Below are 71,668 nucleotides of genomic sequence, written 5' to 3' on the forward strand. Positions count from 1 at the left end.
AATAGTTTGGGATAATTTTGCTTTAACATGTTCTATGTGTGATTTCCATGTTAAATGTTCATCAATTGAAACACCTAAAAACTTGATTTCATGCAATCGTTCGATCTTTAACCCTTGAATAGAAAATCTTGCACCAATATCTTTATCTGTAAAAGTAAACACCATACAATTTGTCTTGTTAATGTTTATAGATAGTTTGTTAGCATTAAACCAGTGTAATACGTTCTGAAACTCATTTTCCACTGTTTGTAACACCTCATTTATGTTTTTTCGCATGTAAAACAATGTGGTATCGTCTGCAAATAAAATACCTTTTAGTACATTTGAAACAGACACAAGATCATTCACAGAGAGGAGAAAGAGAATTGGTCAAAGGACCGAGCCCTGGGGTGCCCCTCAAGTTATATTGCAAAAGTTAGATTTTATGTCATTAACTTCCACAAACTGACTTTGATCTTTTAGGTAACTTGTGACCCATTGATGTGCGACCCCTCTGATACCATATTTCTATAATTCTTGCAGAAGTATCTCATGGTCTAATGTATCAAATGCTTTCTGAAGATCGACAAAGATGCTTACTAAAAATTGTTATTGTCCATAGCATTGGTGATTTCTTCAGTCAGCTCCATTAATGCTGTTGCAGTTGAATGATTTGCATGAAAACCATACTGGCTGTGAATTAAAATTTTGTATTTTCAATAGATTTATTAATTCTAATCACAAAAAATTTCTCTAATACCTTTGAAAATTGTGATAGTAAAGCCACGGGTCTGTAATTTCAAAAATCATTCTTATCACCTTTATTACCAGGGCCCCAGCAGCAGCCCCACCCGCAGGGGCCCGAGCCACATTCTCGGCGCGAGCCCCACGTGCGCCCGGGGTACGAGCTCTACGTTTGCCCCCAGCAGAAGCCCCACCCAGGTTTGATTTTTTGATTTTGATTTGATTTATTTATTTCATTCATTGAAATAAAACAAAAGGTGAATGCAACATACTTGAATCTACATACTTCAGCACAGATATGTCGAATGAAAAGGTACAGAAAGAAGTAAAAGCTTATAATATCTGCCCCTCATCAGTTCAGAATCCTTTACACTTCCCGTGTGCGCGCTGCATACAATACATAACAAAGAAACAAGTTGTCTTCATACAACACAAATTTCAAAGTCGTCCTACATGGCACATCTATTCATCAAAGCTAGTTTCACACTCTTTTTAAAAGAATGGATGGATTTTGAGGTTTTGATTTCACACTCAAGGCTATTCCATAGATGAACACCCTGGACTGAGATAAACCTTTCCTTTGGTTTGTGGTTTGCAAAAAAAATCAGTTTCTCTTAAATTATACTTACTTTCCCTGTTTTTGAATCTATTTTGCAGATTTTCTGGTAATATTTTCTGGTGAGCTTTATACATACATTTGAGAATGTTAAATTCAACCAATTCATTAAATTTTAATGTTCCTAATTGTATAAAAATTGGATTTGTATGAGCTCTGCATCCACTTCCATTTACAACACGAAGAGCACTTTTCTGTAAAATGCAAATTGAATCAATGTAGGTTTTACAAGCATTTCCCCACACTTCAATACAATAAGTCAAATGTGGAATAATTAAGAAATTATACTACAGTAACAAAGCATTCTTATTGAGAGACTCTTTAACCTTGTGTAACCCAGCAATAGTTTGGGATAATTTTGCTTTAACATGTTCTATGTGTGATTTCCATGTTAAATGTTCGTCAATTAAAACACCTAAAAACTTGATTTCATGCACGTGTTCGATCTTTAACCCTTGAATAGAAAGTCTTGCACCAATATCTTTATCTTCACAAGTAAAGACCATAAATTTTGTCTTGTTAATGTTTATAGATAGTTTGTTAGCATTAAACCAGTGTAATACGTTCTGAAACTCATTTTCCACTGTTTGTAACACCTCATTTATGTTTTTTCGCATGTAAGACAATGTGGTATCGTCTGCAAATAAAATACCTTTCAGTACATTTGAAACAGACACAAGATCATTCACAGAGGAGAAAGAGAATTGGTCCAAGGACCGAGCCCTGGGATACCCCACAAGTTATATTGCAAAAGTTAGATTTTGTGTCATTAAGTTCCACAAACTGACTTCAATCTTTTAGGTAACTTGTGACCCATTGATGTGCGACCCCTCTGATACCATATTTCTATAATTTTTGCAGAAGTATCTCATGGTCTAATGTATCAAATGCTTTCTGAAGATCAACAAAGATGCTTACTAAAAATTGTTATTGTCCATATCATTGGTGATTTCTTCAGTCAGCTCCATTAATGCTGTTGCAGTTGAATGATTTGCATGAAAACCATACTGGCTGTGAATTAAAATTTTGTATTTTCAATAGATTTATTAATTCTAATCACAAACAATTTCTCTAATACCTTTGAAAATTGTGATAGTAAAGCCACGGGTCTGTAATTTCAAAAATCATTCTTATCACCTTTATTACCAGGTCCCCAGCAGAAACCCCACCCAGGGCCCCAGCAGCAGCCACATTCAGGGCCCCAGCAACAGCCCCACCCGCAGGGGCCCCAGCCACATTCCCGGCTAGAGCCCCGCGTGCGCCCGGGGTACGAGATCTACATTCATCCCCACCAGAAGCTCCACCTGGGCCCCCAGCAGGAGCCCCAACCAGACGCCCAGCAGAAAAATCCTGTTTGTCCCGAGCTGGGGCCACACGCACATTCCCGGAAGCAGCCCCGTATGCGCCCAGGGTTTAAGCCCTACTTGTGCCCCCACCAGAAGGCCCGCCCATGCCCCCAGCAGTAACCCCACCCAGGCCCCGAGCAGCAGCCCCCTTCAGGCCCCTCATCCCCCCAGCAGCAGCCCCCATCAGGCCTCTCAGGCCCCTCAGCCCCCAGCAGCAGCCCCCCTCAGGCCCCCAGCAGCATCCCTCCTCAGGCCCCCAACAGCAGCCTCCATCAGGCCCCCAGCAACAGCCCCTCTCAGGCCTCCAGTAGCAGCCTCCCTCAGGCCCCCAGCAGCAGCCTCCCTCAGGCCCCCAGCAGCAGCCGCCCTCCGGCCCCTCGGGCCCCCAGTAGCAGCCTCCCTCAGGCCCCAGCAGCCGCCCAACTCAGGCCCCTCAGGCCCCCAGCAGCAGCCCCACTCAGGCAACCAGCAGCAGCAGCCCCTCTCAGGCCCTTCAGGCCCCCGGTAGCAGCCTCTCTCAGGCCCCCAGCAGCAGCCGCCCTCCGGCCCCCACCAGCAGCCCCTCTCAGGCCCCTCAGGCCCCCAGTAGCAGCCTCTCTCAGGCCCCCAGCAGCAACAGCCCCTCTCAGGCCTCCAGTAGCAGCCTCCCTCAGGTCCCCAGCAGCAGCCTCCCTCAGGCCCCCAGCAGCAGCCGCCCTCCGGCACCTCGGGCCCCCAGTAGCAGCCTCCATCAGGCCCCCAGCAGCAGCCTCCATCAGGCCCTTAGCAGCAGCACCCCTCAGGCCCCCAACAGCAGCCTCCATCAGGCCCCCAGCAACAGCCACTCTCAAGCCTCCAGTAGCAGCCTCCCTCAGGCCCCCAGCAGCAGCCATCCTCCGGCCCCTCGGGCCCCCAGTAGCAGCCTCCCTCAGGCCCCAGCAGCAGCCCAACTCAGGCCCCTCAGGCCCCCAGCAGCAGCCCCACTCAGGCCCCTCATGCCCCCAGCAGCAGCCTCCCTCAGGCCCCTCATGCCCCCAGCAGCAGCCTCCCTCAGGCCCCCAGTAGCAGCCTCCATCAAGCCCCCAGCAGCAGCGCCCGTCAGGCCCCCAACAGCAGCCTCCATCAGGCCCCCAGCAGCAGCCCCTCTCAAGCCTCCAGTAGCAGCCTCCTTCAGGCCACCAGCAGCAGCCCTCCTCAGGCCCCTCAAGCCCCCCTCAGGCCCCCAGCAGCAGCCCTCCTCAGGCCCACCTCAGACCCCCCTCAGACCACCATCAGCAGCCCTCCTCAGGCCTCTCTCAGGCCCCCAGCAGCAGCCCTCCTCAGGCCCCCCTCAGGCCACCATCAGCAGCCTTCCTCAGGCCCCCCTCAGGCCCCCCTCAGGCCAGCATCAGCAGCCCTCCTCAGGCCCCAGCAGCAGCCCTCCTCAGGCCCCCCTCAGGCCCCCAGCAGCAGCCCTCCTCAGGCCCCCCTCAGGCCCCCAGCAGCAGCCCTCCTCAGGCCCCCCTCAGGCCACCAGCAGCAGCCCTCCTCAGGCCACCCTCAGGCCCCCCTCAGGCCCCCATCAGCAGCCCTCCTCAGGCCCCCCTCAGGCCCCCATTAGTACCCCCCTTCAGCCCCCAGCAGCAGCCCCCCTCTGTAAATATTGATTAATTCACTTACATCTTTATTATGAAAATGTAAAAAAAAATAAACAAAAAAAAAAAAAAATGTTGAAGAGTCTGTCTTTGAATTGTACAGTTTGCATGTTCACACGATGGAAAAGGAGTCTGAAGAACCTATTAAGCCCTACAACTCAAGTTCTTATGCACTGTTGTCATCAAGGCCGTCAGTTTGTTTTGAAAAGGGGGGCTACAACTGTGTGTGTGTGTGTGTGTGTGTGTGTGTGTGTGTGTGTGTGTGTGTGTGTGTGTGTGTGTGTGTGTGTGTGTGTGTGTGTGTGTTTGTGTGTTTGTGTGGACATACATGTAATACAAGGACTCATCCATGCCGTCGGTTCAACCTGAATCACCCAACAACCCAGCTTCACAACCCTGAATCTAGACACAACACTTCCAGATGTTTTACTCTGAGCACACACAGGACTGAGGCTGAATCCTTGGTCTGACCAATAGCTTGCAGGTATATGATGTATGTGGGGGTCGCACAAAGAGGAGACGGACACAGGAATATAGTCGAGTGGGGTTTGTTATCCACACACAAGTGACACCTGTCATTCCAGGAAGCAACCGCCTGACAAACTGCTTCCGCCCTTTTAACCCCCACCATCAGTGTGCCACACCTCCCCATGTGACTAAACCCCACCCCTTCTAATGTGAGGCAAAATCCTCTCCCAGCAGACACCACAGGTACATATATTTAATGAATACAAAAGTACTCTGTCATTATGCTGATGACCTCCTGTTATTTACAGTATGTCTAACCCAGCTGCCTCCCTCCACGTAGTTCTAGATATATAATCGACAAATTTCGGCTATACTCAGGCTATAAACTTAACCTCCACAAGAGTGAGCTTCTTCCTATTAATTCTCTGGCTAAAAATATTCCACCATCCTTTTTCCCTTTCAAATATGCTACAGATGGTTTCAGATATTTGGGGGTGCATATTACAGATTTAATCAATTGTCTCTTCTCCAAAAATTTCAGGCCCCTCTTAGAGAGGTGTAAATTAGACTTTGATAGATGGTCTGGTCTCCCACTATCCCTAGTAGGTCGTGCTAACTTAGTTAAAATGTTTGTTTTACCAAAGTTCCTGTATCTGTTTTCACATATCCCCATCCTTCTTAAAAATAATTTTTTCAAATCACTTGATCAGCTCATTGGTTCTTTTCTATGGGGTAATAAAAATCCACGTATCAAAAGATCAGTGTTACAGCTTCCTAAACATCTTGGTGGTTTAGCGTTGCCCAATCTCTTGCACTACTACTGGTCATGTAATATTCATAAACTTTTGTACTGGATCACCGACACATCAGATGAAGAGCGCCCTGCATGGGTTGATATGGAGTTGGCACCTTCCAAACTTTCTCTTAATTTCCTGGTCTGCTCCCAACTCCGGTTGACTGTCTCCACCTTCACCTCAAACCCAATGGTAACTAACTCTATTAGAATCTGGATTCAAATGAGAAAAAACCTGGGCCTCCACAGGGCCTCAGACCTTTCTCCTGTTTCAAATAATCACCTATTTCGGCCCTCTTGCACTGATTTAAGTGGGGTGACGAGGCCTTGTTTAAAAGTAACAGGAAAAATGCCGGTTTCCAGGGAGGAATTGACAATGTGCGTGACTGCAGGTTTGATTATGGGCAAGATGGTCTGCAGAATGCTGGAGGGTATTGGATCGAGAGGACATGTTGTAGGTTTTGAGCTCAGAAGAAGTCTGGAGACCTCATCTTCGCTCAGAGGAGCATAAATGCAGAGTGAAGGAGCAGCAGTGGGTTTGAGCTGACTGGGCTGGTCAAGCTCAGAGAACTGGTTGCTGATTGCAGCCACTTTTTCAGTGGAAAAGGAGGCAAACATGTCAGGAGTCAGCTCAGTGGACGGCTGAGCAGCTGGAGGAGAAAGCAGGGAGTTGAACGCCATAAACATTTTTCTGGAATCAGAAGCTGCACAGATCTTGTTCTGATAAAAAAGCTTTCTTTGCGGACTGCAGGCGGGAGGTAAAGGAAGCAAGTTTCTGTTTGTATGAGGACAAATCAGCAGATTCTTGGGATTTACGCGACTTTCTTTCTGCTGCCCTGAGTCCAGCTCTTTGTTCTCTCAGAACTTCCCAGAACCATGGTCTTGGTTGTTTTTTCTTGGCTGGTTTCGACACCCGGGGGCAAAGTTTGTCCAAAGAGGACGCCAGAGAGGAACAGAGTATTTCTGTAGCCTCATTAACAGGAAGTGATGAGAAGCGAGAGTGGTCCGGCAGGACAGAGCTCACCTCCTCAGGCAGCTGAGCTGCTGTGAGGGACTTCAGGTTTCTGCGGAAGGAGACCATCTGTGTCGGTGTCTGCCATGGCAGAAAGGCAGCCGCAAATTTTACCAAGAAATGGTCAGATAGGTGTAGTGGAGTAACTGTCACCTCTGCTATGAAGCAGTTACGAGTCAGCAGGAAATGTTCAACACAGTCACAGTCAATCGCTGGTCTCACAGGACTGCCAGGACGCTTGTCATGACAGCCGCTCACCATCAGACCTGCTGGTCTCAGCCTGAACCCGATCATTCTGTCCACAGCCCTTTCATTGTAGCCCAAGTGCAGAGAAGATATGGAGAATGTTCTGCTGATTGCTGCATGGATAAAATGACATATTTTGGCAGATGCAGTGGGATAATGTGGTGGTGACTTCTTCCTCACTGAGAAAATTAGGCTTTTCATAATTGGAGACAATCTCAGTGCTGAGAGATACCGAGATATTGAGAGATTTAATACTGTAACCACTGGCAATTCCGTATTTCCACAGTTAGTGACCAAACTCCTCCTAGATTACGAAAGAATAGATTCTAGAATAGAATCTAGAATAGATTACGAAAGGAGAGGAATTCCCTGTCAAGCAGTATTAACCTGAATTCCAGGGAACACCTGCTGGCTGACCACTGACAGATGCTGGTTGGAGGAAAGGATGCCATCAAACACCAGCGTGTGAGCTGTGAGCACTATGCGGACGGGCTGTCTGTCTGCTGAAGCCGGTATTCTTGTTTCTGCAGACTTGAATTACCCAATTAACACCAAACAAGAGTCAACAGTGGAGAAAAAACTATTTAGCAGAGATTTTTTGCTAAGAAAAAAAAAAAGAAAACATTGATCAAATGATTAATATCTTAATTACAACCACAGAGAGAAGGAAAGAAAAAAAGAAGCATTGAAAATGAAAATGAAAAAAAAAATGATCTCTCTTACAAACATTTTAAAAAAGTAAACATTTAAATGCATCAAACAATGTTGAAGAATCTGCCTTTGATTGGTCTAGTTTACATGATGGAAAAGGAGGAAGAAGAACTTATTTAGTCTGACTCCTTCAGTACTTTTGCATTATTCCTGACTGAAACTTTAAGTTTTGGCTCATTTAAAATCAACCTACATCTGACACATAAAGCAGTGATTGAATTATGACAACAGTGCTTTCATGTGACAGAATATTCATGCAGACATCAATAGTTCTACCATCTTCTGCACTCGTTACACGAACAATTCACCATTTTCCACGAAACAAACAACCCTCACAGTCATTATTAAACACAATAATCCATTCTTGATGCCACTTGACTGGTTTGGAGTTTGACATGTGACATGCATTCAACAAAAGGCCCAGATAAACCTGGAGCACCATCAAGTGACCGGTCGGAGTAGCGCAGCTATCAGCTGGCTGCAGGCCAGTTTAGTGGCACGTGACATCCTTCTCTTTACAAACTTCAGATTTTAAAGGGAAGTTTATGTGCAAAAACACACTCGCTCAAGGTTTACAAGACGTTTTTAATGCTGTGCAATGAGTTCTGTTAAAAAAGATAAATTCTACAAATGTCACTATGTTTTCAGTACTGGTGAATATATTATTATAAGTAGAGTATAATGTAAAAAAAAAAAGTACACTAAGTGCTTTTACAAACTGAAGCAGTGTGAATGTGGCATGGTGTAGCGGTGCTTTACTGCAAGAGGACAAAGTCTTTGATGATTAGTGGAGTTTGCACATTCTCCCTGTGCTTGTGTGGGTTTTCTTTGGCGACTGGCAAGTGTGTGTATCCATGTACTTACAGTACTCATACTGTAAGTTAAAATAAACAGTGGCTGTATGTATACTGAGAGGAGTGGAGCAGATTGGATGGCGAACGGGGGGGGGGGGGGGGGGGTCAAATATGAGGCCCGTGGGCCAAAGTCGGCCCACAGGAGGCTGCAATCTGGCCAAGTAGACCACCAATTTCAAAGAAAATATGTTTGTGAGAATATAGACATTTTCATCATAACATTCAGTCCACTGAAGTTCAAATCAGTCTGGATGTGAGAGAAGAATACTGAAGAAATACTCAGAATAAATACAAGATAAACTGCTATTAAGAAGCAGTGTGGGTGTGTGTGTGCTATGAATGAATGTCTATACATATATGTCGGTGCGTTTACACAGTAAGTGTGTGCAAAGACGCATGGATGCATATGATATGTTTTGTCTCGATTTACACATGTAGAAAATGTCATCATTGTCTTCGTCGTCATCCATGTTACATATTTCTTCTTTACAGTATAACATCCAACACAGCCTACTTACTGTCTAGATTTGTTCAGCATTTATATACACAGTCAGTCACACGTGCACTGTTAAACACAGTAGCTCACATTTAATAAAACTATTTAATAATGTGAGGTTTAATTAAAAAAAACAAACAATATAAAATTATTTCTCAGCTCTTGTTCTGGTCTGATGGTTTCAAACATTCTTGTTCGTCATTTTCTGTAGAAAATCATTCGAGGCTTCCTTGATTAAAACCCGCGGAAGTCAGCCTCGCTGCGATCACCGCAGGCGGCGAGGCACCGGCGGTGGCGAGTCGGTGTGTCTGGGGGAGGGTCTCTGAGGGAGCGCTCGCTGTGGGCAGGATATGTAGCGCTCGTGAGCCAATTCTGGCACCCTGCAAGAGACACAACGATCACTGAGCAGTCTGCCGCAGGAGGAAACGCACACAGACACACACACCTTCCTGTTATCAGGTGATCTGCACACTCGAAATCAAAACAAGGTCAAGTCAGTGAAAACCAGAGCTAAACACATGCACGGTTCTGCCACACAAGTCAAACCAAATGCAGCTTTTCAGGTGTTTTTTAACTTCCTCCTTCAATATAAGTACATTTTAAATGTGTCTGTTGTGAGACTTCTCGATCTTCAGTATGATGAACTCTTTAAAGTTACCGTAACACTTTTCCTGCTGTAGATACAAATTATGTGTCATTACTGTCCAGTTGTGTTTGTAGAACTTTTTTATCTAACAGATTTGCACATTACTTACAAGTTTCAGATGAAAGATTTTACAAAATTAATGGGTAACCACATTTTCATTTTACTTAAATAAATTCATTAAAAGGATCAGTTTTGCCACTTGCTTCTTCATGTCATGACTTAAAAAAAATGAGTCAGTTTACATGTCGATGGCTCCGATGAAAACTCATCCGTTTTGTTCTGAAAACAAAGTCACTGAAACGGCATAAATGCTGAAAATGTTGTGTTCTTGTTGGGCTTAAAAACAGAAATAGAATTTCTGCACTTATATTAGACACTGTTAAGCCGCTTACACATTACTATCTAAAATTACTTATTTAACTTGCATCTTATCTTATTTGAAATTGAACTTTATTTCCATTTATTCATTGTGGAGCAATACCTAAAGGCATTTTCTTCTCGAAAGAAGGATGAAATAATTAAAATTAGGTCGAAAAACAGCAGAATCCTAAACTGTAAACTCAAAAATACAGCACGTTTCAGAGCCACTGTATGAAACTTCAGAAGCTGCGTTATCCTCATTTTAAAACCTAAATGTGTGTTTTGTGTCTCCAGGTGAATTTGATTTGGTGGAAAGTCACAGAAATGTCTCTTGACAAACAATCCAAAAAAGGAAAAACAACATTTAGATCCAGATTTTCACGTTAAGGTCAACGGCCATACATGTTAAAAACGTGCAACTTTATCGACTAATTTCCTCATTATTAATAAACAGAATGAGGAAATGTATTGAATGTAAATATAGTGTATAAAATGAAGACTTGTCATGCACAGCGGTAGGCAGTAACATAAGGTACAGAGGGCTGCATCCAGCAGCAGAAGTCGCTGTAGCTGTAGAAGCTGGAGAAACCAGCTTCCACACTGCAGATGGACTTTCACCTTGACCACTTTGACCACGCTGAAACCCCCTTTGACCCAGTCTTTCACGTTTTCAACCTCATGTCGGAGATATATATGCGCACCGAGTAAGCCTGTCACTTTCTCACGCTGGCTTCCTCTAAAGGAAGCAGCTGTGAATCAGTAGCACAGAAACATTTCCTCTTTCTTTCTTTTTTTTCTCTTAATCAGTCGCCATGTTTCTGTGTCATTTCACAGTTAAAATAATGAATGAATTACAGTTGCACTGAAATACATCAGATCACACCGTGCTGTGTTTGCAGGGGGAACCAGCAGTCTGGACCAGCTGGTCTGCAGTCTGACCTTTCGGGGATCCGTGGAGGGATTCTGGGAGGAAGGTCGAAAGCATCAGAAGGTCGTGGAGGTCGCAGCGGATTGGAAAGACTTTCTACATTGTCCTGAAAAAATGAACAAATATGTATGTGTTGACAAATCAAATCTTTAATTTAATAATTACAAAATGTTCAGTCAAGACAATAGGTTGGAAAAATATGCACATGATTAACTTTCACTGAAAATGCCTGCGAATGAAGTTCATGAATGTGGAAATACTGACTTCTTCAGTCAAGAAAAGTAAAACAAAAAAAAAAAAAAAAAAAAAGAACTCAACTCCACTTTATTCTAAAACACTGTTAAAACAACTACAGTTGGAACAAAGTGCTGAACACAGTCATAAAACATAAAGCTGAAGATAAAATACCACAAGAGCAAGGAAGACAATAAATGAGATTAATAAAACAGTTAAATCAGGAGCAGAGTGTCAGGCTGAGTTAAAAGCCAAGGAATAAAAATGTTTTTTAAAAATGGACGGTGAGGAGGCCTGTCTGACGCGCAGTGGACGCTCATTCCCCCATCGAGGGCTCTGTCCCGTCTGAGCCTGAGATTTACAAACAAATAAAAGAATCATAAAATGAACCGTAAAGTGTGTTACGGTAACCCAGCTGAGAGGTGATAAAGGCAACGATTACTGTCTCGAAGTGCTCGCGTGTAAGAACAGGCTTCACCTTTCACCTTCCTGAGAGGGAAGAAGCTGGACTGAAGCTCTGCACCTATCTGAGAACCGAATTGGAAATCTCTGAACTGAGTTTGTCTTACATGACAGCATTTCAACTGAAAACACGTCGCTTTCCTCCTGTCGTTTCAGAGAAGTTTCAAGTACGACGACGGAATATGATGTAGTTTTCATGTTGGGCCACTAGTGGGTGCTGCTGTTTGTTTGTTTTGTCACAGACACACGGACAGACTATGATGTTATTGAAGTTATTGTTATTGCAGGTGACTCTACACTTCAGTAACATTAATGTAGATCCTACTCCGACAAACTGTTTGTAAAAGATTTAAGTTCAGATTTTCTTTTTCATCCCATGACCCTGATTAAATCCTCTGATGGGCCCATGGGCCTTATGTTTGACCCGCCAGATAAAAGATCTCTTCCCTTTCAGAGGAATGCGTCGGACGTTTCATCTAAATAAGGCCGAGGACTGAGAATGCGGCGTTTCTGTGGTCACTGCAGTCCAGTTCACTCTCGGCCATGTGGCCGGTTCCCCCCGTCACCAGCGTCACGTTCAGACTCTCTTTCCTCTGGAGGCCAGTCACGCTCTCGTATCTGTTCCCTCTTCTCACCGTGAGCTCCGTATTGATCCTTTATACCGCTGTCATGTCTGCATTGCTCTTACAAACACACAAACTAGTTTACCTATGAACAACACGACGATCAACTTGAAACTAACCCACTGTCACTGTATTTAGACAGATTTTCTGTTGTGTGTAGTTGAGTATTTTTAATTTCTTGATGACTTTTCTGTTCTTCTCTACATTTGAATTAATTTATCTGTACTTTACCCACCTGGCTTTCTTTAAATTGGCTGCTTACTTGTTTCAGTCTCTTTGAAGATGACTTAAGGGTTGCTGAATAAGCTGAACAGGTATTTTTATTATTATAATTCTTATTATTTTTTTTCTTTTTTACCAAAGTCTTTGTTTCCACACAAATATTTGTATTATCTACGAAGCTTTCTATCTTGTGTCCATGGTTAAATGTTCATCACCTTCATCTGTTGATCGGGAGCTTGAGAATGCGTATTACACCTGTTTTAATTCACCTGCAGTGATAACCAGTCACTTTCAGGAGTGATATTCAGACAGCAACGTTTCAAGAGAAAACACATCGTTTTTGTGCTTCGTTTCAGAAAAGTTTTGCGTTTATAAGGCAAAACAATTTCCACAGCAACGGCAGATACACTGACAATGATGTAGTTTCCATGTAGTCCACTAGTGGGGGCTGTTGTTGTAATGAAACCACAGACATGCAGCAGAGAACATTAGCAATGGGAATATGGACAGACTGCCAAGTGGAAATGATATGACGGTGATTCCCGGTCCCAGGAGCATGTTAACACTCTGGAGGCCTTGTTTATTACGTTATCTTGTTTATTACTTGTTTATTTCTTATTGTTTATTACTATTTACTGCGGCCGTGGTGCGCAGTAGCAGAGCTTCCGACATCTACAGTGTTTTCCAAAAGTTCCGTTGTCCTCCATTTCCATGGAGATGGAATGTGAGGGTCTTTAAGAAGTTCTGTTTTCTGTTGCTCCGAGCACAATTTCATGTAAATGGAAACCCAAATCATAACAAACACTTTGTGTTTTCACTTGAGACGGTTGTCGATCAAACAGGATTTAGAACAGCACCTGAAAATAACCTGATAAAAATGCCTTTTTGTTCATTTCTGTTATTCTTCCTCGTTTTCTCTCGCGGCTGCAGTGCGACTCCTTCCTGTGAAGCACATTTCATTCTACCAACTTTTGTAGAAAGTCCTTATTATTAATTGCAAACGATTGACTTGTTTCCTGATCCGTGACAAATAATTGTCTGAAAATTAGTTTCAAGCGAGAATCACATCCATTTTTCTTCCTCTAAAGTAGTGTTTTAAATGACTCGATCATGTTTTGTTTAATTCCTTCCCCTGCCATCGTGATGACGAAGGAGCCTGGCCCCATCCCCCATCTGCACAAAAGCAAAATATAAAATAGAGCAACGAAATATGAGAACATGAGTGAGAGATGTATTCTGGGTAAGTGGGCTGTTGCTGGACATGTCAGATGTACAGATATTAAAAGATGAGCGGGGTTTTAGTCAGAGTGTGGGCAGTGAAACTCACCATTACACACAATCACCTTGAAGGTGACTGATGATGAAAAACTGACTGATGATTTCCAAAGAAACCTTTGACTCTTGCAGCTATCAAGTAGATCTGAGTGTTTCAGGAAGTAAAATAATACTCTGTCAGGTGTTGTTAGCCCACGGCTATAAGGTTAAGTTTCAGTTTGGTATTTAGAGGGGGGAAAAAAGCAGAAATAAAGCTTCCATGAGTGGTTTCAGTCTCTATTTCTGATCTAAAAGCATTTAAGTGTGAGTGAAGACGACTGTTTCAACGCGCCTTGACGATGGAAAAGCACCTTTGGCTAAATTAGGTTTACCTCAAACTCTGGCTCGGTCCCGCTGCTGTAGCTGAAGGTGCTGTGAGTGCTGAGCCTGTTGCTCTCACTGCCTGCAGCGCAGAGACGGAAAAGAAATGGGTCAGTGAGGCAGGAGAACATGTGACTTCAGCTCAAACGTTGTGGTGAACCGTGTCTGAAGACCATTTAACCAAATGTAGGTGAAGATATCTGCTGAAATACGACTACAAAGCCGTTACAGTCCTGCAGTGTAAAGTTCAGCCTGAGGTTCAGCAAAGCAGACTGAAGACAAAACACACTAATGCCCAAGTTAACACACTTTCACTTCAACATCGACACACTGACAGAGTGCATCAGTACGTGAAGAACAGTTTATCAATCTAATTTTAGAATCCAACAAAGAACTACTGCTTGGTTTGAGGCAAAGCATGTGTGCCGTGATAGATTGAGAGAGCATCTACAAGGCTTCTCTCCAGGAAAAACAGCTGGTTTGAACCAATCAACATCACAAGTCTTTTTGTTTTTTTGTTGTTTTTTTTACCCACACAAAAAAAAAAAAAATCAGAGAGGTTTTGTAAACTCTTACTTGGAACAACATAGATCACAGTCTTTTGACACAACTTAACCAAAAACATGTGAAATGGTTTCAGGAAGAACGTTAACAGAGAGTTCATGAAAACTCAAGCTCAGTGCCTCCTCGGTGCTTTCTGCAGGCAGAAAGCTCCTAACTCCCTTAAATCAATGGTGTATGAACCAATTTACCTTTTCTTGATCACACATAGAATTTGCAGACAGACAAAGAGGAGAATCAGGAGAAGAATCTTTCTGCTCTTCATCCCGATATGACAGATCAGAGACAATCCTGGAGGCGCCGGGACTCACTGGATGTGCTGGACGTGCTCCCTGTCTTCCAGTTGCCTCTCTGGATAGCCTGAGAGGCTGCAGGAGGCGGAGCCACCATCCTGGGCGCCGGCTCATACACCCCGCTCTCCCCCGCCACGTTGGAGCTCCAGTACATGCTCCTCGGCAGCGGAGCGCTGATCTCGTAATCTAAAGAAGGGAACGTGATCGACAAGTGAGCGCCGCACTTCAGCCCCCCAATAATCACATGTAAACAAAGTATTAGAGTAAAAAATGATTGTACCAAGTTCTTTTCCTTCCTTCTCTCTCTCTTTGTGTCGTCTAGTGATGCTGTCTCTTAGTTTCTTCAGATTTTCCTTTAAAAAAAAAAAAAAACAGGGAGAGTGTAAACAAAGGGGAAGGATTTACGACTGGGTTTCCAGTAGATCACAAAGCTGGTGTCATCCGTCCACCTGCTGATAGCGTATCGAGTTGGTCCTCCGCTCATGGTCGAACTGCCACTCCTTAAACTCTTGGACAGCCTCGTTCACAGTTATTTCCCCGACTTTCACCCTCTCCTGCAGGGAGATGAGCTGCCTCTGACCCGGGGTCTTCATTCCGGCGTACGGGTCGTAAGTAGACGCCGGGGGCTCCACCACAGGCCGAGCTGGAGAGGGGGGGGGGGGGAATAAAGTTTTAAGATCAAAGTCTTCTTTTTAAAGAATGTGGCCGTTTTGGAGACAGAACTGAGCTCAGTGTTTCTATTAAATTCCTCGCTGTCATGTGAATGTGTGTTCTGGCTTCATGTTCTCAGACCAGACAAGACCTTTGACTACAATGCGAACCGTTTTTAACCAGGACGGCGTTGAGAGAGCGAGAGTCAGAGACCTTTCTTTCACACATTAAAACCACAGCAGGTCGCAGACAACTGAATTATTACAGATAAGAAGCAAAGTCACAGGAAGCATGCTGCAGTTAAACAGCCCCCTTTTCTCTTCATCTCGACTGACCTCTTCACACTCACTCAGCTGCTTCACAGCTTCTTCAGGAGCGTTTCTGGTCAACAGACACCATTTACAAGAAGTCACGCCTCATTGTACAGTTTAAGAAACCCTGTTTCTGGATAATCTGACTTATTAGGAAGCTTAATAATATTATCGTAGTTATTTTATGACAGTGGATGAACTGTCCAGGTAGTGGTTAGCATATTCATTTTGACCCAGAAAAAAACTTAAAAGTGGTTAGGTAGATTTCTTTAATAACAAAGATGAAGCATGCTGCAAATATGGCAAAAACATTCATCTAATTTAATAAAATATAGGACAGAAAACTAATTCGGACGGATTTCAGATCAGAAAGACTTTGACCTGACAACAAAACTGAAACAAAAATTTATAAACAAACTGAGCTTTTCTTCTGACTCAAATCTTCTGTTGTGTTTGTGTTGTGTTTTAAGTTTAGGTTGACGTGGCTCATGTTAGTTTAAACCCTGACGTGTGTCTTTCCCATGTCCCATCGCTCAGGTTTGGTCATCTTGTTCTTGTCGTGTTCGCCGTTTCATGCCTATGACGTCTGGGAGTTTGCACTCGCACACGTTTCTTCGCTTCCTGCGTCGCCTCCACGGACGGGAACTGAAAAGCGGCTTCAGCTGAGAATCGGTTCCCGGTGTTTCAATTCCTTCCAATCGCTTGACGACTCCATAAATGACTCCCTTAACGACTCCCGTGGGCGTGAACGACGACGCCACACACGTTGAGTCAAACGATGGCAGAAGCCAGATCCACAAAGCATCTGAACAACAAAACTAATGAGTCTGTATGAACGGAGCTGTACCTGCAGGATATCCCTGGTCCTTCAAACGACTCGCTGATGAATCCGAACTTGAAAATACTGTCGAAACATGAAGTTCACACAGAACAGTCAGAACACACACTACGCTATAAAGTATGTGAATCAAAGAGATAAGTGAGAGTAATGGAATGCCTCTCGTCCACCTCTGGAGATGTAGTTGATAGCCTGCTCTTGCTGGGGCGCTCGCTCCGGTCGGGGTATGGGGGCCGGAGGTCGGTTCAGGATGACGGGGTTGTAGGAGCTGTCGGGGTCCACGGTGTCATAGATGTCCTCTGGACACAGGTTGTAGGGATCCTCCTCCTCTTCTTCAGCTTCATCCACTTTCTCATCGTCACCTTTTTCCTTTTTCTCAGCGTCATGCGGTTTACCTGCATGCAGTGCGTTGCTCAGACTGAGTCCCGCAGTGTGAGACGTCATGGGATCAAGATGGTGGAGACTTTTACCTTGAAAGAACTTGATCAGCATGGCTTCCTCTGGGTTCTCATCCACTGCATTCATCACCTCATCTGCACGTAAACACAGCAGCTGCAGCGTGAACGCCGATCCATTTCACATCATTTATCAAGATCAATAAATATGTTTTAGCCTCACATAGGTCCTCCGCACACTCCGGGTCGATCCCCAGCATCGACTCATAAATATCCTCGGAGGCGGTGGAGTACTTCATGATGATATCCTGAGAGGCGGCCGACATGAACTCGTAGACCTCTGCGCCTTCGTCGGTGTTGATGGTGTCCTCGAGGTGAGACTTCAGCATGTCCGCCGTCTCCTGCGGGCGTTTACACACAAAACTCCACTGTCAAACTCTTCCAGGAAGCATTTGAGGGGAAACAAAAAAAACAAACAAAAAAAAAAAGACTCACGACAAATTCGTCCATGAACTGTCTGAGGTCCGTGAAGCCGCTCTTCTCTGCCAGGGTGTTTGGGTAGTCGCCATGCTTGTTCATCACACTGTAAGCCTGCAGAGCCCCGGGACAGCGCAGCAGAGTGGTGGTGAGCTTCTTCAGGCCGTACTTGGCAGCAAAGTGCAGCAAAGTGGGAAGCTCCTCAGTGCGCTGATCTGAAGCACCAAGAAAAAGAGAAACACTCTTTTCCATGTTTGCATGTTGACTCCTAAACACCGCTGATGATTTGGTCGTTTCCACAGTACTAATGACAAAATAAGGAATTTACAGCTGAATCAGCCGACGGAGGAAAGACTTTACTCACACGACGACATGTTGTCTTCTTCTATCTGTTTGACTCCAAACAGCTGAAGACTAGTTGCAGGCAACCTGGACTTTAATGAGTCTGTCAGCATGTTGTCCAGCGTTTCGGTCGCATTCGACGTCAAATTGAAGGCCTTTAAGAAATAACACACAAGTTAAAACAATCAAACTGGCAATTAAACTCACAACACGGCCTGAGGGCTCACCTGGCAGATGAAGCTAATGGGATCAGAGGCATTTTCCAGACACCGGCTGACTTCCCCCATGTTGGTGTAGTAGGTTACAGGCTTCAGGCCGACTCGCGACTGGCCTGCGAGCAAAGTCAGCGATGCTAATCCCGCAGGCATATCTAAAGGGAAACAACACTCAGGTTGGCTGCGATTCAAGGTTCAGATAATGGGCGTTTCAGACAGCTCAAGGTCACAGGACCTCCTGTAAATACTTGCCAGGTGCAGTAACACTGAGGGTGTACTCGTTCTCCACACAGCCTGAGACCCGTTTGGTGGATTTTTCAGACGTGAACTCCACCTCTGGTGCGCATTGATCGTCTAGTTTGTGTTTGAAAACGACATAAAGTGTCTCTTGTGCCTTGGTTGGAAAGGAAAACGCAAGGAAACGTCAGGTTAGTATACGTTTTGTGGTCGAAAAGAGCAGCACCTCTACTGTACGAGAGTCCTTCCTCTCAGTTTGAACACACAGCGGTGTGAATGTCTCGACTGTCTCAGTCTTACCCCGCACAGGACTCTGTTAGGCTGAACGGTGAGGCAGGTGAGCTGCGTGCCCGCCGTGATTTCGTCGCTCGCAGTCTCTTTCTCCCTGAAGATGGCCCGCTGCTGCTGTCCTGACGCCACTTCCTGCGTTTCATCAGTTTGATTTGAGGAGGCAGCGGAGATGTTCGACGCTGCTTTGCTCTTACACTCGTCCTTCGCTTGTCTGCCTTTTAGAAAATAAACAAGGAACTGGTTATTTCCACTTGAATACAAACAAAAAAAAACTTTCACTACTCATCCTACATGAATTCTCTTGATTTATCTCACAACTCGGAGAGGACCCTGGGTTCTATTTCTAACTTTGACAGCTTTGGCTTCGTGAGCTTCATTTTGAGATTATAAACTTCTGCAATTCATTTAGTAATCCTACATGAAACAGTCATCACGGAGATGATATCGGGGGGAAAAACCACCGCTTATCTGGATTATCTGAATGAAACACGATGCAGTCTCTGCCTCTGAAGAATGCTTTGGATTTAACTGTTAACTTTGGCCACAGTATTTCTAATAAGCACTTTCAGTTTAGCCTGAACTTCCAGTCAGGTAGCTCAGAGGTGGATGAAAGCAAACATCACCGAAACATTTAAACATTAACCGCTGGACTGGGTTTTATTGTGGGATCATAAGAGAATGAGCCTGGGACAGCTCGCTGAAGTGTTTTACATCGCCATTCTCGAAGCGGTAAAGTTTGTTTTACAGGGGTTTCCTGCTGAGCCCACACTCTTTCAATTGCAAAAATACATCTCTTGATGGGAAGGCCTCATTTGCACATTTCTGATTTGCACATTTAAGGCTTAACGTAGCAGAAAGTTATTGCACTACTGATCAACCAAAAGGGTTTTTGAGGATACAGAATACTTTGCACCTCGTAAACATTCCAAGTAGTTTTCAACATGTTTCTGTCGTCACAAGCTGAAGTTGTGTTTGCTAGTTTCGAGCAGATTGACGGATTATTTGTTTGAACTTTTAGTTTGCTCCCTTTTCTGTCAACGGCGGTCTGCAATGCACAGACAGGCAACAAGGAAAAGCTGTAAAATGCTGCGTACTGTCAGTGACCGATTCCAGTATGGTGGAAACGTAAACAGCTGGCTCATCTTCGGCATAGATTTTCCTCCAGCTGGACCAGTCTCTGAAGCTCCCCGGGGAGACGTCGGCCTCCGACACGCCGCACAGCAGCGCCACCACCCTGTGTGGAGGATGGAGGAGTTCCTGAAGCGCTGTCTGCAGTTGGGGGTCGGCCGCCAGGTCCAGCAACACCCCTGTGAGCAGCAGCACGATGCACTTGCAGCTTTGGAAGGATTCAAGGTTATATCCGAGGGGCTGATCGTCCGGGCTGACCGCGTACGGTACAACTAAATATTCGCATAACTTCAGAGAAGACTTTAAGATCTGCTGCAGATACGTCGCCCATTCCTGCGCCTCTGCAGTGTGCAGGATCAACAGCTCGCACTTGGAGATGGCTTCTGGATTTACTGAAACACAGAATACAGAGCAGTGTCATCCACAGGCGTTTCATTCAGTTCAGTCTTTAAAGCTCGGGCCTCACCACATGAAATAAAGCCCAAAAATCACACTAATGACATGAGACCGGAGACGCTAGGCGCGGGTTTCCATGTCGCGGCAGGTAGTGTTTGTGGTGGAAAGGCTCCACAACACACCGGCTCTGCGGCCGTGGAATGTCAAGGTGACTGCGAATAATGTCCGATCTGTTTGGAATTTCAGCGCCGAGCCAACAAGGACTTGTGCAAACAGCGCACTGTGTCAACACTGGTCAGAGTAATTTTGTTTGACTCATTACAGTGTTTAATCGGGTCAAGTTCACCTCTGTACACGCTAACTGGGAAGGGACCCCAACACCGGTGTTCACCTTCATCACAGTTCCCACTAATGACAGGCCGCCGAGACTCGCCATCTGCTCGGTAATAAACCCACAGAGGCAATTTTAATGTGTGGGAAATCCTAAATGAACACAGTAATTTACTTATACCGGATGGATAACATGCTAGCTTCCTCTTTTTCTAAATGCAGAAAACTATTCTCTGTGAAAGTTGAATTAAAATCTAATTAATAGCAAGAAAGAAAAACAGGAAGGAAATACGGTATAAAAGAAGAATCTATATTCTTACAAAAGGGAAAAGCTGTAAAAAGTAAATCAAGATATCTTTATCTTAATGAAACCTCCAAAAACCAAACCAGCTAAAGTAACGGAGAGCTGATGCGTCACATCTACCTGATGAAGTGCTTGAGACAGGTGCCTCCATGGCTGTGAATCCTCCAAAACGCACCAGATCACCCAGCCAGAAGCATCATTTGGCCCCAAAAGTCCCCCTCGGTCGCGGTACAGTATGCTGAGGCTCCTTCTCTGGTCAGCTGAGACGACGCGAGCCTGAAGCAGACACGGCCCTTTGCTGCTGTATTAATAGCAACACTCAGTTTCCTGATTTTGGTGACTCTGCTCCACTTCCTGAAACAGTTGAAGAAGTGAGAGAATGCAACACAGAGGTGTCAGAGTGTGCAACGCCACTCCTTTTCTTCATCGGCCGCTTGCGGGGTTGGGGGGGGGGGGGGGAGTGTTGGTTAATGAAACTGAGATCAAAACCAAGGAATGATTTATAGTGTGTTGAAGTTTGAGCCCTGCAGACACAAACAACAGAGGGAAGATTAACACTGAGACTCTGGACTCTCTGGTAAAAACAGTGCCCACACACACACACACACACACACACACACACACGTATAAATATTCACCTGTTGAGTTCTTCCTTTTTCTAACTTCCTTAACACGGTGCGGTGGCTCTGGAGAGCTTTGTAGTCTGACCGATACTGAAAGAACGGGGCTGAAATAAATCAGCATGCTTATCTACAATCAGTAACAATGCAGCCCGCACCGAACGACCTCACACACTGTTTTAATGCGCACAAGTGTCAACGTTCAAAGGAACACAGGCTGAGTCCGAGCGTGCAGACACACTGTTTCTGCACACACCCATCCATCTCCTGCACCTCCTTCTCGTTCTTAGGGGAGCAGGTTTTGGTAATCCCAGCCAGCACAGCAAATTGTTGTAGTTTCCAGCGTGTTGTGTAATCTGAAACAACCGACCAAATCTTGTGATACACTGAATCATGTTCTGCGTACAGTAACAGCTACACACACACACACACACACACACACACACACACACACCACACACACGAGCAGCTGCGCGCTGCATCAGCTACATGACAAATGAATGAGTCTGCAGAGTGAATGAGTCACGCCTTTAACGCAACTCTTACTCAGTAAGTGAAGTTCTGCATTGTGGAAATCCAAGAACTTCTCCACGGACAGGATGCGCCAACGGCACTGCAGGGACGTGACCACTAGAGGGCAGCAGACACTCACAGCAGCCGGCTGTGCGGGAACTACCTGACAGGAGCAGACACACTGCAAGGTGCACTGGAGCAGGAACTGAAGATACGTGGAAAGGTATTTATTATTCCTTCATATACAATTAAACTGTGGTGCTATAAGACGAGGCAGACCTTTCTCCCCAGTTTATTAGAAATAAGGAGGATTGAAGCCACATCAACAGAGGGAGAGTACTTCAAATGATGGAAGTTATGTAAGCTCAAAGGATGAGTCCTCCTTCAGGTGGACGGATTTTGAAAACACTGCCTTTGTTCGATCTTTACAAATATACACCACTGAAGAAAGAACTCTCAGTATTTTTGAGTATTTTTTAATTATGTAATCTTCCCCACGAAAACATATTTGCAGCTTGTCTTGTACATTACTACTTTTCATTTCGGAGTTCATCCTCAATTGGAATAAACAGTCAAATGTACAGATGCGTATTTTTAAATTCCTGCTACATGTCTGTATTTGCATGCAGAACAGATATAGTGCTGTTTCTACTGACTGTTGTTTCTCTGATAAAATTGAATCAGAACAGATCATTAAGATTAAATTAGATTAAATGCAATAAGATACCCAACAATTAAAAACGATGAAGAAATTAACCAAAACTTTTTCCCTCGTACTTTTTAACAAAAATACTTTTACCCACAACAGAGTACAATGAACATATCATTATAGTCATACATGAGTCCAAATTTTATGTAGTTTATTCATCTTTAAATACTTTTCTGTAGTCTTGCAAATTCTATTTTAGGGCAGGAAAAAGTTTGGAGTTGATGTATTTGTATGAGGTGAAGCAGTAAAGATCAGAGGTCAAAGTGCCACAGGGATGAACTTCAACATTATTAGGAAATAGAAGAAAATAAGATAATCTTCAGTCTTCAGTCAGATAGACAGAAACGGTCATTTACTTCTACAGGGAACTATCATAGATGTCTTTGGATTGAGGAAGAAAGTCAAAACTCTCTGGAGAAACAGTGAGAACATGCAAGCTCAGGCTAATAAGGTGGCTGTGAAGCAACACTCCCACTGTCCCTGAGTTCCACCTTCAGTCTCACTAGTTTAGAGGTTTAAAATGTGTTTTATTCTCAGCTTTGGTGGTGTGAATGTGAACTACATCATGTTGACACTGCAGAGCACCGAAGGAGTAAAATACATCTGATCCCTTCTGAAGCAAAAAACAAAAAAAGAACTTTTGCTGAGATGGATGGAAAGTTCCTCCTCCTGCCCTCCGTCTGACACCATGCTAAAGAGACTGCAGAGACACAATTAGCTTTTCCACACCGCTACAGGATCACCTGAGAGCCTGAGCCGACTGGAACACACAGCGGCCCTGAGCGATGGAGGATGAGGACCGACGAGTCCGATCGGCAGGCCGACCTGGAGGAGCTTTCCCTAAAAAACACCACGCTGTGAAGTCTGGTGTCAGACGACCTCACCCAGCTTCCAGAAGCTCGTCAAACCCGAGCCGGCGCGCCGCGCTTGCGGTTCCCTGGTTAGAAGTGTACGGTTTGTCTTGGCGTGGGGAAACGCGCGGCCCTCAGTTTTGAGTTTCTTTAATTGCACTGATACAACAATCCTAGCAGGAAAGTCCTTTCACATGTCTGACTGTGAATTGCAGCCATAAAATCAATTTACTCGGCTTCGCCTTCCTCCAATAACGCAATTACTTCTGTTTCTGCCTTGACCCCCTCCTTACGAGGCCGACCTCGTAATGGCCGCGGCAAAAGTTCACCCTCTGACTTCTGAAGCCGCCTGTGAACAGCAGGGTGATCCATGACCCCTCTTTAAGTACAATTTCCTGTAGAAAAAGAATCTCCTAATTTCTTCTAAATCTGCCATTAGCTACCATAAGCATGACCGGCCTGTTACCTTTTGTTTGGGCTCCCTTGAAACCACTATCTATTAGGTGGCTCAAATCAAATCCCCGCAGCCTGAGTTTAATAAGAGAATATTTGTGCTCCTATATTTTAACCTTGTTATCCAATATCCGGTGTGTTTTTTCGGAGGTGGGTGTGTGTTTAGCGCGCAGAGCGAGCCACTCTGCTGGAGTCGCATCGCATCACAGCGGAGAGCTGACATCCTGCTGAAGTTCAGCGCCGCGGCGCTCTGATACTCTGCTCGTCGTCGCTCTGGATTAGTCCGCGGCTGCCCGCGCCAGCCATTACAAAGCTTAATGTGCAGCTCAATATAAGCTCGCTTGATTATGTTTGGCTTCTTTTTTTACTGGAACATTTTTGCTTTTTTTTTTTTTTCCTGTGTGTATGTGTAAATATTTAATCCTGGGAAAGAAATTATAGTTTGACAACTTTCCTGAGTGAAGTCATTTTGTTCTCAAAGTCTTTAAATCTCTCATGTAACTGACGACAATTATTACTGAAGGGGAGAGAATTTTTTTAAATTTAATTTTATCAACATCTACATCAGATATGAGCCAATCTGCCCCCCCCCCCCCAAAAAAAAGGAGTAAATCAACTAGACGATCATTTTAATCATATCTGAACCTGATAACAATTCTAGCTACTCTGAATTTACTGTCTGATTAAATGTGTCATGAAGGGGTGAAAAATATCAAATGCACGAATGACGTTTTAAGGAAGCATATAAGAAATATACAATTGATTTTATTAACTTAGTAATCATAATACGTACAAATAAGTTTATAATAAGTGTTCAGTCTCACTCTTTTCTAAGTTGCCTGATCTACAGAAAGCATAAAATTTTCACTGACAAGAAGAAAAAATTAAAGAAGAATAATTATGAATGCCTACAATAACACAAAAAACCAACACATTAACTTACTCACAAACATTTTAACAACTCATTTAATGTAAGACGGAGAATTCTCCCACTATTCAACTCTGTAGTACATGTTCTACAAACTTAAGTGAGAAAGATGAACATCAATTAATTCCTATCTCTTGTACTCATATCACAGAAATCATGGGAAATCTCCGCTCTGGAGTTACGGGCGCCAAACGGCGATCAGCAGGCCGTGGCAGACGGAGGGCCGAGCCACCGTACATCCAATATCGCCCGCCTAATGGCCGCGTTGCCTTCTCGTTTACTGTACTTCCCCGTCCCGGGGAAAGCTCTCCCTCGTATCTGCGCCGCCTGCCGAGGCTGCCCGGGAGCAGAGGAGGAAACCAGAAACAAAGCGCGGTCCGAGGACACGGAGCGCAATCTTGAAATGGAAAACTGAAATGGGGAAAGGGTCTCTCCGGCTGAAATGTTATTTGGACGACAGCCTGCATAAGAAAGGAACTGTGTTTGGTTTCTCATTGAGAGTCACCAGCAGGGCTCATTGTGATAAGAAAATAAGTCTAATGTTACCTGATCTGGTATAATGTGCACCAATTACCACTCCATTGCACTTCATTACAGGCCTGTAATAGGGCCGGGGGTCAGCGCTTGAGATGGAGTGGCAGAGGAAAATTGAGTCGTCATTGATAATATGATAAAAACTGACAGTGAGAGGCCCCTCCGACAAATTATTGAAATTTACAGTTGATAGGGAAACACTATAACCTCATTTGGTAAGCAGCTGGCAGGCACTTCTGCAAGGCAGATACTCCCAGCACAATGAGAGTCTTATGGAGGGAGAGAAATCCAAAACTATCACGGAATAGTTTCAGTCTCCTGCAGATGGGCTCGTTTTTTACGAATGTACCTGGACAAACTACTCAGGTGGACGGCGTTTTTCCCTCTAACAGGGAAAGAGAATTCAGCTTAAAAAAAAAAAAAGAAAGGAAAGGAAAGAAAATGCTCCTGAGTAAACAAATCAAGGCTGTGTGACATTATTTTAATTCTTCGTGTCTCCTCCACACTGGAACAGAGAAGCACCGAGCCCAACAAAAAGAAAAAAGCAAAATCTCAGTTTCTGCAAACCTCTGTGCTCCTGGAAAAGGTATGGAAACCGTTTGTTTGCCTCCGTTAAAGTCTCTCCATTTGAGGCCCCCCTTGAATAAATAAATCAAATAAACTGGCGTCAGACATACATTTTCAATCCATCAAGGTAAATCAGATTCTGTTTACCTGAATGGGAACTATTCTAAAATGTTATTAAAAACTTAAATGGAGTTTAGGTGTGGAATAACTAGGCGGAGGAAATGATGAGCAAACAGCAGGATAAGATTCCAATTACTATTAAACAAGCATTGCATTGACTGGTAAAGAGGAAAATAGCGTTGACATTTTCCACAGCCGCCGCTCCCACCTGACAGGCTTTGTCGTGGGAGAGCACGGCAAATTCAATTCATGGGCTTTTTAGACACGAGGCGGCCGGAGCTGCCTGCTGAAATCCCCCTTAAAGGACTCTTTTCAATTACCGGGCCGCTGGTCAACACCTGCGTTTGTGGCTCATAAACAGATAGATTCATAAGTGGAGTGATCGAGAAAAGACGAAATGATGAAAAGCGATGGTGCGAAAACAAAAAAAAACACGATCGGGGCCGTCCGCGAGCATCAGCCTCCGGCGGCCGCGATTCATCCCCAACATTAAAAATTCAACGAGGCCACAAAGTCATTACCTTGTACTGCAGGAAATATAATTTGTGAAGCGTTTAGAAGACCAGTTAAGTTTATCTCACATATCTAAATAGGCAATATATTGAATGCATGCTTCATTGATCAAAACTGTTGTGGGACAACTTATCGAGCCGCCATCTTTAACTACTATTTAAAGATCATTTTGCTTTCATCTACAGTCTCCACTCAGCTGAAATCACTTCGACATGATAAGACAGTCAATTTGGATGTCAGCTCCGGCTATAGTAATCACTCTGGCCACCAGATAAGTGTGACTTTATTTATTTATATTGCGCCTGGTGCGTGTCTAGTTGGAGATAATAGTTTCATTTTCCAGAGAAAGTTTGCCAGCTACCCTCATTGTGGCGTAAATGTGACAGATTTCCGCTTCATTAGGATTCATCGGGCTGACAAAGATGGACTCATAAGATGAATCAACAATAGCAAAAGCAATATGCGGCAGTCCACGAGTCTCTTTACTTTCCTCGTAGCGACTTAAATATGTTCCTTACAAGTCCAGATTTACAGATCAGGGAGCGGCAGCAGGGGAATAAAGAGGAACACTCACTCCGCTGAAAGTAAAGTTACTAAAAGATAATGTTTCCATTATTTTCAACAGATTACTCTTAGGTTTCAAAAAGACGCCTATTAGCCTAAAGTGTTTGACTATTTTTAATATAAAATAACAGCGAGACACATTTTTATACATAATGTCTTAGAAGCATCGGAAATGCTAAATTACATTCACAAATGTTGGACGTTGAATTTTGCTGAATTCATGAGTCACTGCGTCAAAACACGGATTATTCAGATTTTGTTCAAAGCAACTGAAAAAGGGATAAAATGCTTCGGAAATGTTTCTACCGAGTCCTGCTGATGCTGAGGAGTCTTTCCACTGAAAGGCTCTGCGATGGTGGAGTGTGCTAGCCACACAGTGACAAGATCCCCAGTCGGATTCCCTGCCAGGGGCCTTTCTGTGGAGAGTTTGCATGTTCTCCCTGTGCACAGATGGGTTTTCTCTTTGGCTTTTCATTAAAACTCCAAATAAACATGGATTTAATGATCTAAATGATCCAGGTGTGACTGTGTGTGTGTGTGTTTGTACAGAAATTGAATGGTATGATTGATCCGATCATTCTTTAGACCTGTAAAAGGATATTTAATGTCATCACTGACTAATACTTCTATATTGCAAGAACAGCAACTTTTATCATTTTTGGAAGCGTCTATTAACAAAAACCTGCCTCACAGTGTAACTATCAATCAATCGAACCTCCAATCAGAGGCACCTTCCATACAGATCAGTCCAACTGAAGGCGATGAAATGATGATAAGTGAGGACAATTACAAGAATCTCTGGCAAACAGATGTTGAAATGAAGGTGGAGATACAGCGGGTGTTTGCAGTGAAAGCATTTCTCATGTGATCTGAGTGTCCAGAGTATGCTCAGATGCTCAGATCCATCTGAACTATCAGACATGCTTTTATTTAGTGGAGGTTTTGACAATATCTAGCTTTCCCCTGAGAGATCATCACTGTTTCCTATTGTTCAGCCTGGATCTGGGACTTCACCACTTCTGTAAAAGTAACATAACGAGGCACAAAGCAGTGAGAACTTGCTGCTGTTTGGTTTCATACATCAGGAAGTGAAGCGGTAATCTGTAAAGTATTATGGAATATTAGGATTATTTGACGGTATTCCAGCTTCAGCTGTATGCGGTGGAGGGTGACAGGAGTGACGAGACGGGCGGGGATGTCAGACAGCAAAGGTCATGAGACGTGAAAGGACGGGACCACGGGGGACCGCCACACGGACGTTAATTAGATGCGGATTCGACGACGACGCCGAGTTCAAATAGGTCCTTTAAGAAGTTGCCCCAGCAGCCGGGGTAAAGCAGCGCCGGCCTGTGTCCTCTCACAAACGCTCCTTCACAGTTCCACTGAAAAGAAATTTCTCTGGGCTTTTCAAAAATACCACCAAACCTGTCCCTACTGGGACGACTAAGAAGGTTTTCTGGGAGTCACCTGAGGGGCTCATAAAGTGATGTATATGGAGGAACTGTAAAATGGGCCTCTAAGAAGCTTTAATTTTTTCATATTCAATGTCCACACTCACAAAAAAATACTGCATTACGGAGCTTGTTACTACCAGCACAATGCCAGAATGGTGCACTTCTCCAACCGGCCACAAGAGGTCAGAGTTTTCCTACAAATGCAGCGAAATAGCTGAGCTTCAGCTCCAGAGCTGCTGCATGCCAGACATGCACTGCTCACCGTTATCATGAAGGCCACTGCCTGAAAGATGTCTGGTGAAATAAGTTTGCCTAAAACATCATTACAAATCCAATTAATAATGTCATTAAACTAGATGAAGAAAGTGACAACACTGTGAGGTTGGAAATTCTTTGAAATCCCTGAATGCTGGTGCCAAACCAGGTGGCAGCGTAATTTGTAAGTGATTGTAAGACGGAGATGTTTATCGGGGAGAGGTGCTGCTCCGGGCTTTAATGTTTACTGTTACCGCACCGTCACTGTCAGGCCGGCTGAAACAGGAAAGGCAGGCCTGAACGCACGTAGAGCTGAAGAGTGGGGCTGAATTGTGCTTATTAACGCCAGTAATTCTGTGTCATTCATTTCAAATCTGACATAAAGAGCACGTTTAACATTTAAATATTACAGCGTGCTGTAAATGGATCTCATCACAATTCTTCTTAATGGAATCCTGTCCGGTGTGAGCTCTGTGTTTGTGCTGGAGCTTTGCTTTTCAGTCACACGACGACAACACCACGCCACACATGGCATGTAAAGATCAGCAAAGAACCAATCACCTGAAATTTACCAGTAATAATAATCTTTTTTTTTTTATTATTACTGTAACCTTTAAATTGACGGGGACACTTTGACGCCTTCATTCATTTCACAAAATAAATTATGCACTTGTTAAAACATAGAAAACCAAATTTAAAGCAAACTACTGTTTGTGTTTACACTCAAGCACCATGTGTCTGTCATATTGTGCCAAATGTTGAGAAGCTTGGTTCCTAAAAAAGATAAACATTGAAAGTATATAAGGTTTTTCTGCTAAACTGACCGATCAGTGTTTTAGGCAACAAATCATTTGAGACCTCCGAACGCCACACAGGACAACATGAATACCCACAGGACAGTATTAACGCCATGATTTCCATTAAAAACTAATCTGCTGTCTGGTGTGGATTTGAGGAAGAACGTAGCTGACACACCGTTCCCATTTTCTCCTCCGTCATTGACGACATTGACACTGAGAGGATTACGGGGTAAATCAATAAACACCGCCGCTTCCTGAATGAGCGCGAGTCTCGGAGAACTGATGCCTCCACGCCGGGTTAGGCCTATTTACCTGTGATACCGAGCGCCGTTCTCCACGGTGAAGATTAGATTTCACAATTAAAGACACCTCACTGCTCTGCAGCGCAAATCCACATTGTGTGGATCAATCAGGAAGAAAGCGCGGCCAAGAAGAAGAGCTTTTTTTTCCCCTCTTTCTCCATTCATGATCTTGCTATCTAGACGCAGTTTGGAGGTCTTCAGATCTTCCTGGAAGTTGGGCAACTTCCTGTTTCCATATTCGGCTGGAAAGCAGATCTCTAACTTTCAGCAAATGGCGTGGGACAAGAAGAGGCGAGCCTGCCGACCAGACAGACGCGCGTTCCACTCTCCAGCCCTTAACAAGCATAGTAATACATCAGTCAAAAGCAATAATTTTACTATTAATGAAATTCCAATTTGCCTTCAGTGCATTTCACGTTGACATTTTCCACATTGCAACAGTGCTTTGATAAAGTTTTTAAAATGCAAAAACGCATCTAAGAGGCTAAAGACCAGCCCGGGTGTCAGCGTGCCTGGCAGAGGACTATGGTACTTAATTTTTATCGCCGTGTGCCCGGGGCATTTGAAGCCTGAATGTTAACATTGGCTCCATTTTCATTATCATCATATGATTATGGATTTTACTGCATTTAGCTGATAATACAACTCGGAGCTCACCTTAAAAGAAGTTGCTGGAAGGTTTCATTTCGGCCCAAATGAAATTTTCATTTGACAAACAAGTATAATTAGGCTGCACTTCTTGTTCAGTGTCAGTCTGTTTTCTGATTGAACTTAGACCAATTTGCTGCCACTAAATGAGTTTGAATAATTTCCATCCTGAATGTCTCGGGGACATTAGCTTTAGGAGTGCTAAGTGGCAGCATGCTTTTTGAAGTTGCTGATTATTTGATGCCACCCCTGTCTACCTATACGTTTTTCAGCTTACTTCAAAGTTAACAAGGAAAAAAAGGGGGGAAAAAAAAAACGTCGCCTACCTCGGAGTACAATGAGAATTTGAAAGTGTTTTTGGCCAGGTCTGGGAGGCAAACGGAAAATTACTTTAATAAGTGTGTAATACACTTCGTTAGCTTCAATGCTCTTTGCTTCTTCACTTTATTTCTTTCATGTGGCCACTTTTATTGTACTGAATGAGCAGATTTGTTTCTGTCGAAACTGTACACCTAATAACTAATACTGCCCTATCGGTTTCATTAAAGCCACTAATTATAAATTAATACATTATGAATTACGAGAACCACTACAGCCGGCTCTCGTGCAGCCTTTCTCTTATTGATAATGCATGCAATGTTTTTATTTCTGCGTCAGATGCAGGCGCCGCAGCGACCCTACACGTTCCAGGAAACGAACTTGTTGCAGATTAACGGAACAGTAACAGCCACAAAAGGAGAAAAGTGGGGTTATTTGTGTATTCCCCCCCCCCCCCCCCCTAATGGATTTGGTAGATGACCTAAAATCTCAGTAACAGCTATTTCAGTAGGGGTAATCCAGTCACCCTAGAAAAAAAAAAAAAAAAAACAGAGAGAGAGGGAGATAGGGAGGGAAACGCCAACATGCGGAGGAATAAAACGAGTGAGGGCAAAAGAAAGAGGGGATCACAAATAAAGCTGAGTGCGGGATTGATGAGAGGGAATGGGGATTTTGACAATGTGATTAAGTAATGGTTTCAAAATATGAGAGTAAGGGTAAAAAGGGGAATAATTTAGAGTGCTGCGTGTCAGTAAAATGGTGGAATTACATTTCATTACCATAAATAAGGAAAACCAAACTGTGGAAGAAGCTATGAGGAGTTCACAGGACGTCAGATCCCAGCCTGCACCGCTCCTTTTACGCGGCGTTGTTTACGTTTGAAGGTTTTGATCAGGCGTCAGGCTAAATGGAAGAAGGCGGCGACGACTTCACCAGGAACACAGAAAAAAGGCATCGAATGCGCGCTCATGTACCGAGGCTGCAGAGAGCACGCATCGGCTCGTCTTGTTTCATTAGATCTCACAACTCTGCCCCAGAAAGCCCGAGTTCACAATCAAGCCCTGTGCACGTTCTCAACAGCAGTGGCGGTTTACGGCTGCTGAACTAACTCGACAAAGAGCCCGGAGACCACAACAAAGTGGAGGGAACGCTGTGGAATTGACAGAATTACCGCAAATCCAAAAGGACTGCAGAACATCTGTGATTTATTTTCCTTGTGCTCATTTCTCCGAGCGAGGAGCCGACCCCGAGCCGACTGACGCGGCGACATACTGCAGCCTCGTCAGCTCAAGCAGCCGAAGCTCAAAGAAGATTGGTGCAATCTTCCGTTAATCATCGCACACACGACAATAATGAGAAATCTTTCAATCTGACTTAATGATCTGAAATAATAAGAGTCACAATATGATAGCTGACGATAAAACCAAATTCATGACTAAAAGGTCATTTTTTGGGGGTTTTTTTGTGTTTTAAGTGCATGTTTTGATGGCTGTCTCGGTCTTCATGGTTGAAGTTAACCAAATGAGAAAAAAATTCATAAAAAATTCAGTAGCCAAAAAAGACTATTGAAAAAAAAAAGGATTAACAGTCACTTCATGCAAAATTATTATCATGCAATTGATGTGTTGAAATAATTTTTATGACAATTTCTAAACTGTTAAAAAAAAAAAACCTTTAAGAAACACTTCTGAATAAATCTTAAGAGTCAGACAGAGCAGAATTTTAACTGACGTGATGATATTTTACGCATGAATCTGCTTCTACTGTAATTCTGTGCCAGAAATTGTTGACTATTACATCTGCCACGAAGATTACCGAAAGCCAAAAGACAAGCGGCGGCTGCTGCGGCTGCTTCACACCTGCTTCTGAGATGTTGACGCTTCGCACCAGAGTTTTTAGGGGAAAATCTTCTGGTTGGAACTTGGTGCGTCGCAGCACGACTAAACACAAACTCCTGACTGCTCTGTGTCACACCGCGGCTCGTCTCCGCTGAAAACTAAAACAGTGACAGCGAGACTCATTCTGAGGAGCGGAGAAACGGGCGCATCGCTTATTAATCTGAACTGACGCTCTGAAGCCGCGCGCGCTTTTCTGATGCTGAGCGGCAGATCTCGCTGAAATTCCTTTGTTTTGATTGTGTTGCAACATTAACTGTGAATATAGAGGCGCTGCAGTTATTGAATAAGACTGTTTTTAACCATCGTGATATTCACGGATATTTAAAACACTCAGTTTCAGAAAGGATTTATCAAAGTAGACATCAGTTCTGTGCAACATTTACGAAGCCAGATTTCTTCTCAAAGGCAGAACGGAAGAAAGCATGCTGGGAAATGCTACTGTTTCTCCAGTTTCTCTTTTCTTTTTATGAAGAATCATATTCCTGAGTAAGTCAAACACACTTTCAAGTTGAGAAGTCTCCCTACTGAATATAAACCAGCATTCTTTAAACACACAGTTAAGCATACCTGGGAGGTGATTATTACATTGTCTGGCTTCATTTCTGGCATACATGAGTGTGTGTATACATCACTCCCTGCGTATCTTCCAGTTTTACTGATGCTACTACTTTTATTTAGATTCTACCACTTTCACATCTTTGCATATTTACCCAGAGAGAGGATAATGGATCTTTAACTGCCACTATTTGAACCGAAATGCGGTTGATGCTTGTTATAGTGATTTAGTTCTCCGCCAGCAGAGCCACTGAATCCTGAACTTTCACAGTAAACTGATCCTTAGTGGAGAATTACGCATCGCCTCGCCTCTGCTCGCAAACTGTAGTGCAAACAAAAAGTTTTAGAAGTAATTAGAGCAACTCGGAGATGATTTGTCGTCTCCCTTGGTAAGGATTTCCAGAGATTAAATCACTCTTTACCCACTCCACAAACACAAACAGCGATAAAGCCAAAATCTGATTTTGGTATCTGCAGCCCGCAGTTTGCATCCCGATCTGCAAGAAAGCAGCTTAGCCTCGGCAGCCGGCGCGCGTGTGAACGGCGGCTGCAGCGGTGGCAGCATTTCACAAGACAGGAGAAAAAAAAAAAAAGAAAAAAAAAAGAAAGAAAATTAAAAGCACACATTTGAGCTGACTTGTAAACTATTAGGAGCGGTAATGAATAAACGGGGAGAAAACAACAATGAGCTAAAGCCGTAATTACCGAAGCTTCCACCCCCAAGATGCGTCCGTTTAAGTAGCCTTTTCATGATTAATAGAGTTGATGTAATGCTACTGCTGCTGGGAGTTTACTCAGCTTCAATAACCATCAGGATTCTCCCTCCATTCAGATGTGTGGCGAAATCCCAGGTGAGTGGCAGGTGCCAGCTACAGGGGCTGTTAGGAGAGAGCGTTTGTTGATATAACCGTGTTTTCCTCTCTTTGAGCGACTGATCTGCAAAGGTACACATAAAGGCCCTCCTTCAGCAATGTACACAGAGCACTTCGAAAGGAGTACATAAAAAATGCCTCCCACCACCTCCTCCTCCTCCTCCTCCTCCTCCTCCAGCTCCACCAGCAGCAGCAGCAGCACCCCCATCCCCACCTCCATGCAACATTAAACAGCGTGGCGGCAGGCAGGAGGCGGGTGTGCAGTGGGAGTCGTGCGGGGAGGCTGCGGGGAGGAGGGACTCAAACAAATGCTGGAGAGTGGCAAGTTTGCATTTGCCCATACCAACAAGCTCCTATCTCATTAACAAACCGCTGAAATAAAAGAGTGCTTTTTTGGCTCACAGCTATAAAAAAAATTATCATAGTGATGATGTTCCTCAGCCGTCAACAGAGCTGTGATAACGTTGTTTGATGATGACTTTCCCATGAATGTTAAGCAGCCGCCGCGGCAGAGGAAAGGAGCTTATCAGCGCCTAATGCCCATCTCTAATTCCTGCCCTTCTTGAACTAGCCATTTTCTAACAGCGTTAACTGTCAAATTTACATCCCGTCTTAATGCCACTAAAGAGTACGGGGGATGAAGAGTAAATGACAGCAGTGTAATGAGGAAGGCAAGGCATTCCTTCTCCCTCTTTCTCTCCCCCTCTTTCTTCAAGGAGAAGGAGATTTCCACAACATGCCTTTCTTTCTTTCTTCGTCTTCTTTTTTTTTACCCTTCCTGTGCCATGATGCCTTGATAGAGACCTTTACCTGTGGTAAAGGTTTATTAGAGGTGGGATCGTTAGTAACAGCAAGGAACTGCAGCACAAACACACAATGGCAATGAAGTGCCGAGGAAACAGCGGAAATCAGAAGAATTCCCTATAATCAGGTGAATGGTTCCATCTGGATGTACAAAATCAAGAAATCAACATTTCTATGTGCAAAATGCAGTCAAGCCATCAGCAGACAATTGTACGACCGTCACAACCTTTTTATCCAATTCAATAACATGAAGATGGATTTCTGCTTATTGATCCTCCTGCACTGCTTCTCTAGAAACAACAAGCTGTATAAGGCTTACGTATTTTTTTTCTCTGCAATGATCGTTTTGAGTAGTTCATTGATAGGTACAGTTAACTCTTTTAGATTTCAGTTTTAACACTTGTTGTCATGAATTCCACAGAGTCCAAAATCATCTCTACCTCTAGTAAACTGATGTATCAGTCAAAGAACTCCAGTTTTCTGTCAGTATTAGTTCAAATAAAATACAACTGCATCCTAAAAATGTTAATATTTAAGACTCTTTCTCCATAATCTGTTATGAACAACTTTAAATGTACTTAAGAAAGGGAGATCTGAAGTCTGACCTACAGCAATTATAAATAGGAATTTAACAGAATGTTTTCATGATACAGTTTGAATCAAGATGCTATTTTGCTAGCGAGCAGATGTTAAGCTAGCCGTCATGTCTCTGCTCCGATCAGCGGCGCCACCTGTTGTTCAGCTCTGATTCTTAGTGCTACTTTATGATCTCTCATCAAAATAGCTCAATTTTTTTCCAGCATTACCTTTAAAATGTGGAAAAACACTCCAGCGAGCAGTTGTTGGGCCGAGAGCTTTATGTTTGTAACCCACTGTTTATTAAATGTGCTGAAATAACGTGCAATCAAATCTGCTTAACAACATAAATTTTAATATTTAACATAATTGTACACAAATCCAGGCAGTCAAGGGTTAAACGGGCTTGGATAAAAGAGAGGTGCGTTCAAGTCTTTCCCTCTCTATATTGCGTTTGGTGTCTGGAGCACAAAATGAAACAATATAATGAATTGCTGCAGTGTTTTCAGCTCCTGCATTTGAGCATCAGCTATCTGGGAACCGGCCGCTCTCTCGTCCTAAATTGGCATTTTGTGAAATAAGTCAATTAAATTGCCAAACTGTTGCAGGAGACAATCACTTCTGGCATTTAAATATAGTAATGGGAAAACTGCCTCAGACTCATTGTGAAACACATAAAGCATGTTCACACATACGTACAAAGAGTCTGAAACATGCAACAAACATTTTATGCATTTTCCTTCCTCATCGCCATGCTGCTTATTACGGGACTGAGTTGATTAGGTTTCTCTGTTCTTTTCCTATTTGCTAAGGAAGCTTTTGTATTTATTCAATCTCCCTTTAATGCTAATGAGACAAGTTGAAAGTTTTCTGATGTCTGCATGTAATTTAAAATGGCATTTAAGCCTCCTATGAAAGATGCTATCGTGCTAATTAATTCACCTGGTAATATTCCCCATTATTCCCAGGCATTATTTTACGTCAGGGTGAGTAATGAACAGCTACAAGGGCGAGCACACTATTTAGCTCTTTAAAACGCGACGCTGTCGTCGGTGTGTGTCGTACAGTGAAGGGAGGACTGTAGGAATCATTTGTGTGATTGGAGAAAATGTGATTCCCTCAGAGATTCCAGCAGGACAGTCAGCGACGGGGGGGGGGGGGGGGGAAATTGAGTTTAATATTCAATCTTCATCCTCAGAGAGGAAAATTGGAATAAAGAGAAACAGAAGAAAGGTTGTACCTTCCATCCGCGCTGCTATAATCAAGCATGCAAGTGAACCTATGAATATGTAGTCCATTTCATCTGAGGGGTCGGGCTCTGGTAGGGCAGGCCGCCGCAGATTACATCTCAGCTCATCTGATTGGACCATATAAAGGCTCAAACCGAGCTAATTTCATGCCGATCTGGTTGCCTCCAGTGAAACTATCCAAAAAGGCAGGAGGAAAAGAACAGACAACAGATAAATGGTGAAATGAAGTTGAAGGGCCTTCTTACCTTTGAGAAGAAATATTTCAATTTAAATGTATCATTTTATCAGGGTAAGGTCCTCCAGCTTTGCCGCTCTGAGATAACGCCAATTAGATCCCAAATATGGTGAACTAACTGCAACTGAACAAATGGCTGACGTGCTCCCGCCTGGCATTATGCTGTTCAGGGACATCCAGCCCCAGACACACACACCACCGCTCCGCATTCGATTCACAGCGTCCATAAACCCCGATTCGTCTCAGGAAACCGAAGAAAACGCAACTCAGTTTGTAAACTGACTCTTGTGGGGTGATAATCTAATACAACATGATTTACTGCTCATGTTCATCAAAGATATTGGCTGCTAAAAGTAGACGAGGATGACTGATGATAATTCTAGACTCTTAATAGTTTAGCTGACTTTGTTTTGGACCAACCACACCAGAGGAATCAATACATATATAGTATTTCACCAGGCAAACAGTTTGCCTCAAAAGAGCCTCAATGACCGCCTTAAGGTCAAACAGTTAATGATTATAATTAACAATTAGTTATTTTATCGATCAGCCGTAGGGAGTACGACATTGAAATATGCATTGAATTCCTTCATTAATGTATATCATGTAAATCTCAGCATGTATTTATGTTCTGTCCATTAAATGAGTTGCTGTTGTGCGCTTTGTCCTGTATTTTGTCCCTAACCGTGCAGAATCATGAGGTATCTCCCTCTTCTCTCAGGCTTTGTTTCCGGCTGTTTGAATCCTTAAACAATATAAAGTTTAGTGTTTATAGTCCGTCATAACTCTTTCTTTTAAGCTCATTTCATCCATTTAATTTGTTTTTATGACACTTCCAAGACATTTAATCATAAAAGAAAGCAAAAGAATAGTTTTTTTGGTGTTTTTTTTTTTTTACAATAATGAAAGGAAGAAACACACTCACTCACAGTTCTACTGGTTGATATGACAAAGACAGACAGACAGTTGTCCTCCTGCATACATACATGTCCTGTTTGTCTTCGGCAGCAAACTGATCCTTTTAATGAACTGTTTTTTTCTTTTTCTCTCAATATCAGTAACTGATTAATCAGTAACAATGAAGTGCAGTGAAGTTTTCATTATTAAAGCTGGTGTTTTAATCCTATGCCCATCACCCTTACTGACCAACTCTGTACCTCTTCCAAAGATAAAGCTGTACATCAATACCAAACGCAGAGGTTCACATTTCATCCCAAAGATCACCTGATGTAACGCAGATGAACCCGGAAACATTGGGAGGATGCGGCGGCGGTGGTGGCGGCGGCCGGGTCTTTTCCTCCTGCACGTCTTCCTTTCCTCTGCAGTTTGCTGCAGTGCCGCTCTGCCTGTGGGCACAATAGATTTGACACAAGAGTGCTGATGAATCTCATCAGTTTAATGTGTTTATGCTTGCTAAGCCCTAAAAGCTTATTGCTGTTCAATGGAGTGCTACAAAGTTACCTAATTTCCCCCTGGTCGTCTCTCAGCTCGCAGCCTCTCCCTCCCTCGCTCGCCCGTTCTCTCTCTCTCTCTCTCTCTCTCTCCACACAGACTCCCAATAACATGATGCTGTGTGCAACCTGTGGAAGACAAGAAGGCACGCTGTGTCTCACTGATTTGTGTTATCGCGCAGAGAATAGACCCTGACAGAAATACAGTGAGCGCAGATATTACTGTTTTTTCCACCTTAAATTCAGCCCATGACTGTCTCTCTCCCTGCACATTGATCCCTTTTTACAGCCTTTTCACCGTAAGTGCTTTAGTCTTATCTCCACTGCCCCCACCTCGCCTGTCTCATATTCTAACCAACGGGGCTGGCTGCCTATATGACAGCTAACACCCAGTATTAATTAAAATGTCATGCCTCCAAATCAATATTGTAAAACAGTTCAAACACAACTCTTCGCCACTGCTGTGATAAGTGCTTTTGGGTGACAGGTAAAGTCCACAAAAAGAGATGTGAGAGAATGGTGTGACGGAATTACCCAGAGAGAACATGTAACATTAAAATTTATGACCCCCCTATGTGTTACTTCATCGCTCACAATTGCAAATTATCCACACTGTCACGATGTGTGCGGCGCTAAACTGACAGATCCATAAGTCAGCAGCAACAGGCCAGGAGGCTTGACGCAGGAACTCTTTAGCCTCGCGTCTGCCTGCAATGCCTTAAAAGTGACTAATACACACTCATTTGGGAAGGAGGCTGTCAGAGGGGGGATTTATCACCTCCAGCCAAAATAGCTTCAATCCATCTGATTACACTCATGTCAACTTTGCTCTATTAGGAGAGAGGGAGAGAGAGAGAGAGAGAAAAGGCGTGCAGGTTATTACCCGACTCTTTTCAGCGGACCTCTGTGAGAGGAGCAGACAGGGAGCAGCCGTTTCACCGTGAAAGCCTTCCACGTCCTCGCAATATTCCAACTATTATGAGTGACAAATAGGGTCGATTCAAAACTTTGCGAGGCGGCGCGTGCCGGCGCATGCCGGCTGAAAGACAATGTTCAAAAGCAATGCTCAGGATATGGATAGAATGTGACAAATTCTGTCAGAGTAAATATGGTTTAATAAATGAATTAGCTTCATAAATAATGGCTGTAATGACATTTTAGGGGACAATAAGCCTCAGCGTTGTCAGGAAATAGTTGATGTATGAGTTTCATGCCTCAGCGGTTCCTCAAAATGAATAGGCTTGGGAAGATAGCACGGGCCTGCAACCAGCCTATTTCCTCGAATTATCTACTTGTTGTCAATTTGCACAGTGGAATTACACATGCAAATTGAACTGCCTGCACAAACACCACTTGGAGATGATAAAAACAAATTAACAAAGGCTATAGAAGGAGGATTTATTTCACTGGCTAACCCAGGTCAAGCAATACATGTATTTTACGATTGTGTGTACCCAATTTTGGTGTAATTATATCAGCAAATTATTCTTTGTAATCTTATTATTTTTCCCCCTACCTTCTCCTTACACACATAATTAACTTCCTTCATATCATCATGGGCAGAGGAAAAAACACAGCAGCTTGCCTCTGCATCAGAGTAACACAGTTTAATCTGATTTAGAGTTCATTTTCTGTCACCTTTCCCGCAGCAGAAGGAGGTGAGAGGTGAACAGTTTAGTGGCACTGTTTGGTGTAGCTGCTCGGTGAAAGCGAGGTCACATCTACACAGCAGAAGTCACAATGTTAAAATATATATAATCGCCTCTTAACATCATCCCTCATACTAGGGGAGAAATTAAGACTCCCCAGACCTCCACGTTTGCTATTAGATATCTCATTTACTTTGTACACACAGTGCTAATCTGCACTAATGAATTCTGCCACACCAAGCCAGATCGAGATGACTTAAAATTATTACCACTTGCACAGATATGCCTTTCCTCATTTGAGGCTCAATTTGGCTGGCTCGCAAAAACAGTCTGTCACAGTAAGATACTAATAATTAGGGTTTTAAGATGATTAGTTTATCTCTGTGCTCTTACAGTCCTGCCTCTTATCCACCATGGCCAAAACTTAATAAGAGGCTCTAAGTTTTAAACAGCCAACTCCAAATTACCAAGAAATGACAGAAATAATGAACTGGAGCACATGCCAGCAAGAGAGAGAGAGAGAGAGAGAGAGAGAGAGAGAGAGAGCGAGGGGGGAGGAAGACACTGGGAGATGGATGTGGGAACGCCGAGAGACGCTAATTCAAGTGTGAAATAGAACACAAAGTCGAGTAATCAATAAGGAACCGATTCAGACCTGTAATGCCAAAAATGTTTGGCACCACCGGACTTCGTGACTCTCGTCTACCTTCAGACGCCGGCGTGCTCGTCGACTTGTCACACGCGTAATTAATGCTGATAATGCTGAGTGAGTGATACCAGTTAATGGTTGCATATTTCAGAGGATGAAATACAGATTTCACATGTTCTCGATGACATTCAATAAGGCATAAGCCTTATCAGTCAACTTTAATATGAGCCAAACTCAGCTGGATGAAACTTTAATCTCAGCCTACAGGAGGGTCAAGGAGAGATCAAGGACTTCACATTTATTTGTTTTATGATATACCCAAGAGCCGGGGACAGAACTGTTAAATTATCTGATTCGCTACTTTATATCTCAGAGACATGTTTGATTTCAGGGTTTTAACTTTATTTGCAAGCAGTTTACAAAGTCTAAAGTTATAAAATATTCATTCATTTTAGATTACTGACTGAATTGTTGTTTCTTAAAAGTGACATATATATTCTCAGCAATGAATTTACTAAACAAGTGAGGGCTGCACAGGGCCTTTCTGGATGGAGTTTGCATGTTCTTCCTGCCTGTGTGTGTGTGTGTGTGTGTGTGTGTGTGTGTGTGTGTGTGTGTGTGTGTGTGTGTACTTTCTCACTTTCTCAGGGTACAGGACCGGAGAAACGTCCAGACTGTATCCTGTCTTCGCCCATAGCAACTGGGATTGGCTCCAGCACCCTGCAACCCTGAACAGGGTGAAGCAGGATCAGAGTTTGATGGATGGACACAAGATGAGACAAAGAATACTAATTTTAATAAGCTGGAATGAAGGGATAATTTACATTTTTAATAAGAATATCTTTTTAAGTACCTTTTCAAAGATCAATTAATAATAAACCTAGCCATTAATACTATTTACTCCACAGAAATATTATGTATATATTTTTAACATTAAAGAAGACACACCAGACACACCAGAAATTTCTGTCAGTTTAACAAACTCAACAATGTCCACTGTGCCTGAGCTGGACTGTTCAACTTTTAATGTATACTGTGGTGTTATAGGTCTCCCATTTAAGCTGCATTCATATGACACACACACATACACACACACACAATCCTGGCTGTAATTTATGTATATTACCGGTCTTGCAATAAGATGCAACCAAAAGAAAGACTAATGTGAATGAGTGTGAAAGAGCAATTTAAGGGTAGATGCCTGTGCCAGTGCCAGGGGCTATACAAGATTTGCATGCTAATCATTCTAATAATAATGTAATGCCCAGAGCACTTTGAGCAAATTGCGAACCATTGGTCATAGAAGGAAGCTTATCTCTGCGAGAACATGACACAAATATAGGTTAACATTTGAATGATTCCTGGTAATTCACAGACCTGTCACCAGCCCGCCTCACCTCAATTAGAAATGCTCCGCAGCTCCTGCGTTTCACTTGCTTGCACTGACTCCTAAAACATGCGGCATCCATTAATTATAACCTAAAACGTCGCAGAGAGGGATACATTACACTAAAAAGCTCTGTTGACCAAAAAAAAAAAAAAAAATCCCTTCAAAAAAAGCAGACTAACTTGGTAGACGTCGTTCAGACGCGACATCCAATAGGCGCCTTTGTTACAACGTCGTGTTGTGGTTCCAGCCTCTGTTAACGCAGCTCTGATTGGATAATTTCCCATAAGTATCAGCCAATCAACACTTTCCTACAAGCTACGTCACAGTGTTTACCCGGAAATGTCAGGCTGCTCCGGCGATGCTGTCCAACTCTCGCCAATATAGAGATTTGTGGACAATTTTTTTAATATTAAAATGATAAAATAATACACAGTATGAATTCAAACTACTGAATCGATATGTACAGTGGACTTTTACCGAAGGGTGTAACGGAAGACGACCTCAGTCCAGAGGAGGAGGAGGATGAACGGGAACAGAAGGAGGCTGAAGCTGTAACCATCGCGGCGGACAGAAGTGGCCCAGAAGCGGCAGCACCGTCCATCCACACAGCCGGTGATCCAGACAGCGATTCCCCGTCCTGCAGCCTGCCTGGAATATCCCAGGAAATGTGGCAAGTATGTTTACCTCCGAGGTGCTGCCTCTGTCAAACGATCAAAGTTAGTCTCTATTCACCTCACCTGTAGCATCCCCAGCAGCTCCAGCCTGACATGACAACCACTCCCAGTGAATAATGCATGCTTGAAAAGCTTCAATACACTCTGTGTCGTAGCAAACATAAACACAGATCCTCTGAAATTAAATTCCTTCCTGTATTTAAGAAATTCCAGGATCTGCGGCAGAAGAAGGATGAGATTAAAGATATGAGGATCCCCAGAAAAAGGAAAAGAAGACGGAACAAGAAAGGTACAGATTGTGATAAGTCAGTGCTAGATTGTGGCAAATCTTGGTTTTTATGCAAGAATTATAAATATAAGAACTATTAAACGACAGCAAAGCGAATAAGCTTTCATTGTTAGCAAACTGTGCACCAAATACTTTCTGTCCAGTTCATGCTAATCTGCACAAGTTTTCAATATGTTTGCCTTCTTTTTTTAACAGGTGCAGGGAGTGAAGAACCCGTACAGGAAAGGTACAAGCAACATGAGGTCCTGTCTGCACATAGCATACAAAAAACAAAAATCATCAAAATCTACAAATTCTGTGCAAGTAGGTGCAGTAAATCCTCAACCATAATCAGCGAACAAAACAAAAACATGTGTACACACTACTGTTGGCTGGCTCTTAAAACAGGGTGGATCAAGTCATACAGCTCATTATGGTGACATTTTATCACAATTCATGATTCATTACAATATAAGTAAAGAGATGTGTGTGTCAGATGCTTGCAACAATTTTAAACAGTGCAGGTCCAGCTTTCTGAATTACAAACTCACAATGTCAAACAGTTAAACAAGCTGAAGTGCTTTATCAACCAGACAAACACGTTTTGAAAGGATTTCCTTTTGGGATTTAACTTGTGTTAAGAACCAAAGGTAATATAATTTAGTGACCTAACAGATCACAAAGCCAATGGGTGAGAATAACACATCAGAATCTTTTTCAAATTAGCTCCAAAAAAAGCTGCATTAAAATCATACTGAACCTGGCATCGATCATTTAGTCTCAGTTCTAATGTTTACTTGGTAACAAAAAGTTTTAATTAATTAGGCATAGAAAAAAATTAAAAGATCAATTATTCCTGGACATCTGCTCCTGTAGTATCTATGATTGTTACTGTTGGCCTTTAAACATCTGCTTCCAAACATCTTCATCTGTTTTATCACAATTCTTCATTTGGAATTGAAGAATAAAGACTTTGAAATGTAACAGCAGCAGTAAAACCTTATCCTATACAGGTTGTTTTTTTTCTTCGAATTATAAATATATTTGAATAGATCAACTGCAATCTGTCATGTCAGAGCAAATCATATTGTAGGTGTTTTTTTAATCATATTGTGATTAAAGCACACTATGGGGTTCCAGTGATTCACATCCCAGGTAAACTGTTTTAATTGGATGCTGTCCTACACTGAGATGATAATGACTTTTGAATCCATTCTGTGCAGTATCTCATTTGTAGTGAATGTCCACAACAGAGATTTTATTGCAGAGTCGATGTTTCATAAATTGCCTCTGTGTGAGCAGGATCAGCAGAGTGACAACAGGACTGGCACTCCACTGAATTATATCTGTAAAACTTTAATCATTGAGTATAAAAAAAATGCAGATCAGTCTTTGTGTTGATGACAGAACGAAAGTCCCTTTTTAGGATGAACACTGCTGCTTTTATTTTAACTTTCTGTTATGTTATGAAGATTAAAATGTCTTTTCTCTGTGAGCAGGGAGCATCAAGAGGAGCGAGAGAAGCACTGGGATGGGCTTAAGCAGTATTTTGGTGTAAATGATCGATTTCAACCCCCTGCATGTTCCAAACCTCCTCCAAAGGTAACAAAGGCTCCCTTCCAACTCCTCTTTTCTAGGTTTAATGCTGTGTCTGTCGTAGCTGTTAGTAACACCCATTGTGTTTCATTGCCGCTGTATCTTGCTCATTGTTTTATGTGATATGACATATGGATTAGAAGAATTCTCCCAGTAACTCAACCTGACACTGAGAGGAATATGAGGGATTACGTTCAGCTACCTTCAGTGATAAGATTAGTATGAATCTCCCTTCCAGTGTGGTTCAGATTAAAGTGAGATGTAGGTTTTTCCTCTCATGCAAAAAGCCTAATGGAAATCTAAACGCTGGCTGACAGAGGAAGAGAGCGTTGGCGCAGCCGGCGCAGCCTCTTCGGCTGTTCAGTAATAGACAGCCATGTGCTGCTACTTCTGTGGAATTCATAATCAGAGGAATTAAAACTAAACTTTCTTCCATTTGAATACATTTCTACACTTAAAGATGAATTAATATTTTTTTTTGCAAAGGCTTGCAAATTGCCAATAAAGCAAAAATATTTGCAAGCTTGATGAACATTATAATGGGCCAAGTGAATAGGAACTGTTCTCATTTCAATTTCAAATCCCATTAATGATTATTTTGGAGTATTTTGTGCTTAATTTATCTCTGAGTAGCATAAAATTGAGTTTTTGCAGATTTTTTTTTTAGCCTCCTTTTGAACGGACCTAACTATGAAGGGATAAAAGGAACGATTAACCAGCTGAATAAAACAGAACTTGTCACATCAACATAATGAGGGGCTCCTTCATCTCGCAAACGCAGATCCTTGTAATTAATATATATATTGCAATTCTGACCAGCCTTTCACGCAGTTGTTTGAGGAAAAACTATCACAGCTGTCAGATGCCATTATTCATCCGCTTGCTGCATTTCATCCCTGACCTTTAACCCCTTTTTGCGGCACAAAGGCTGATAATCTGACAGTTTTATTTGTGAGATAGAGTGGATGATAATTGAGATCGTGTGTCAGGTTTTATCACTGTCAGCCTCAGTAAATTTACAGTTTAAGTAACTATTTAAAGCACAATAAGAAAACATCCCGTCAATCAAGATTACAGTGGACAAGAGTTTCACTACATTTTAACACATTATTGCATTATTTCTGCAGTTCTACATCGGAGGCGACACGTTCATAATGACGGTCCATTTCCAGTGTGCTTCATCTGGCACAATGAAATTTTGGGGTCTAAAGACATGTGGTGCTGAGTTTCCTCAGATAGGCTCATCACAGTGGAACTGCCTCGCCATCAGTAACCAGGGGGCTCCTCAGCACCCACAACCCCCCCGCCCCCACCCTCCCTCTGCTTAGGCCTGTAATGGAAATGTGTAATTAAAGAGTCACATTTATGTTTGGTAATCTCCTGTAGCATTTCTAAGATTTCCCCACTAATATCCAATCAAAAAGGTTTTCATTTGTGAAGCGAAATCTACATATTTGTAGTAATGGCAATCATATTAAAAATAAGGCCCTGGGGACTTTTGAAGTTACTCTTTGATTTTTTTTTTTCTCTCTCTCTACCCCATTTCAAAAAAAAAAAAAAATCTGAATTTTTTTTTCCCCTCCTCTGCAGTCCGGCCTAGAAAAGAGCATAGAGAGGGCCATAGCTGAAGGGGACATTGCAAAGGCGGAGGAGATGAGCGACAGACTCGCCACTCGAGAGGTACGTAGTGCTGATAAGAGATCTTTGGGGTGCTCCCGCTGTGACAAATCAGGCTAATGGATCCGTGGCCATTTCTGCCGCAAAGACATAGAGGAACAAAAACACACGCAGACAGCCACCATTCAGTCCTGCAGCCCTTTTCCATTGAGTTAATGGAAAGCCCTCCCCTTAGTTTTGAAGTGCTGCAGTGTCTAAAGGACTTTTGGCTCTGCTTTTTAATGAAGGGTACATTGCTTTCAAGCCAACTGTTAAATCATTCTCCAGGTAAGAGTTTCATACCTTTGAAGTGTACATGTCCCTAAATGCAGTGCCTGAAGTTTTGTAACTAACCGTCTTGGCAGGCATCAAGGATCAAGTGGTTTCAAACTAATTTAGCATAAAATGTAGCCCACACACACATATAATTGTGGTTAAAAAGACAGAGCGGCGGCGCTGCTTCCTCCACTGGGGGAATAGCCGTACTTTCAGCATCAAAGTTAAACTTCTTTGTTTTATGGCGCGCGTTGCTTACAGCATCACATAAGCTTTCTTTTTTTTTTTCTTCTTTCTATTTAATAATAGCGGCAGCACAAAGATGGAACATACTGCAGGCTCAGGTTTTCATGTCGTTCCTGGATTTCAGTGGAGTTGCAAAGTGGGAGGGTAACTGCTTCACTCTGAAATCCATTTTAATTTATTTTCTACCAACAGTGTCTTTCTTTTTAACATAAAAACTGAAATCTTCTATTTAATGTTGTCATCCTGCGGTTTAAATCGGTGGTGGTTTAAGAGACTGTAACCTCGTTCCGATATATCATACAGTGAAAAGAATCTGTTAACTCAGAGAAATCAGACACTTTTAATGAGCTGATCTGACCTGTTTACACAGAGTTCAGATAAGCGATGAGTGAAAAATACAGTTTACTTGATTTAGTCAGTTATTTTCTCCAGTCCAGATATACGTAGAGATGTGAAGCTACCAGCTTCCAGTTAGATTTAACTGTCTGAACACGGCCTTAGCTTTAGCTGTGTTGAGGGTTTTATTGTCATTGAAGTAAAAACAGAGATATAGGTTATAACCAGTTGTGTTTGCTGTTATTGCTATTCTTTTGATGGAGGACGCTGTAATTCAAGGAAACAATTCACTGCTTTGGGAGAGTTAAATGAGGAGCTTGATACCATTTTAAAGTCTGTCTGCTCAACATGGAGCTAGAAAACAGTTCAAACCTGCTCTAAACTTCACATTGTTTCATTCAAAACTGTTGGCAGGGTTGTGACTGGATGTTTTTCCACTTCATTCACCTTTCAGTTACAGCTCAGCTCAGCTGTGTCGTGGCTTTAGTGTGGAGAGCAGCAATTCAAGCTCGGGGCCTTTCTTTGTAACGTTTGAGGAAATCTACACGTGCTCAGGGAGAACATGCAAAGAGTGGGACAAAGATTTTTGCCCTGTGATGAGACAGGTCCAGAATAAATCCTAGCTTCACCTACAGTATATACTCAAAATGGATGGGAGGAAGTCACAAAGCAAGCAAATAACAAAAATCTCAAGAACCAGGGGTATTTCTAATAGCCTTCCATAAGAAATCACAAAATACAAATCAACCTGTGATCATGTGAACTTGATTAGATAAAGATAATAATAATAACACGATGGTTCACCGTCCCCGTTCATACCTCAACACGAGCGGCGTGGTCAGACATGGCGGCGGCGCTAAGGGAAAGCTGCTGTGAGTGGCACCTGCGCCGTGCTTCCAGAAAGCCTCTTAGAGCGGCGGTGGATTGGTGTTCAGCCTGAGCCGGGGCGCTCGCCTCCCTGGCACCCGCCTGGTGTCCTGCCAGGACGGTGACGGGACGTGACAGCAGTTTGGCAGCCGCCGCTCGTTGTTTAGCAGTGATAACTTCATTTCAAGAGAGTATAGAATCGACCGTTTTGGAAAATCCCAGAAACCCCTGAGTGACGCAAAGTTGTAAAGCGTCAACTTTTGGACGGGAAGAAAGAGCGAAGGCAGTCCAGTGTATCGTGTGCAGAAAAGGAGGAAGAGAGGCAGCAGCTTAAAGCCAAAATATTTGCAGGCTTGCGAATCAGTTAGAAAGGATTATAGTATATCTTAAATGATGCAGCCTGTAGTGCAGATAGCGTTAAGAGCGGCGTGTTTGTTTACTGTCTTCCTGCACACTTTTGACAGGAGCAGGGTGACAAACATTTAGAGGATCAATAATCTCCGCTGTGGCCAGAATCAATTTCAAGGTTATAATTGAGTGGCTCATTTGGCACGCAGTGGCTTAGATGTTTAATTTGTTTACGGTCATAACACCTCGACATGATTGTGGCGGGCTTTTCACTGGAAGAATAGGAGCAGGTTCTCTCGGTGAGAAATGCAAAGGCATTGCGACAGCTGTGAAGAACTAAAGAGGCCTGTTTGTCCCTCCAGGCATTGTTTTGTAAAGAAAATGCGTGCGCACGTTGGATGACAATGTTTCAGTGTATTTCCATCCTCAATCTAACGGATTCCCACTTATCTCCTCCGAGCAAAGGGAAATGGAGGGAAGATAGAGGGCTTGCTGTCACCGTTTTCCCTTTCTGTGAGACAAAAAAAAAAAAAAAATGTTTGTTGCTGCCGTTTTGAGCTTCCTTCAAATCAATTAATGATTCCCGTTTGCTCTACTTTCTTTCTAATCCAAACATTAAAACAATTTGGTAAAAACCTGTTTTGAAGGCTCCTTACAAATGCTGAGATATGCAGCGCTTTCATCTGTCAAACTTCTGAGACGCGCCGCTTGGATACTGCAGGTTGAGGTTTTTTATTCTCATTACAGTTTTTAAACATCTCCCGAGGCTGAGAGTCTTTGTTTTAGATTAATTCACAAAGACGGTAATTTAAATTGCCACCCCCGAATAAGGTTGCAAAAGAGGAGAAGACATCTCATCCCCTTTTAGGTAACAAAATATATTAATGTCTACATTGCCTACACAAAGCTGCCTAATGTATTCCTTTAAACGGCACAGATAGGGTTTCTTTTCTCAAAAGATGTGTGTTGATCCTCCTCGGCACGTTTAGATTTCCTCTCTCGAGCCCCGGAAGACGCCAAATAATATGAAAACCTTCTCGCCTCTAAAGTAGTCCAAGTAGTTTAGTAGATTAAAAGGTGCAAGTCCTCCAATTAGGAAGACTGGGTCTCCATCCTTTGATTACTGCACATTATTTTACACTGCGGCAACTTGCATATGAGCTAATTAATTCTGTAATTAGCATAACATGGAGTGACTGACACATCCGGCATAAACGGTTTAAAGGCTGTCGGGAGGCTCGATAGCATCCACTGGCTCACATTCTCACACTCTGGATTCTCAGCTATTCCTTCCTGCCTGGGTATGGTTTTTATCTACTGAAGGATTTTATTTTTTACTATTCATTTTGGAGCAGGTCATTATTTTTTTTAAACAGCTGAATTGCTTGAAAATTAATATCATGTAAGGAACGTAAGACTGTAAAATCTGCACTTTTTCATAATAATTCTTTCAAGTTAGAAGTAGGAAATGTCATTTGAATGTGTCTGCTTAAGAGAAAGTGGTAGGAAATAAAATAATAAATAAATGTAGACTTAACGTTTTGACTGAGTCATCAGCATATACAGTAAGCTGTACTTCAAAAACAATGTTATGTTACATTGCACTTATTTTTAATACTGTATGTTTAATGTTCAAAATAGCAAAATAAAATCTATAGCCCAGGAACGTTTAGGCAGTTTCACAATAAATAACCAGGAATTTGTTTTTGTAAACAAATCATAAATTTAATGTATTTTAATGTGATCATAGCTGTAAATGTTACATAATCCATCTGCTCTATGCCTTCCCTTTCTGTGGGTGTTTATCATTGTACTAGGTGATTTTCAATGCAAAGTACGGAGCAACTAACTTATCTACAAGTGGTAGAAAAAAAAGGGCTCTTGGATTGATCCCTGTGGAACACCATATGTGATTATACTATTGTCATCTAATATTTGTGTCCTTAACCTGTAAGCTCATCAAAACCACCACTTTGCAGCCTATTGCATGAAACAGTTTGTTGGATTTAAAGTCTTTTCTCAAGTATTTCCTGATGTAGAAATCAGTACCAGACCGATCAAGAGGACACAGGTCACCCCTCCAAGGCAAAATCTGCTTTGACGCATTTTGATATTTCACTCATGAGACTTTTTTTCTTTTTACCAGTGAGTTGTTTTGACACTGCACATACAGTAAGTGTGTACGTTTCTTTACAACAGACCGTCATGCCTTGTTAGAGCCCGCAGTTCGCCCATAGCATTCATCACAGCTATTAGGAGTGGCATTACCACTTCAAAACAGAAGCTCTCTGTAGCTGCAACGGGGGGTGTCGGCTCCATTTTCACAACTTCCACAAGCTAACCAATATTATAAGTAAAAAGAATTGCTGCTGGTCTCCTACAGTTGGCCCCCAAAACATAAAAGCATGTTCTGCGTTGTATGAAAGGAAGTCTTTCTTCTCTGGTGTAGGGGGAAAAAAAAAGGAACGATGTGGAGGACTGGTGTGTTCACATTATGTTTATTTATCAAGCTCACCATATTTTCAATAATGAGACATTTAGGTTGGTTTTTCTGTTAAAGTTTGAGATTATTTTGTTATTCAGGTCCTATTTCCTGCTGATCGGCGTTGCGTTTACATGGCGAAGGAGGCTGAGATGTGTTCAAATGACGGCTGACTGCAAACAGTCCCGTTTGGAGCCCATCTAAATCATAAGAACTAACAGTATTTGTGCAAAAGCTTGTAACTCCAGGTAGAAGACAGGAACAATTATCTATATATATATATATATATATATATATATACACACATATATATATATATATGTGTGTGTGTGTGTGTGTGTGTGTGTGTGTAAAAACAGGAAGCCAAAGTATGTAATTAGATCTTGAGTAGCAATCACCTCTCTGGCGCCCCCTATGATGACGCTCAGTGAAGAATGACGCTCTAGCAGGTCAGTCCTGTCTGTAATCAGTTGAGGTTTAACTAATATCCTCAACCGTTTGTGGAAAAATAGATATTTAATCTAATTTTTTTCTCCCTTTTGCTGCCCCTGCCAAAAGAACAGGGGCTGTAAAGCTGTGTCGTTTCATCTCCGAGCAGAGTCTGTGTGGACCCTCAGTAGTAGTGGACCTTTTAGTTAAATGCCACTTTGCAAGCGATTAACCTGATTAGTTAAAGCTGTCTTTCATAATAGTTGGGTCATATAATTAGCCATATGAATATGTATTAACTGGAAGCATTTATGGTTTCTGTCGCTTTTGAACATGCAGACGGTTACATTATCCCTCATTATGTTCCCGCTCCAATTTCAATAGAAGCAGCAGCTGAAAGGAGGGGGGAAAAAAAAAGCTCCACTGTCCTTGAAATCTACCCTTTGGAAAGCCTCGCTTAAATGCTGTGAAACAAAGGTGGCGCGGCATTTTGTCAGAGGAGACATGGTGGCTTAGTTGAAACAAAGAGCTGAACTAAGACTGTTTCATGATATTTATGTTATTTAACACCTTTTTTTTCCCCTCTTTATTCCCGCCACCTTCCCTCTGCCGTGCCCCGTGTTTATAATCAAAAAAATTAATGAGCGGGGCTTTTGTGGAAAGTGAGCGTTATCAGATGCTGCCTCTCCCCGCCCTACATCAGAGACAGACCCGCTCGGCCCCCCCCACCCCTCCACCCCGCCCCACCCCGCCCCTCGGGCTACCTCGCTCAGAGTTTAGGGAAACTCTCCTCTTTGTTCATTTTTCCTTCAGCATAAGCAATTTATCACTGAATGAACTTTTATTGTATCTCTGGATGACTCACATTAAATTTTCGCCCATTAATTTTGAAATGGATTTTGAAATGGGTACTAAGCTTTTATCAAATGCCTGGGAATCTCATTTGGATTATTGTATTTCATTAATTACTTGATAGACAAAGCATACTTTTCAATGTAGATTTGTGTGCTGTTTAATTAATTAGCATGTTTTCTCTTTTAATTAAAGCCATTTTTTTTAAATTAAAGCCCACAGCAAAACACATATATAATTTGTTTGTAATTAGGCCCTAATTGGTGGTAGTGGAAGCTTAGCACCCTCGGTTTCTTTTTTCATGATTGTCATTTTATTGCCAGTCACTCATTAATTAAACTGTTTTTTCTAATTAGCTTATAAAACTGTTGATGGCATATTATTGTAAGTGTGAGTTCAAAGCTTGCTAATAAGCCTACCCTACTCAGAAGAGGAGAGATAATAGCATGTGCACAAAGCAGGCAAACTTTTGGGTTTCTTTTTTTTTTTTTTTCTCGGCCGACTCCCTAAAGATGACATGTCGTGTGTATCTTGCATCAGATTATTAGAAAAGAAAAAAAAAAAAAAAATGGAGACACGGCTCTTCTGCTCTGCCTTCCCTGGAGTGGCTTTCTTTTTGCTTGCCGTGTAATTCTCTTTGTGAAAGTGGAGGCGAGATTACAGAAAGCTGTTCCGAGGCCACCCCAAAGACAAGCGATAAACTTTAGCGGGAAGACGGCGGAGCCAAGGTGTTTGGAATCGGTGTCGCGATGGAAACGATGAGAGTGTAATCAGCCATCCTTTCACACCACACACCGCTTGGCTGCGATTTCAGCTGTTTGAGGAGCCAGTCAATAACTTTAACTTATTATATTTGTACTTAAATTCTAAAAAAAAAAGCAAACAACAGCACCCGCTAGTGGCCGAGTATGGAAACTGCATTGTTTTCAGTGTTTTCAGAACGTTGCTATGTGAAACAAAAACGTTAAAAACTGTGCTTTTTCACTTGAAACGTGGTAAAAATCCGACTCAAATCTTTTCTTTGGAATTGTTTAGAAATTCCAACGTAAAATCAGATTTAGCTTCTTCATGCCAGATTACTTATTTGAAGTTTTTTGTGTGCCTGGTCTTTTGGTGAAGATATTATTTCTAATGGCTTCTGGGACCCCTTCACAATAAAAAGCCTAACTCTTTTTGTGTTGATTTATTTGAAATATATGTCAAGTTTTAGATGCAAGTGTATCAGCGAAGGAATTAGAGTACAGTGGAATTCAAACTATGAAACTTTCTCATATTTTACATTTGTATGAAATAGTACAAGGATTTTTAAAAATAATTTTATATTACAAGTCATTAAAAAACAGATCTACATTATCTCGACATATCAAATTATTCCACAGGAGCAGCTGTATGTCTTATTCTTCAAACCTTAGGTGGTAGTTCACATCATCTACACTGAAAAATTCTTAAAACCTTTAGTTAGCATGTTTTGACTTTATAAACTAACCACCATTTAAATGATAGTTTACCTGTTTGACATGCGTTTGGATTTTGACGCTGTTATTATTTTGTATTATTCACACAAACAACAGTAAAACGCTGCATGTTGAGTTTATTTTCCCTGTGATAATCATTTATATTTAGTTAATTAGCACCTTGCTGTGCTTCAGATGGAATAAACTGTGGTTGTAAAGAAAATCTTTCTATTCCACTAAACTCAAGAGACGATTAATTGTGACAAGTTTTGACAGAAATGAAAGACAATAGAAGAACTTCTTATTCACTTTCCTTACACACTGAGATCTGTGTAGTGTCAGCTGGGTTTTAAAACTTGTTTTCCTGCCCTGTTGCAACAGTTTATCAGGGAAATGATCTGTGAAGTCCTTGAAAATGTTGGGAAGATAAGGCGTGTGATCCTCAGGCTGCAAGCGTCCTTTGTGTTTACTCCACTATATCACTTCACTTAAGAGGATTTTAAAGCGAACTGGCAGGATGAAACTTTGTGTTCCTTCCTCTTTAATGCGATATGGGTGGTATTGATTGACCTCTGGATCCTTTGACCTTCCCGGCGTGGCTGCGGCTCTCGGGTTTGGCAGAAGGAGTTTTTCTCCCCCCCCCCCCCCCCCTCTCCGCCTCGGTCCGAACAAATTATGCTGAAATAACACGCAAGCTGCCTAATCTGATATTCATTCCTTTCTTATACAGCCCTGCTTTCCAAAGTTGACTAAGGCCACATTATTTAGGCATTAAGGTAGTGTGATAAGGGAATTAGGCTGGTCATTAATCGTTTACACGTCAAATGCAGCAGAGCAGCTCGGGGAGGTGATTTAGCGAGGCAAAGCCATATAGCCCCTGTTAATCCACCTCTCACACGTTTTAATTGGAAGAGGCTTCCTGGATAGGAAATTTATGAATGGGTTTAAGGCCATTTCTTCCTTAAAGCCATCATTTATTTCATATTGTTAATAGGAGCTTTAACACTTTATCCACATGGAGACGTATTTTGCTCATCTTTCATTCGGCCATTGTCTTTTTTTGCACTTGCTGTTTAATTGCCACAGTGTTTTTGTGATCCCCGGCGCTCCTCATTTACCAAACGCCCCAGAAATGATGCAATGACACAGACACACACACACACACACACACACACACAACTGAAAAGAAAGTGGGGGGGGAAATGGTATTAGGGCGGACTTGGAATGCCTTGTGTATGGTTTACACCTCAGCTGAGCTGAATTTCCTTTTCTTATTTTATTTTGCCGTGCGGAGGCCTCGTGTTTGGGTCTCCACTTGAATCTCCATGACGACCCGAACATGAATGAACAGAAAAAAACGCTACTATTGACTTAACCCTCCTAGTGGCCTTAAGCTGCTGCTGCCGCCGCCGCCGCTGCCGCTGCAGTGCCAGCATTGTGCAGGATGATTTTTTTTTTTTTTTTTGCCTTCAAATCTTCCAAAGGTCAGGGAATTAATCCACTGAATAAACCTTGTTTTTAGCGGCGCTGCGCGCAGGCCACACAGGAGAGGGAGCGAGAACAACGCCAGGCGCAGAGGCATGCCGGTGATGGACACTTAATTGTACATTAATATGTGGTGAAGTGGGAAGAATTGCCTTTTTAGGAGCCACATAAACAAAGAAGGCAGGAGGGTTAGGCTTTGTACCTCCATTCTTATTTATTTTTTAATTTTTTTCCCAGCAGCCTCTGATGTGAAAGGATTTGGCACTAAGATGCACGCAAGGGGAAAAGGGGGGGGCGGACGGGGTGGGGTGGGGGGGGGTGGCGGCGGAGGGAATCCTGAAAAGTGGATCAAAAAAGTAAATGAAAAATAATGTCACATTACGGAAAATATGAGAGGCTAATTTGTGCCGACTTTTTGCTAATTTCGTTCTCGCCACAGAAAGAGGAGCCGTCACCTGCTCGGCGCCACAGCGCTGACAGTGCCAGTGATCCATGAAATAAGCTGCCGCTGGCTTTGTTCAGATAAGAATGAACAAATCTGCACAATGTACTGCTCTCGGAATCTCATTTTCATACTTGCATGCAGGCTAAAAGAAATAAGCTGTTTGCAGGCTTGATTAATCAGACATTTGAGGGTTTTTTTTTTTTTTTTTTTTTGTCTCTTTGATCTGTTCTGTCTCCTAGGTAACTTGGTTGACATTAATGTTGAGCCCCAGTAAAGACAATCAGGCAGTGGAGACTAAACTGATAAAAAAAAGAGAGAAGAAGAAGAAGAAGAAGGGGAGAGAAATTACAGACCTTTAATGCTTTAAACACAGTAAGAGGGTATGTTGTGAATTTGAAACGTGGAGGAAATGATGGAAGCCGTGGAAGTGGCTTTTAATTTTGCGTTTGGAATGTCGGGGGAAGGCGTGTTTTCCAGACCTTTTGCATTTCAAATTCAACCCCACAGGAGAGCAGGTTAATGTGGGTAATCCTTCTGTAGGGGTGGGGGGGGGTGGGGGGGGGGGGGGGGGGGGGGGACAAAGAGGGAAAGCTCTGTCTGTAAATCTCTAAATGAAACCATTTAGCAGCATGCAGCTTGGTCTGATTCGCTCCCAGAATGAGCCGGTGTGGGGTTCCTTTCTCCCTTTTCGCTCCGAAGAAGGAGCCGTTCTCGGATTTGTCAACAATTTAATAAACGCGCGGTTCATAATCTCAGCGTAGCATCGGCGCCACTCTGGAGCGTTTAGCACCTACATCACAGCGGCAGGGAGCGAGGGGCGGGGGGGGGGGGGGGACACCCTGAAGTGGTTTTATCTGCCAGGGATCGACAGCAAATGATTGAGCAATCGCGAGGAGGAAAAAAAAAAAAAAAAAAGAAAAAGAAAAAACACGATTTGTGGAATTTAAAACCTATAAAATGGGAAGAGAAGTGGAGAACTGTCATAGCATGTACGCTCCAGGTTATGCAGACGCTTTCACAAATCTTGCAGTGACTGTATAGATGAATGCCTTGAGGGCCCAGCCGGAGCCCGGCACTCGCAGCCAGCCGGAGCCCTTATCTTAAATCCAAGCAAAGTACCATTAATCTTTTTGAAAGACCTTTATGGCTTTTAATGTATCCCAAATTAGAACATTTTACACCCTTGGTTCCTGAAATATGGTGATAAAAAGCCTTTAGAGTTTAATTTTTCCTGCCTGCTCGCTCTGACCTGCTTAATCCCAGCATGCATTAGGAGATATTTTAGTTTCAGTCTTTCTAATAAAGTTTATCCCACTTAATTATAATTGAAACATTTTTTTTTCTCCAGCAGGTCTTCTTCTTTTTTCTCTCTCTCTCTCTCTCTCCAAGTGGCGCAGTGGTGGCACATTTCTTCATTACCTTTAAGACTTCCTCTCCCCCCTGATTGTACTCTGAATATTACAGAGAATTACCCAAAGGTTGGGTGAAATTGTTCCAAGTTGTTTATCAAAGTTCGCCTTTGCTTGAATAATAAACCTATCTCAGGAGTGAGAGGGGAGGCAGGATTTTTCCCTTTGTTTCCCGTGCTGGTGTGTGACTGGGGTTATTGGGATTATTCTGCTTCACAATACACACACATGTCTTCCCTGGGATTTCACTGTTTGCCTCTTGCAGTCACGGTCATTCTCTTCACTCCCGATTCCTGCCCGCATGACGGCAAACACCAAACTCTTTTAACGTCAGCTGCAAAAATGCCACCGCGACATTTCAGGAATGGCTCACGTTGTCGGCTTGTTTAGCTCAATCGTTGGCTAATTTAAAGAGAGGACAATAAAGAGGGAAATCGATGTGTGGGAAGAGAAAACTCGGAGCTCAGAAACAACAATTAGAATAAAACCATGCTTGTATGATTTATAGAGCTTCAGTATGTTCTGCTTTAACGCCCACTCATGAATTATATAAAAAAAAACAACATCCTCACACTGGAAACACTACAGGTCACTGACGTGGAGTTACCTTCTCTCTTTTCTTCTTGTTTTTACACTTCGGAACATATAATACATATATAAAGCTTATAAGACTGAAGCTGTAAATACAAACATGAAAACTTCAGATGTGAATCAGTTTCATTCTTCTTCGTCTGGTCGTCATTTTGTCCTCAATCAAACACTAAGCATCAGGTTAGTGAAACGTGCTTCTTGTTGGAGCCAAATGAGAAAATAAATTTAATTTGTTTGATTTTAGCATGCTTTAAGGGTGGGGTCATGGGTCAAAAATAGGCTCCAAAGAAGCAGGAATGTTCTATTTCCTCATTTTACGTTTACTCAGTGCCGTCCATGCTGAAAAAGTTCAGTCGAGACAAAACAGCAATTCAGAATCACAGATTACTGGAAGCTGTGGTTCGACTTCAGGACTCTTCAGATTCTCTTCAGAGAAAACAGCTGGTCAATAATGTCTGTATCAGCCTCAAAGAAGTTGGTCCTGTATTGATGTTCACTCCCTTATCCACGGTGATGAAGTTACAAGATTCATTTTAACACATTCAGGTTTGTTTTTAGATGAATTTCATGGTGAAAGACCCTAAAAGTGGCCTCATGTTGAGGAAATCACAGCTCTGTGCTCTGGAGGAGGAATTCAACACCTTGTTTCAAGCCGAGGCAACCAGTTGTTTATTTTCTGTGTACATTACTGCACATCAACACTAACTGTTTAAATACAAGGACGACTGCTGCATTGCTGTAGGATGGTCCTTCTCTGCTTCCTGGAATTTCCTAGATATCATAAAAGGTCCAGGATTAACAAAGATTAGGAATAAAAGGAGTGATAAACTGATCAAACCAAGTGTTACTCAAACGTTCCCGCCATGAAGAACGTTTTTAGGCTTATTTTCTGTGGGTTTTACTGACTGACTCCATGTCAGAGCGTCTGACCTGCAGGATGCTGCATCTCTGTGTTGTTGAGTTTAATGCCGTCTGTTCTGGGGTGTGGAGGAGGACGCCACCACCCGCACACATCAGTCAGAAAGCCTTTTTTTCTTGCCTCACACTTGATTTCCATCCTCTAATGGGCCTCTCCTCTGTCTGCCTCTAAATAGATGGCTGTGAAAATCGCTCAAGCCGCCGATTGCCGTGACTTTGCGCAACGCAAACAGGAAGAGGAAGCTTTGAGGGCAGCGCAGAAGAGGAAGAAGCAGATAGCCTGGGGGTACGGCGTCCGTCTCCGTCCTCATGTTTATGCCTTGCCGTCGCTATCTGCCACGTGCAACGCCCGGGCTTCCAGGGCGGTTTCCGCAGAGGGCTGCCGGAGCCTGCACTGGTCGCAGTTTGGACGATTACCCGCGCAGCGATTGAAGTCCACAGCTAAAGAATGTATTCATGAAGGGGTTCGGCAATTCAACGGTTCTCTGTCTTGCAGGTTTGAGGCGAAGAAACGATGGGAAACCAAAAGCAACATGGGCTTCATGTGAGGCGCGAGGAGCGAACGCCGGCAAGACCGACGTTTTACAATTATTTCTCAGTTGATTTCATTAAAGAAATGTTTGTTTCCTTAATAACAAAATGATGGTGTTTGTCTTCTTCTTGTATATTTTGAAGACTTTCCGTCAGCAGCATGTGAAGGAGTGAAAGTCATGCAGTTTGTAGAGAGAGAGAGAGAGAGAGGGAGAGAAAAAAGACCAAAGCAGGGACGAGAAGAGACACGGGGTATTCAAATTAATTCCTAAGGCGCCCATTGGTGTCTGCATTGTGTTATTTTTCATTACATTTCAGTGATTCGAGCGTTCGGGCCCTTTTTTTCTCTCTCTCTCTCTCTCTCTCTCTCTCTCTCTCTCTCTCTCCCCTCCTTCAAATTAAATCTGGTGTACATTACTGGATGATGCGTTTATTTATTGCTGTAAAGTGGGTTAATCATGGAGGCGCTCCTTTCTTCTTCTGGGGAAGAGAAAAGAAAGATTAGGGCTCTAATGCAATGTACAGGATAATGTGCGATAGGATTTGGGAGTAGAAAATGAAATTTGGCCGCCGTAAAGTGTTGTGAGCGCTGGTAAACTGGAAGTTTGAGACAGAGGCTTTGCTGTTGGCCCCGGCCCATGCTGGGAGACGCACCATTGTTTCTTTCGGCGCCCAACAAGAGGCACGCGCCGCTTCTCAAAGCCTCCGCCCGCTGCTCGCATTGTGCGACGAGCTCTCCCCAGCATCTGTAAACTCGTCTGAAAGCCATCGATTCCTCCCGCCGCCACTTTGATCTCCTTCTCTCTCTTTGCTTTTTTTTTTTTTTTTATCTGTAGCCTCCGCAGCCACTCGACACCTCTAAAACGCTCATTCAGATCCCAGGAAGTGTTAATTGCAAACAGCACGCAAAAAAAAAGCATAAGAAAGATAATTACTTTTATTCATAATGCTTGCTTTTTTTTTTTCTTCTTTTTTTTTTTTTTTTTCCAAAACCATAGAAAATGATTGCTTTGCTTCAAGGTAATAAGAATTAAAATTAATCCAGCTAAGTTGTTTGCATTTGCACATATTTTGGGCACTTTGTCTGCTGGTAGCTTTGCTGCATCGGCTGAATTAGTACAAAAAAAAAAAAAAAAAATTAAGAAAACCTCAGCAGGAAAAGTTTGTAGGCAATTATGATACAAAATACCTGAGTGCAAGAAACCAAGATAGGCCGATTTTTTTTTTTTTTCCCAGTAATTTTTTTTCTTGTATCATTTACCGTCACATGACCGCGTGTCGGAGACGCTGTCAGCTGCCGAGCATCGGCGCTAATTAAACTATTAATTATCTCTGTAATGAGACGCAAGTCAAAACTGCATTAAGCACATCAAAGTACGGCGGGGGGATTTCTTCACTTTGATGATTGCTGTGAAAAATATATCTTGACTGAGGAGTGGGGAAAACATCAGAAATGCTCCATTAGCAGGGTGAAGGGAGACACACTTTCAAGGCCAATTTGTAAGTTTTTCGGCTCGAGAACAAGTTGGTTTGAGACGGAAATGACAGAATCCAGGTGCGCCAGTGGCAAACGTCACTGTGGAGGTTCTTAGAAATCTGCTAATTCTGTTTAGGATGACATTTAAACATGACAAAAGCTCAAACAATCTACAGAATCTGCTTTCCAAACACAGAAACGACAGTTTAAACCTGACGGCGAACCGGGCCGGCGCGGATCCAGGCGCAGCGCAGCGGTGTATCAATAGCATCTCACTTTATTAATCTCTTTGAACACAGGATAACGCCCCGAGCGCAGACGATTCTGCTTTTTAAGCTGGAAAATCCACTTTCCCCTCTCGTCATGTCGAGGAGCTGTTTTCAATAGTCTGCTTCCTGGAGGCCAATCTTAGCCCCCCGACCCGGGCCGGTTTGTTGTGAAACTCGGAGACAAATTCCTTGGGCACATGTCGAACCACTTCTAGGAAAAGTGTTTGTTGTGAAACGCGGGGGTTTACGAAAAAAAAAAAAAAAAAAAAACGCCACCAACAACAACAATCCTATTAAATGGTTGGATAGCTGCCGTCGTGTGAAAGGGAACATATGTTGCTGCTAACGAGACGTCGGCCGCTATCGGCGGCCGCCATCGCCGGCCTGGAGAGGATTAGCCGATCTCCCAGATGATGCCGCTGATAACGGCGAGCAGAAAACACCTCACACCTAGCGTCGCTCAGAGGAACGCCGCTTTGTTTATCTGCTGCTCCTTTTGTTTTGTTTTTTTTGTTCAGCGACGATGTTGTGTGTTTTATCATGTAAATGCAACATCGCTCCCCGCACGTTTTTCAATTAAAGTTCCCGATGAGAAAAAAAACCAAAAAAAAAACATGACGACTTCAGGGCAGAAACCGAGAGGCAAAACAACACCAGAACACATTTCACGGAAACAACGCAACTCTGATTTTTTTTCTCCGTGTTATTAAAAATGTACAATTTAAGCAAATAAACCAACAACATTTCAGAAAATGTTGAGTTTGGTTAATATTTGTCATTCATCCCGGTGTTCCGGCACCTTGAGGCCGCCGCAGAAAGAGCCCAACGCGTTAGTTTTCACAGTTTTCACGCTCGACATTGTGTCAGCTATGAGCGCATCCCTGCTTATACAAGGTTTTTTTTTTTCCTCCTTCTTTAATTTCCTTTTTTTTTTTTTTTTTTTTTTTTTTTCAAAGTAACATTTTGCGGGGAAGCGACAGGCAGCGAGGATGTTGACACATTCCTTTGCTGATTTAATGACCTGTTTAATTCTGGCATGTCTGCAGCCCTCGCAGATGTTTTGCAGTTTTAATTAGTGTAATCATCGCTCTCGAAAAAGGCCACAGGGTTGTTTAATGGGTCATGTTTGTCAAGATGCACAGAATTATAACACAAAAGACATGCCATTTATTCAGCGCGGCAGTCTCCCAGTGATTATGGGTGTCACAATTGATAATTAGAGGAAGAATTGATTCATCTGAAAGCCAAAATGAACCTCGGCGGCGTGTGGAAATTAGTTTGACAGTGTTTGGATGAGCGCTGTTTACACTCCAAGCTGCACAAACTTGCTGCTGCTGGTGGACGGGAGAGAAAGGAGAGCGCTGGTGAGACGTCTGTAACAGCAGCTGCATTTTTACAGTTTTTATTACTAGTTGCAAAAGTTTCCAAATAATCAAAACTCCCCGAAGGCTTTTTTTTTTTTGCCAACGAGCTCTAACTTTGACTTAACACTGGACGGGTCTTGTTTTTGATCAACCTTTGGGGGGTGACGGGTGGACGGCCATATTTAATAAGAAAAAAATGATTAAAAAAAAAAAGCAGAGTAACTATACTCCCTGGCTACTTTATTAGTCCACTCCGTTGAGTTGGACCTACGTTTGCCTTCCAAATGGTCTGGATCCCTGTTAGCTGAGAACCCAACAACCCAACAACAACCCGAGCTCTTGTTGTTGGTCAGTGTTGATGTTCATAGTGTATTATTGCATCAGTGTGTGGTTTTATTACGAAAAACAACATTCAGCGAACTTCTTCAGCAGGCCTGGCTTCACATGTGATTGTTAAAAAAAAAACCCCACAAACTCATCCAGTCGAGTTTTGGACCTCCTGATTCTCAGTCAGCAAAGTACAAAGTTCCTCTCACAGTTTCCTCAAACTAGCAATTAGGTCAAACTAACAGTTTTCATTTATAATGACTATTTCAATGCACTCCCTCCATAATTAAAAACCATACGATACTATGGGTTACATACGCAGAGATTTAATTGTTTCTTGGTTAAAAACTGCTTGGAAAGCATCTATTTTATCATTTCGCGGAACTCAAGGAACAAAAAAAAAAAAAAAAAAAAAATGTGAAAATGAACTTTCAATTAATTTTCTTCTTTTTGCTATCACAAAATGAAAACATTCCCATGCACAAATATGCTGAGCATGCACCCATTACGCATTCATCTTCATTCTGCAAACCACATATTGCATTTTATCTGAATGAATTATTAACCGAGTTAATGAATATTTCATTTTTCTTTATGGAACCATTTAACAGTCCCAGCAGAGGTAATGACATCTTAAGCAGGGAGAGGAGTTACCTGAAGAGAGAAGAAAAGAGCTCACTCGTTTCACCAATCAAGGTAAAGTTCTGCAACATATATAAGGATATTACAACGTCAAACGCTTTTATTGTATTTAACAAAGAGTCTGTTTGAATTTAAGAGTATTGCACAAACATGGTGTTATTTCTCACAGGGAAAGATCTGAAATCCGTCTGTATCTGAAGAACGGACACAGCTCGATCTAAAGCTGCTGGAGGGGATTTACTCTCTGAGAATGAATTTAATGGCGTAATTAACATTACCTTGATTTGCACCGGGAAAAGCGACCTGAGTGAGCTGGGCTTGTGTGGTAATTTATTGCCGACTTCCTCCATGAAGAACACTCACCTACTATACAGCTGGTAATTACAAACACAGGCCTGATTAGGAGGAAGACGAAACTGCTCCAGACTTGTTATTGATCAATTAATACTGCTAATGCTAATGCTGCTGCGAGAGGCTGGCAGCCCGGTGGACAGTGAATTAACTGAGTGACGCTTAAGTAGGTCAAACAGAAAGGCTTTGTGGTTGGAGCCACCGGACGCGGCTGCACGTTGTTTTGTACGGCTGAACAATTACTCCTGCTCCTTGGAGATGCTTTGCTTTATAAAACTTTATTTTTTTCCAAATTAAAACAGGACAATTACTGTTAGAAATTTATTTTCTGTTCTATTATTGCTCGATGCTGACCTTACAAGATTTTAAATTATCTGAATGAGTCTCGACATATGAGTAGTGGTGATTTTTTGGAGGAAATGCTCACACAGTGAAGGTCAGCGTCTCATATTAGAAGGTGAAATAACTTCCCACCACCTCCTAGCATTATTCCAAACTGCAGTGCGGTCTCCAGATCCTCGCTCATCCCCTGTTGTCTCTCTTCTAAGCACTGATGTTGCCGTGTTGCCGGCTTGTCTGACAGTCGGGGCAGGCCTGATGAGCAGGGAACCAATTTGTGTCCAAACCCCAAGGAGCTCTAAACTCTTCCAAGTAATTCCCTCCATTCCGACTCCTTAAAACCTTGTCTCGACACAAACAATAGCAACGCTTTGTGAAAAGTGACTTTAAAACCTCTGCCAAGCATAATTTATCATTTGAATGACAATGGACCACTTAGCACTGCTTAAATTATTTCGGTGCTCTATCTGCTCCTGGACTGTCTTTGTGTTGTAACGGCGGACGATCATTAACGCCGCGGGGCGACGCGGCGCTGCCTTATCTCCGGCTCGGTCCTCAGAGTTTACTCCAGATAGAAGCTGCTCGGCCATGACGGCAACAACTTGTTTTTTCAATACAACACTGGTCTAAGTCGTGTCTTATTAGATTCGAGCGGAGCAGAGCGAACAACGCAGCCGGTGGAATTATACTTTCAAGAAGGATGGTCGCGTGAGATAGGATTATTTTATCTCAGACATTTCCTGATCTGGAGGAAGCCCGACCTGCAGAGGGAGAACGAGGCACACGGCCACAGTGGAGACCGGACCCGTTCACACGGCACCCACCTGGAATGAGAACGCAAAACTTTGATTGTGTTTTGGGTGGAAACGCGAAACCTTTCCAAAATAAAAAAGCAAAAGTGAGATATTCTGGAACATATGAGGAAATGTTTTCACCTGTTCAAACTAAATAGCTCATGAACTTCTGGGAAATCTTGATGTTTTAAACTTTTGTTATATGCTATGCTGTGCTAACGTAAAGGTACAACAAGTAAGAAATTTCTGTAAAAATAATAAAAATTATTCCCATTTTTCACCTTTCACTGAAGAAACATTCCCTTTAAACAATCTGTCGTCTCCATCAAATATCTCGGTAAAGTTTTTTCTTTCAAAATAAGAGTTCTGTGACTGAATAACTTCAGTGGGCGGGGCTTAACATCACTCTTCAGGGTGCCACAGCCAATCATATGGGAGTTCCTGAGGTTGCCAAACAAGCAACGCAGCAATCTGCATTTTATGACCGTGCTGTCAGTCGACCAGCCGTGCGCATGCACGCCGCGTGCCCAAGACTCCGGCCGTGCGCGTGCTGTGCGTGATACATCTGGCTAAAGTCTCCCAAACTGGCAACCTGCGCAATCTTCTCCGGAGAAGTAGGGAAGTACGTTATGTGACATAATATTACTTAATTCATCTTTAAAAGCATTTTAAGATTGAAAATCAAAAAAGCGTGCTTTTTTGATTTACTCGGGCTGATTTGTAGAAGAAGCTACTAAAATCCCCCTTTATGTAAAATAATAGCGCCGATCCTCATTCATCCCTACATAGTAAGTAAAAATTTGATCTTCTGGTTCAGAGAATGAAACTTTCGTGACCCTCAGCATGATCGAAGTTGATTCATTTCATCACAAACTACATCACCTGACTGTTTTGAAAGCCTTTTTTTTTTTTTATAAAGAATTGTTAATTCTCTCCTTTCTGTGGTAAAGTATGACCTGTTACACCGTATGGTGTGTATATAAAGATAAATACACATAATAGGTACGTTGTATATTGTATACATTTCACATCTCCAGTGGAACAAATCTGCACCTCCCTGCACCTCCTCCATTGGAACATGTTTCACCCAGAATGCATTTGGAGAAAACAGTGGTCATTTATTGAGGTTTTATGTGAAAGGTTTACTGTTAATGCAAAAATAAACCAGTTTCTACTGCATTACATACAACAAGGGCTCACCTGCCAAAACAACAACTGTGTTCACAGTGTTTACACCGAGGTCCCACAAAGTGAAAATGCATCATTTTGAGTATTCGCTTCAGAAAAGTTTCACTTTTGCATCATTTACACTGAAAAGGATGTAGTGAGCATGTTGGGCCACCGGTGGCCGCTGTTTGTTGTTGTAATGAAACAACACATACGTGTGTGCAGAGAACAACGCCTCAAACATTAACAAGAGAACATGGACCAAATGAAATCAGGACGGGCGTAGAGCCGACCCCGGCTGTGATCTTCGCCACCCCGCACGGCGGTCCCGGACGCCAGGTTGGGAATCTAGACATAAGTTCATTTGAAATCCCCATTACCTAAAAGTGCGGCTCATCTCTGGCAGACAGGTACTAAATTCTGGCGGCACGTTGCTTTGTGGCCCATTGTGCCGTTCTTGTCCTTCGTACAGTGATAACTGCCATAATGAGATTTGCCATTAAGAAAGAAAAGAATGAAAAGGACCCCAGCCATCTGTATAGCTCGCCACGGTAAAAGGCTGAATGCTATCAAGCCGGAATTCAATCGCTGAATTATACCCTCTTTGTGTGCGTAGGGCTACTGAGTACCTCACACTATATTCATTTCAAAAAGGCCTCAATTTAATTAGTTCTCATATGTTGAAAAATTCATGAATTTGTCTGCAATTCCCGCTGCCATTGTTGGGAGTGACTTAAGCGGTGGTGTTAAGGCTTTCAGGCGGTCTGGAAAGGGGAAAAATAGCCCCCCACAAAAAAGAAACAACTGTTTATGTAAATAGACACTGCGTGTTTACTTGGTGGAAGAAAGCGAGGGCCCTGAACAGAGTGCTAAGCTTAGCGTGGCTCTGCCAAAGGGGACCTCTCACCATCAACTTCAGTCTTATTAAACTGATTACCAACTCCAGCTAATTAATCAGAGACAGTGCCCTTTCTTGTCATGCAGGGAGGGAGCTCTGTGCGTTTCACAGAGTTCCTCTCTCACTGCCTCCCCCCCCCCACTCTCCCTCCCATCTGCTCGCCTCTGTTCCCCCCGTTCTCCCTTCTCTTTTTCCTGCTCTGATTGAAGTAGGGGAATGGTAATTTTCATGCATCATCTGGGCCGGCAGGATGGGAGGACAAGTAGTAATTACGTTAAACAAACAAGGCCAAGATTGCTTGAGAAGCTACCTCTTTATTTAAGCTGGTGAAATAAGAAAACAGGCTGAGAGCATAATGGTTTCAAAACACATTTTACAGCCCATTTTGTTCATTGGTTCGATACGGTTTTCATCTTAGATAAGGAGTCGACCCCCAAAAAATGTTTTTTTAAGCGAAGACATAATTGCCTTTTAGGAAAAGTTGTGTGCAGGTGCTGCGGCAGTGTAAGAAGTCCCATGTTTTTTGGACGTAATTTCTCAGCCTTTGATCGGAAGGATGTAAACAAATCCAGAGGATTGAGCTGCTTGGTTTTGAAAGGAGAGTGTGACGTTCCTCACGACTGGACGCTGTAACGGATACGGAGAACCATTTGGTTCAGGGGAAAGAGGTGGCTTTGTGTTTTACAGCAAGCGGTATGCAGGCTGAAGATTCTTTAATGTCTTTGGTACCACTCCGAGGTCGGAAGGCGACCTCTGTTGGCGATGAAGGGAACGACAGAGGAACTCAAGCCGCAGAGCATGAAGTCGGTGTAAAAGCTGGTTGAAGGTGGGCGGATGTGTCTGCCCTCGGAACTTCATCCAGAAGCCACTAAATGTATTTGCTGAACCTTTTCCCCAAACCCAAGTCTAACAGCAACAGAGCCAGCTCAGGTCATGTTGAAATATTTGCTCGTTAAATTCGCATTAAATCACAAATCTGCTTCTCATGAATCTCCTGGCCGCAGAATTAGAAAAGGAGGATCATTAAAATATCATAATCACAAACAGCTTAGTTGAAACACTCTCACGAACAACGCTTAGGAGCAACGTAGAAGACCGCAGGGCACATACACGACTTCACACTTGAGGAGTAAGGAGAGAAAACCCACACATTCATGGGAAGAACATGTAAACTCCACACAGGAAAGCCGTTGAACCGGGGATCTTGTCATTGTGAAACGACAGCACTAACCACGACTTGTCTGACTCAAAACGGGAAATCAAAAAAAAAAATTATTTTATCAGATCTTGCAACTCAAATAGTTAAAATAAAGAAAGTTATTGGCTCGAAAAATAAAAGTTTACAAAAATGTTTTCAGATTCTACAGATGAGAATCGATCTTTACAAAAGAGACTTACTAATCATTAATCGACAATAATATCCTCGCTCCTCTGATAGCATCAGCTTCCAGCCAACTGCGTATCTGCGGCACACACATTTTAAAGTCTAAATTAATTGCTGCTACAAGCAGAGGAGTTGCTCGCCGAGTCACTCAGGTCCAAAGTGTCTTTGTTTCTGCCAGCTGCGGGTAAATAGAAGAGTTCAGACAAACCTTAATTGGACATTCATGAGGACAGTCCACCCATGGAAACATAGCCAAGGTGTTTAGCCCCTGTTCTGCGCTGCGCATTCAGTCTTTTCTCCTTGAGTGCTATTCGTTTACTGCTAAAGCTCCCAGAGTTCAAGCCTCCCCGATCGCTCCTCGCCCCCTTTTCTCACACTTCCTCCACACGCTGTAAACCTGACACTTTCATTGCGGCTACAGACGTTTTACCAACTGTTTCTCACTCCAGCGGCTTCTGTGTTGTCCCTTGCATGCTTTGTGACATGCTGAAATTGCTTTGAGTGGTTTATTTAACGGGGCTGGCTGTTGTGCTGGCTGTTCTTTTCTGCTGAACTCTCCCCGAAACCGCAAAAAACAAAGTGTTTCACCTGAACCGGGGAACGCCGTGCACCTTTTTTTTTCTTGATACTTAAATGCATTTGATTTGGGACTGCATGTGGATTTAACACCGAGTGTGAGGGAGAAATATCCCGCGCAGCCTGGCAGACGGCGAGGTTTTGCCTGAGGAGCGAGTGCTTTGTGAGGGAATGAGGCTTGAGAAGCTCAGATCCCCGTTCTCCCAACTCGCACTTCCTGCTGTTCCGTCTGATTGAGGCGCCTTTTGTCTTAGCCTGATGCGCTCGCCTCCTCCTCTGGAGGGACTAATGCAGGCCCCCTTTTTCCTCCCCTGCAATCTCACCAAATGCCAAGTGTAACTGCTGCCCTATTGCTCCTAATTAATGCGTGATTAAAGAGTGAAATAAGGGATTCTACCAGTGATTTGTTTTTTTTCAAGGAGTAAGAAATTAATCCCCTTTGGATCTCGCGGAATCATTTAAGGATTCTCCTTGTTCTGTTTATCAAATAAACCAAGTAATTAGAGACTTTAGATAAGTAGGCTAAATTGATGCCCGCCCTATGTCTTCCCAAGCTAGTGTTCGCTGATAGAAACAGCTGTGTTGCTCTGGTAATGCGCAGCATTATACTTGTCCAATAACAATGCCCTTTGTGTTTGGCAGCCGCGTAATTACGCCAGGGAGCCTCCTTGACCTTGGTAAGCACGTCTATCTCACTTGTGGATCAGTGTATTTCATTTCATAACCCAGGAAGATACATCGCAGGGGAGTTTACCGACAACCCCGCCAATGTAATTCAGAGTACAGACTACATTACTGCCAATGCGCAATTGTGTAATATGCAATAGCGCAGTTATCCGGGCTGATGATACACACGGAGCCTCCGGCTATTTAACAGCGTAATCCTCGGCTAACTTATTGTAGCTGTACTGTATCTGGAGAGGCAGCAGAGTGATTTCATTACTTTCACCTTGGTACCCAGGGGAGGCATCTTATCTCGCCACTTGGTTTTATGCAGTTTGGTTCTGAAAGGTCTTCAAATGTTGGGAAATTTGAATTTAGGCTGCATGTCTGACCGGGCAGACACACGAGGCGCCTCCGCTTCGCCTCCCCCCCCACCCTCACGCCGGGAACGAGGTCGACCATTTCTGGTGTTGCATCAGTGTTTCCAACACTGCACCTGCAGCAAAGTGTCCAGTCTGAGACCTCAAACGGACACTTTGAAGCCGAGCGGGACCGGCCTCGTTAAATAACTTCATCTTGTCCAGATGAAAGGGGAAGCTTTGGGTTCCTGCATCACAAACAAAGATTGAGTGCTCTTTGCAACAGCTCGGCTTTTATTTAGAGTTCAGGCTCTGTGAGTAATCGTCTGCGGGTTCCTGCGGGAGGCCTCGGTCTGACAGAGAGGAAGCCAAGAGTGCAAATTAAAAATGTCCGCCATGGAAAACTCAAATTAACAGTTTGTGGTTTTAATTAGAACTGACTGTGGTTGCAGAGATTCAGATCGCTGTATCAGTTCTCTGTTCATATAAGAACTGTAGCCTGCAGTTAGTTTCTCCATCACACTATAACATTTATTCCACATGTATTTGTCCCATCATTTGAAATATAAGCTGTAGAACCAATTTATGTGCAGAAGTGTAATGCAGTATGAAAACAGGGAATAAGCAGCTTCACACAGCCTTATCGAGTTGAATTCAACATGAGAAAACTTCACTTCATACTGTTTTCTCATCTTTGCTTTCCTCTCAATCATTTGATAATATTACGATGTGTATACGGTTAAAATGTGTCGACATTTTGCTTTAAATAGATTTAAAAAGAATCACGTTCAACCAGAGGTCTTGTCTTATTAGTCAATGTGTGACACATCTTCAGCTTCTTTATGTTGAAACGCGGCAGTATGGATGGCATCATGACGGACTCGGTTACTGAAAAGACAGAGATGTCGTTTAAAATGAATTCACGTTGCCTCAAACTGCAAACATAAGCTATGGCAAGTGGGAATTATGATCAATAGATGCATCGGCTGGATGGTAAATATTTAATGTTTTGATTCCAGATTTCCAGACAGAATTCAGGCAAAATACTCCAACTGTAACTAAATAAAGACTTTACTTTGGCATTACATGCTTTTTCAGGGCCCAATGGCCTGGTGCTCTCTTGTTGGTTATTCTTTCCTTTGTAAATTTAGTAAATTTCTGGTTGAGTCACCTTCAAAGTAAGCTATTTAAGCAACATGACCAAAAAAAAAAAGGTAATGAAATCGTGGCTGAAACCTCACTAATTTCACCAACACTACTTAAAAATAAGCCTTAATTTAGCTGTCATAATGAATTCAAACATGAATGCATTATAAAGTTGTTCCATTGACCCCGATCAGCTTGCTTTTAACAGAAAACACTACCACTTGACTGTTGCCTTCTTTGCAGGGGTTGGAATTACAATTCATTGCAACTTTGCACCGTAGTTTCAACCAGTTTTTAACCGAAATGTTTCCAGGTGGAAACAGAGCGTCACCTCACTGGAGGTCAGTATAAACACACCAGGAGAGACAAATAAACAGACATCTCTGCATTAATGTTTAATTTGACCCAAGACAAGATGTCTGGTTCTCATTTTGACCTCACATTCAGTAAATGCCGTTAAACTTTTTAGCTATTGTTGTCCATCTGCTCCTGCATGTGCAGCAGAGGAAATACTGTATGCACTTCGGCCGCACCAGCGCTTCGGTCGACTACGTGGGAGTGCTTCCAGAAGGTGTTGTTTTCGCCTGTCTCCATGACGACAGAGCCCAAGCCTGGCCCGTGTCCATTGTTTTCGTTTTCAGTGAGTCTGAGCACCGTTGTCGTGTAAACGCGCCCTCAAAAGTTTGGCGTTTTCACTTGAGGTCGCTGCAGCGTCTGTGCATTAGGTGGCAGTAGTGAGTCACTATTATACCCAGTATGAAGTCCTTGAAAATCAGTCTGAGTTTTGGCACTTTGCTTTTTAGTAATTATCAAG

General features: G+C 42.8%; 2 protein-coding genes and 1 long non-coding RNA gene across 4 annotated transcripts; 2 read left to right on the forward strand and 1 right to left on the reverse strand.

Annotated features, from left to right (window-relative positions):
* Window positions 1-8,945: 8,945 nt before the first annotated feature.
* pik3ap1 (phosphoinositide-3-kinase adaptor protein 1) lies at window positions 8,946-21,099 on the reverse strand. 2 transcript variants are annotated; one of them, XM_030105970.1, is made up of 17 exons: window positions 20,878-21,099; window positions 19,694-20,119; window positions 18,609-18,814; window positions 18,324-18,465; window positions 18,084-18,226; window positions 17,879-18,011; window positions 17,533-17,729; window positions 17,261-17,438; window positions 17,113-17,175; window positions 16,813-17,037; window positions 16,652-16,708; window positions 15,292-15,485; window positions 15,123-15,195; window positions 14,861-15,028; window positions 14,000-14,070; window positions 10,824-10,918; window positions 8,946-9,258 (listed from the first exon to the last, which is right to left on the reverse strand). In XM_030105970.1, exons 1-17 carry the CDS (start codon window positions 20,906-20,908, stop codon window positions 9,144-9,146), a joined length of 2,517 nt encoding a protein of 838 aa, XP_029961830.1. In that variant the 5' UTR covers window positions 20,909-21,099; the 3' UTR covers window positions 8,946-9,143. The 2 variants fall into 2 exon arrangements, with proteins under 2 accessions (XP_029961830.1, XP_029961829.1); XM_030105969.1 differs by having other exon boundaries at window positions 16,813-17,175.
* A 134-nt stretch (window positions 21,100-21,233) lies between these two features.
* LOC115399720 (uncharacterized) lies at window positions 21,234-24,078 on the forward strand. The gene is made up of 3 exons (XR_003932713.1): window positions 21,234-21,334; window positions 21,976-22,113; window positions 23,337-24,078. It is a non-coding gene; the product is annotated as an uncharacterized LOC115399720 (long non-coding RNA).
* An 18,470-nt stretch (window positions 24,079-42,548) lies between these two features.
* fam204a (family with sequence similarity 204 member A) lies at window positions 42,549-59,437 on the forward strand. Its single transcript, XM_030107424.1, has 7 exons — window positions 42,549-42,909; window positions 43,114-43,198; window positions 43,394-43,424; window positions 44,677-44,779; window positions 46,364-46,453; window positions 58,744-58,853; window positions 59,064-59,437. The coding sequence occupies exons 1-7, from the start codon at window positions 42,694-42,696 to the stop codon at window positions 59,113-59,115; spliced, it is 687 nt and encodes a 228-aa protein (XP_029963284.1). The 5' UTR covers window positions 42,549-42,693; the 3' UTR covers window positions 59,116-59,437.
* Window positions 59,438-71,668: the final 12,231 nt, after the last annotated feature.

This window comes from Salarias fasciatus, chromosome 13 (genome assembly GCF_902148845.1).
Source record: "Salarias fasciatus chromosome 13, fSalaFa1.1, whole genome shotgun sequence".
Lineage (NCBI taxonomy): Eukaryota > Metazoa > Chordata > Actinopteri > Blenniiformes > Blenniidae > Salarias > Salarias fasciatus.

What these genes read in the sequence shown, in the direction of transcription:
- fam204a (XM_030107424.1), top strand. Translation starts at nt 42,694, where the DNA reads ATGTACAGTGGACTTTTACCGAAGGGTGTAACGGAAGACGACCTCAGT. An exon ending in AAGAAGACGGAACAAGAAAG is followed by an intron (nt 43,199 to 43,393) that starts GTACAGATTGTG and finishes TTTTTTTAACAG; the next exon opens with GTGCAGGGAGTGAAGAACCC. An exon ending in GAAGAACCCGTACAGGAAAG is followed by an intron (nt 43,425 to 44,676) that starts GTACAAGCAACA and finishes CTCTGTGAGCAG; the next exon opens with GGAGCATCAAGAGGAGCGAG.
- pik3ap1 (XM_030105969.1), bottom strand. Translation starts at nt 20,908, where the DNA reads ATGGAGGCACCTGTCTCAAGCACTTCATCAG. An exon ending in AGTTCATGGACGAATTTGTC is followed by an intron (nt 17,439 to 17,532) that starts GTGAGTCTTTTT and finishes AAACGCCCGCAG; the next exon opens with GAGACGGCGGACATGCTGAA. An exon ending in GGACCAGGGATATCCTGCAG is followed by an intron (nt 15,486 to 16,651) that starts GTACAGCTCCGT and finishes CCCCCTCTCCAG; the next exon opens with CTCGGCCTGTGGTGGAGCCC.